The 72,089-nt window shown below is 43.6% G+C and overlaps 2 protein-coding genes across 5 annotated transcripts; one reads left to right on the top strand and one right to left on the bottom strand.

The window, feature by feature from the left end:
- Positions 1-39,426: 39,426 nt before the first annotated feature.
- On the bottom strand, positions 39,427-51,294 carry RPP38 (ribonuclease P/MRP subunit p38). 4 transcript variants are annotated; one of them, XM_073629691.1, is made up of 3 exons: positions 51,113-51,279; positions 45,174-47,748; positions 39,427-40,317 (listed from the first exon to the last, which is right to left on the bottom strand). In XM_073629691.1, the coding sequence occupies exon 3, from the start codon at positions 40,273-40,275 to the stop codon at positions 39,442-39,444; it is 834 nt and encodes a 277-aa protein (XP_073485792.1). In that variant the 5' UTR covers positions 40,276-40,317; positions 45,174-47,748; positions 51,113-51,279; the 3' UTR covers positions 39,427-39,441. The 4 variants fall into 4 exon arrangements, with proteins under 4 accessions (XP_073485792.1, XP_073485791.1, XP_073485789.1 ...); XM_073629690.1 differs by lacking the exon at positions 45,174-47,748; XM_073629688.1 differs by lacking the exon at positions 39,427-40,317 and having other exon boundaries at positions 45,180-47,748; positions 51,113-51,294.
- Positions 51,295-52,914: 1,620 nt separating this feature from the next.
- Positions 52,915-71,167, top strand: ACBD7 (acyl-CoA binding domain containing 7). Its single transcript, XM_073629687.1, has 4 exons — positions 52,915-53,070; positions 64,970-65,087; positions 67,826-67,888; positions 70,882-71,167. Exons 1-4 carry the CDS (start codon positions 53,059-53,061, stop codon positions 70,953-70,955), a joined length of 267 nt encoding a protein of 88 aa, XP_073485788.1. The 5' UTR covers positions 52,915-53,058; the 3' UTR covers positions 70,956-71,167.
- The last annotated feature ends 922 nt before the right edge of the window (positions 71,168-72,089 follow it).

The following is a 72,089-nucleotide window of genomic DNA, read 5'->3' as shown; positions in this document are numbered from 1 at the left end:
GTTTAGATACAGGTGCGACCTCCAAACGAGTCACCAGGCCCTTCTGAGAGACCAGCCTTCATCCTGGCTCTCTCAAGCAAGGGTCCTCCCCTGGATCTCCTCAGCTTGACTCGGCTTCTTCCACACAGGCAAGACAGCCTAAGGACCACCTCAGGATTAGTAGGCCCCCAGACAGGCTTCTGGGCCTACTGCAGAACTTGCAGCAGCACATCCTCAGGCCAGGAGGCCCCCGAGTGTAACGACTGACTAGAGCACATGGCATCTGTTCAATAAATACCCCTTCCCAGAACGCACAGCGGCCAGGCACCTCCTACTGGGCTGTTTCTGGAAAAAGGATATTCATTACAGCTCAACCTAGTTGTAATTCTCACACTGTCCTGTGGTACCAGTCACACCTAGAGGCAACAGTGGGAAATGCACAACTCAGCCAAGTTTAGAACAGAACCAAATATACAATCAAATCTGAGCTGTTTACAGCTCAGCCAAAAACAAAAATTAAACTATAGCCCAATTTCTAGGAACAGGGGGCTACATGTAGAAGTACAGGGTACCAGAGCTGCTGATAAGGCAGTACAGCCAGCCCTCTTGTACTGGGCCTGGGCCCCATCAGTTCAAATGGGGGGCCCGGGCACTTGCTGAGCAGGAGATACAGTTGTACTGCCTTATTAACAACTCTTGTGGCTCCCCCTGCAGCTCTGCCGGCTTCTGCTCCTTTTTCTTCCTCCACTGCAGAGGTGCATCCCCACCCCCTTGCTGTCTGGGTCCCCTATGTGACCCCCTCCCCTGCAGCATTGCCAGCTTCCCTTCTCTCCTGCCAGCACCTGCTGAGGGCACACAGGGGGATATTTCAGGATGGAGAGCGAGGGGTGTGCGGATAATATGTCCTATTTACCAGCCCCTTCCTTTTCTGAATGAACACAGTGAGCAATTGGCACCAATCAATCACTGTGTCCATTCATCACTGAAGTATAGTAAATTGTGTTTACTATGCTTCAGTTTGTGAATGAACAGTAAGCCTTTTATTCACTGTTCAGTGCAGCTGAGGCTGCAGAGAAAAGGACTGGGGAATCTCTGTCCTCAGTCCCTTTCTCTGTATCAAATGTGAGACATCAGGGGTCTGTTTAGACCCCTGATATTTCACCAAAGCACCCCAACAAGGCTGTTAAAAAATAAATAAAAAGGAGGGAGCCCTGTCAGGTAGGCTGTACAGGGCCTTGATTGCTAACAGCAGCCCCTATGGGGACAAATACATTTTGCGCATAATCTACAACTGGATAAGTCTGCTATTAAAGTGTAGTGTTTCTCAACCTTTTTTTTTAAGTCATAGCACCCTTTGAAAGTATGCAAACTCTCGAGGCACCCTAGTCTAAAATAGGGCTCCTGTGACATCAGAATCCTCAATCCCACCCATTCATATCAGAGTCCTCAAGTTCCCCTCAATCTTTTAACATCTGATTCCTCACCTCACTTGCCCCTCCCCCTTCACATCAGAGTCCTCAGTTCTCCCCCTCATCTTTTCACATCAGGGTCCTCAGTCCACTCCCCCTTTTCCCACATCATAGACTTCTGCCCCCCCCACATCAGAGACCGCAGCACTCCTCATCTTCTCCCATCTAAGTCCACCCCCCATTTCACATCAAAGTTTTCAGTTGCCACCTCCTCCCCATTCCATTCACAAAAGAGTGCTACCTTTTGATCTTCACCACATCAGGACCGTTGCAGCATGGCAATTGGAGCAGGAATCAGAGCAGGTCTAAATGGAGGGGGACTGTCCCTTTCTGAATGCTGGGGCTGTCCTGAATGCACCCGCCTGGGATGGGATTAGGAGTATACGTTTACCTGGTGCTGATGGCCAGTGCACCTGCACCATGAAAACACATTATACTTTGCAAAAATACTGGATACAATACCCCTAACAACACCAAGTGGTACACCCAGGTACCACGGCACCCCCGATTGAGAAACTCTGCTCTAGAGGCATAGTAGGCATAAAAACCTGCCACTTTGATGGAACCGTCATGGGAATTTTCTCCAGTTTAGTGTAGGCAGAGATGAATAAACTGCGTAAATCAGCCATTTGGGTCTCTGCAGTTTTATTATTCCTATCAAAGAGTAATTAGAAGCACACCTCTCATGGTCTCTAAATTGCACCTCAAGACGTAATTGCAAATATCTTTAGAAGTAATTGCATTGCAGTTTATATTTTGGAGCTCTACGAATGAGAGTCATGTTTTCTCCAGGAAGATATTGTAAAGAGTTAAGCTGTTCTGAGGTGGGGTTGTCCGACAACTCCATCTACCCTATATGGGCTGTTTGGTTGGGAAGTCATTGTATGAGGATCATTTTTTCACCTCCAACCTCAAAGCCTGGCTAGTTTCAGTATTGGTAGTTGGAGCTTAGATAGGAGTAGTTTGTGGGCTTCCAGATATTTCAATAGCTGCCTTATATTTAGGACTCGTGCTAAATGTAATTTTAATTACACTGATTCTGCTTTTGAAAAAATAGAGGTATTTTAGATCACACAAGCAATATGTCTTTAATACATTGTAGTAATTAGTCCATGTTTTCAGAGATGGCACATTGAGGGTCCCTTGTAATTACTATCCCCAGATATTTAAAAGGGCTATGGAGATTGCTTGGTAGATACTGGCTGGGAAGCTAAAGTCACAAAAACATCTTTTTGCCAGTTAATTTTTAATCCTGAGAAGCACATTTAGTGATGGGCCCATATTGTGGAGATATAATGATGTGGTCATCTGCATAAAGACCACAGGATCAGTCCTGTCTGCTAAAGTAGCACCCCATGAATAATTATTTTGCGAATATGTAAGGTGTGTTGGATTAGATTGTGTTAGATGTAAGGTGTGTTAGATAAATAGCGATCTGCTTTAAAAATTCTTGGGCAATGCTAAAGCATTTTAAAGAATTCCATGTTTGCATATTTTCACATAGCGACATTGGTCCAGCATTGGTCCCTCTAGAGTGTCAAACGCAAATTCATTGCGGGCTGTATCAGCATTATGGTTGTCCTAAAATGGCGGGTTGTATCTGTAAGACTATAAAAATTTATCCAGGGCTTTTTTTCTCAAAGAATAGATGCAGGAATTCAACCACGCCCCCCCCCCCCCCCCCCCCCATCCGAACCACATCGAAATGTGGGTGTGGCCAAATTTCACAATAGTGAGAGGATCTTAAAGGGCCAACAAATGCCAGGAGTGCATTAAGTGTGAAGCTAGGGATGTGCTATGTACAGAGTGCAGAGTTCAGGGGTGCCCTATGTATTGAGTAATTTCAGGGCTGCCCTATGCACAGAGATTAGGGGTGTGCTACGTACTGAGTTCAGGGTTCCAGGGTGCGCTATGTACAGAGTGCAATTTCAGGAGTGCCTTATGCACAGAGTGCAGAATTCAGGGGTGCACTGTGTACAGAGTTCAGGGGTGCACTGTCTCTTGTCCCTGCCGTGAATGCAGGATAGGCAGGGATCTGTGAGAGTCGTAGGGAGGAAAGCTGCCCCTGTAAACACAGAAGGCTTCTGTGTTTACAAGTGACAGTGGGGAGCGGGGAACGGGGAGCGGAGGGCAAGACTCAGAGATGGCGGAATGGAGTTTCGCCACGTTCCAGGTATAAGAAAGCCCCGGGTTTGAAGGCCACATGAAATGAGCTAGCAAAACGCTGGTTTAACCCCTTCCCGCCGACCGAACGCATATATGCGTCCTCGGCTTTCCGGGGTTATACCGGGATGATGCCCGCAGCTGCAGGCATCATCCCGGTACCGTTGTTTTCAGCGGGCGATCGGCTACCCGAATATAACAACCGATGCGGCTAAAAGCCGCTCGGTTGTTATACCGGAGGAGCGGGAGGGGACATCCCCCCCCTCCCGCCGCCTCCCGCCGCTGTTACCGGGCCTCCCGTGCGATCGGGAGGCCCGGTGTCCGGTCCGCTGCCTTCGGCGGCTGGGGGCGGACTGGAACGAAGCTGCGAGCGGCTTCGTTCCAGCCTTCTTCTTGTAAATGCGGAAGCGACGTCATGACGTCACTTCCCGTTTACTCGGCTGCCAATGGCGCCGAATTTAAAAAAGTACACAGTATTCAGAATCGCCGTTTTCGGCGATCTGAATACTTTGAAGTGTAAAGGAGGGATGGGGGGTCTTTTAGACCCCCGATCCCTCCATAAAGAGTACCTGTCACCACCTATTACTGTCACAAGGGATGTTTACATTGCTTGTGACAGCAATAAAAGTAAAAAAAAAAAAAAAAAAATTTAAACACAATTTATAAAGTACAAAAATAAATAAATTAAATAAAAAAAAAAAAAAAAAATTTTTTAAAGTGCCCCTGTCCCCGCGAGCTCGCGCAGCGAAGAAAACGCATACGGAAGTCGCGCCCGCATATGTAAACGGTGTTCAAACCACACATGTGAGGTATCGCCGCGATCGTCAGAGCGAGAGCAATAATTCTAGCTCTAGACCTCCTCTGTAGCTCAAACCTGGTAACCGTAAAATTTTTTTAAAGCGTCGCCTATGGAAATTCAAAGGTACCGTAGTTCGTCGCCATTCCACGAGTGCGTGCAATTATAAAGGGTGACATGTTTGGTATCTATTTACTCGGCGTAACATCATCTTTCACATTATACAAAAAAATTGGGGTAACTTTACTGTTTGGATTTTTTAAAATTCATGAAAGTGTCACTTTTCCAAAAATTTGCGTTTAAAACACCGCTGCACAAATACCGTGTGATAAAAAATATTGCAACAATCGTCATTTTATTCTCTAGATTCTTTGCTAAAAAAATATATATAATGTTTGGGGGTTCTAAGTAATTTTCTAGCAAAAAATATGGATTTTAACTTGTAAACACCAAATTTCAAAAATAGGCTTAGTCATGAAAGGGTTAATGCTGGTTGCTGGGAGATCTGTTGTTGCTGGCGGGGGTCTATTGTTCCTGGGGTGGAATGGGGAGGATCTATTGTTGCTGGGGGGTTATTTTTGCCAGGGGAGTCTATTGTAGGTGGCTGCAGAGGATCTGTTTTACAACTTTTCTCATCATTAACAAATTCCATACAAATTACTTAGCACCACAAACTGATAGTTGTGTTTTTTCTCTAAAAGGGGCGTTACTTAGAAGTGGATAGGGGGTAGAACCAAGGGACGGTGCTCGGAGGTGGAGACAAGACGTAACTTGAAAGAGGAGAGTACCTACACCTACAGTGAGGGAAAAAAGTATTTGATACCCTGCTGACTTTGTACGTTTGTCCACTGACATGAAAGGATCAGTTTATAATTTAAATGGTACGTTTATTTTAACAGTGAGAGACAGAATAACAACAAAAAAATCCAGAAAAAATGCATTAAAAAAAATTATAAATTGATTTGCATTTTAACCGCTTGCCGACCGGCTCATGCCGATATACGTCGGCAGAAGGGCACGTACAGGCATATTAACGTACCTGTACGTTGCCCTTTAATAAGCGGCTCGCGGGCACGCGCACGCCCACTGCAAGCTTCGTGAGTGTGATCGCGGGTCCTGCGGACTCGATGTCCGCGGGGGTACCCGCGATCATCTCACAGAGAGGAAGAACGGAGAAATGCTGATGTAAACAAGCATTTCCCCATTATGCCTAGTGACACTGACACTGATCACAGTTCCCTGTAATCGGGAGCGGTGATCAGTGTTGTGTCACACATAACCCCTCCCCCCCACAGTTAGAATCACTCCCTAGGACACACTAATCTCCTACAGCGCCCCCTAGTGGTTAACACCTTCACTGTCAGTCACATTTACACAGTAATCAATGCATTTTTAATCGCACTGATCGCTGTATAAATGTGAATGGTCCCAAAAAAAAGCCAAAAGTGTCCGATCTGTCCACCATAATGTCGCAGTCACGATAAAAATCGTTGATTGCCGCCATTACTATTTGTAGATGCTATAACTTTTGCGCAAACCAATCAATAAACGCTTATTGTGATTTTTTTTTTACCAAAAATATGTAGAAGAATACGTATCAGCCTAAACTGAGGAAAAAAAGTTTTTTTATATATTTTTTGAGGATATTTATTATAGCAAAAAGTAAAAATTAATGCGTTTTTTTCAAAATTGTCACTATTTTTTTGTTTATAGCGTAAAAAATAAAAAAGGCAGAGGTGATCAAATACCACCAAAAGAAAGCTCTATTTGTGGGGAAAAAAAGGCGTCAATTTTGTTTGGCAGCCACGTCGCATGACTGCTCAATTGTCAGTTAAAGCAACACAGTGCCGAATCGCAAAAAGTGCTCTGGTCTTTTGCCAGCCAAATGGTCCGGGGCTGAAGTGGTTAATGAGTGAATCAAGTATTTGATCCCCTATCAATCAGCAAGAATTCTTGCTCCCAGGTCTCTTCTATACAGGTAACGAGCTGAGATTTGGAGCACTTTCTTGTTACCTGTATAAAAGACACCTGTCCACAGCAACAATCAATCAGACTCCACTCTCTCCACCATGGCCAAGACCAAAGAGCTGTCCAAAGATGTCAGGGACAAGATTGTAGCCCTACACAAGGTTGGAATGGACTACAAGACCATCGCCAAGCAGCTTGGTGAGAGGGTGACAACAGTTGGTGCAAATTTTCGCAAATGGAAAAAACCCAAAATAACGGTCAGTTTCGGTCTGGGGCTCCATGCAACATCTCACCTCGTGGAGTTTCAATGATCATGAGAACGGTGAGGAATCAGCCCAAAACTACACAGGAGAATCGTGTCAATGATCTCAAGGCAGATGAGACCATAGTCAAGTCACCAAGAAAACAATTGGTAACACAATATGCCGTGAAGGACTGAAAGCACACAGGGCTTTTTTTCAGCAGGAACTAGGGGGAACTCAGTTCCACCACCTCTGGCTCAGGTCGTCTGCTCACTGCTCACCACTATCACTCAGTAACACTGAAGTCCAGCTTCTACATTTACAAGTGATCTCCCAGTAGCTCCCACAGGTCAGATCTCCTGCGCAGATACCACTGCATGCTGGACAGGGACCAGGGAGATACAGAACAGGTGCCCAGGGTTCAGTGTAGTCATGGGCAGGAGAGGGTGCGTGGTAGGCTGCACCCTCTGTGGTCTCAATTTTTTCCCTGGTGACCAGTTGTTGATGCTCCTACTGCATGATCTCCCTTGCAAGTGACTGTAGTATAGTATAGTATGCTGGGAGGTACTACAGCCAGATAGGTGTTTCAGATTAATATTGCAACAAAGGTAAAATATATGAGAGATAGTGGAGCTTTTTAAGGGGGGAGGGAGAAGATGAAGGCAGTGGAGGGAGGGGTTGTATGCAGAGGGAAGAGCTGCTATTTTATGCCATTTGGCAGGTATGTGTGTGTGTGGCGGGCATGGTTGAGTTCCTGCACCTATTCACTGAGAAAAAAAACCCTGCACAGGCCTGTCTGAAGTTTGCTAATAAACATCTATCGAACATCTGAATGATTCAGAGGAGAACTAGGTGAAAGCGTTGTGGTCAGATAGTTACATATTACATAGTTACATAGTAGGTGAGGTTGAAAAAAGACACAAGTCGATCAAGTCCAACCTATGTGTGTGATTATATGTCAGTATTACATTGTATATCCCTTTTTATTTTGGTCGTTCAGGTGCTGCCACAGTGCTGCAGCTCAGTTTCAGGGTCTTGGCAGTCTAGACCATTTTTATGTAGAGCAACAATTATTTTTTACAGATCCTCAGTTTTTTGCCATGAGGTGCCATGTTGAACTTCCAGTGACCAGTATGAGAGAGTGAGAGCGATAACACCAAATTTAACACACCTGCTCCCCATTGACACCTGAGACCTTGTAACACTAACGAGTCACATGACACAGGGGAGGGAAAATGGCTAATTGGGCCCAGTTTCACTTAGGGGTGTAATCACTTTTTTGACAGTGTTTTAGACATTAATGACTGAGTGTTGAATTATTTTGAGGGGACAACACATTTACACTGTTATACAAGCTGTATACTCACTACTTTACATTGTAGCAAAGTGTTATTTCTTCAGTGTTGTCACATGAAAAGATATAATAAAACATTTACAAAAAGGTGAGGGGTGTACTCACTTTTGTGAGATACTGTATATGTGTGTGTGTATATATATATATATATACAGTATCTCACAAAAGTGAGTACACCCATCATATTTTTGTAAATATTTTATTATATCTTTTGACAACACTGAAGAAATGACACACTGCTACAATGTAAAGTAGTGAGTGTACAGCTTGTATAACAGTGTAAATTTGCTGTCCCCTCAAAATAACTCAACACACAACCATTAATGTCTAAACCGCTGGCAACAAAAGTGAGTATACCCCTAAGTGAAAATGTCCAAATTGGGCCCAATTAGCCGCCCCCCCCCCCCCCCCCCGGTGTCATGTAACTCGTTAGTGTTACAAGGTCTCAGGTGTGAATGGGGAGCAGGTGTGTTAAATTTGGTGTTATCGTTCTCACTCTTTCATACTGGTCACTGGAAGTTCTACATGGCACCTCATGGCAAAGAACTCTCTGAGGATCTGAAAAAAAAGAATTGTTGCTCTACATAAAAAATGGCCTAGGCAATAAGAAGATTGCCAAGACCCTGAAACTGAGCTGCAGCACGGTGAAGAAGACCATACAGCGGTTTAACAGGACAGGTTCCACTCAGAACAGGCCTACAGACCAAAGAAGTTGAGTGCACGTGCTCAGCGTCATATCTAGAGGTTGTCTTTGGGAAATTGACATATGAGTGCTGCCCGCATTGCTGCAGAGGTTGAAGGGGTGGGGGGTCAGCCTGTCAATGCTCAGACCATACGCTGCATCAAATTGGTCTGCATGGCTGTAGTCCCAGAAGGAAGCCTCTTCTAAAGATGATGCACAAGAAACCCTGCAAACAGTTTGCTGAAGACAAGCAGACTAAGGACATGGATTACTGGAACCATGTCCTGTGGTCTGATGAGACCAAGATAAACTTATTTGGTTCAGATGGTGTCAAGCGTATGTGGCGGCAACCATGTGAGGAGTACAAAGACAAGTGTGTCTTGCCTACAGTCAAGCATTATGGTGGGAGTGTCATGGTCTGGGACTGCATGAGTGCTGCCGGCACTGGGGAGCTACAGGTCATTGAGGGAACCATGAATGCCAACATGTACTGTGACATACTGAAGCAGAGCATGATCCCCTCCCTTCGGAGACTGGGCCGCAGGGCAGTATTCCAACATGATAATGACCCCAAACACACCTCCAAGATGACCACTGCCTTGCTAAAGAGGCAGAGGGTAAAGGTGATGGACTGGCCAAGCATGTCTCCAGACCTAAACCCTATTGAGCATCTGTGGGGCATCCTCAAACAGAAGGTGGAGGAGCTCAAGGTCTCTAAAATCCACTAACTCAGTAATCTCATCATGGAGGAGTGGAAGAGGACTCCAGTGGCAACATGTGAAGCTCTGGTGAACTCCATGCTCAAGAGGGTTAAGGCAGTGCTGGAAAATAATGGTGGCCACACAAAATATTCACACTTTAGGCCCAATTTGGATATTTTGAAGGGACAGCAAATTTACACTGTTATACAAGCTGTACACTCACTACCTTACATTGTAGCAAAGTATAATTTCTTCAGTGTTGTCACATGAAAAGATAGAATAAAATATTTACAGAAATGTGAGGGGTGTACTCACTTTTGGGAGATAGTGTATATATGTGTTTGTGCGTGTGTTTGTGTGTAAATAAATAAAAAGGAAAGGGGAATCCTTTTCTCCTATATCTACTCCTCTTGCTCCTTCTGTCGCTTTTCAGCAATCCTCACCTCAGCTGGCCGTCCCATTTCTCCACAGATCAAGAGTCAGTTACTACTCATACAAAGACCCTAACCAACTAGGGTGGGGACCATCATATTGGTAAGTTTTCAGGAAAAGAGTGCCCTCTCATGCAGATTGCTTTGATTTGCTTCAGCCCCGCACGCTCTCAAAGGTCTGGGCCAGGGAAAGACAGACGTTTTCAGTGGAGCATAGCCCGGATGCCGCTCCCACTCAGGAGAAAAGTTCCAAGGAAGACGTCTTAGCTCTTCTTCCCCAGAGCCAGCGCCCCAGCAAGAGTCCTGCAGGGCCTGTGGCGCAGTGCCTATGCCCAGGAGGCTGGTGAGTAAAGACTGCCTGGAAGAGTTTGCAGCTAACAGGTAATGCCAAATGTCTTTATTATTTTTAAGAGTGGCACAAGATTCTGTTTTGAACTCAAAAGGCAGCCCCTCCTGGTTGCTAGTCTAACCACTGGAAGAGCATCATGGCACCTTGGCTAGGGGGGGCATATGGTTGAGACCCTGGACTGCGTATTGCTACTCAGAAACAAAATTGGAGTAAGTCACTTCATGGATCTCTGGTGGGGAACTGGAGAGCTAGAGGGCACATGGATTTCTGGACAGCATGTTGTACAGCTCCTTGGATGAAGATATCAAGCACTCATGGCCACTTCGGGACATTCCTCACTGCTCCTCCTCCAGGCCATTTCCCTCCCACGGAGCTGCCAAATCCACCACAACAGCGGGTGGGCTGCTACAATGCTTACAGACACTCCAGACTCAAGAGAGAATGCAGGTTTTCTACCCAACCCTGTTTAAAGTGCGCAGTGGATGGTGGCTAGCGTCCATATTATTATTATTATTATTATTATACAGGATTTATATAGCGCCGACAGTTTACGCAGCGCTTTACAACATTAGGGCAGACAGTACAAGTACAATACAATTCAATACAGGAGGAATCAGAGGGCCCTGCTCATTAGAGCTTACAATCTAGGAGGGAGGGTCAAGTGATACAAAAGGGTAATAGCTGTGGGGGATGAGCTAATGGAGAAAATAGTGCAGTTGTTAGATGGAGGCAGGATAGGCTTCTCTGAAGAGGAAAGTTTTCAGGGATCGCCTAAAAGTGGATAAAGTTGGAGACAGTCTGACAGATTGGGGTAGGGAATTCCAGAGGATGGGCGAGGCTCGGGAGAAGTCCTGGAGGCGGATATGGGAGGAGGTGATGAGGGAGCTAGAGAGCAGGAGGTCTTGGGAGGAACGGAGATGGCGATTAGGTTGGTATTTTGAGACTAGGTTAGTGATATAGCTGGGGGCAGAGTTGTGGATGGCTTTGTAACTTATTGTTAGTATTTTGAATTTAATTTGTTGGGCGAGTGGTAGCCAATGGAGGGATTGGCAGAGAGGGGTAGCAGACACTGAGCGGTTTGTAAGGTGGATGAGTCTGGCAGCAGCATTCATGATGGACTGAAGGGGGGATAGTCTGTTTAAAGGTAAGCCAATGAGGAGTGAGTTGCAGTAGTCAAGGCGAGAGATAACCAGGGAGTGAATCAGGAGCTTTGTGGTTTCATTGGTTAGAAAGGGACGTAGTTTAGAGATGTTGCGGAGGTTGAGGCGGCAAGCTTTGGAAAGTGATTGGATGTGGGGTTGAAAGGAGAGTTCAGAATCCAGGATAACACCTAGTACCCTGACATGTGGGGACGGGTGGATGGTTTTGCCATTGCTCTTGACAGAGAAGTCGGGGGAAGAGGAACGTGGGGGAGGAAATATTATAAGCTCGGTTTTGGACAAGTTGAGTTTGAGGAAGTGGTGTGACATCCATACAGATATGTCGGTTAGTAAGTTAGTGATGCGTGAGGAGACTGATGGAGTGAGTTGAGGGGTGGAGAGATAGATTTGTGTGTCATCAGCATAGAAATGATATTGAAAGCCGTGAGAGGCTATCAGCTGACCCAGGGAAGAGGTGTAGATTGAAAGTCCATATGCAGATCGGAGGACGTTGAACCCTCTTGGGCCCTCTTGGAGATCTTTAAGACAGAGTCCATTCAAACAGTACAACCAGATGGCTGGGTGCTGTTGCTGGATTGTCGGGATCACAAAAGACTTTTTCTTTCCAAAATAAGTGAGTTTGGTGATCGGTTAGATGCATAAATATCTCTATGAATGTTTGCAAGGGTCTCAGTGCCGTGTCAGAACAGGGTCTCTGGGTTTGTCACTACCTGAACGTCATTTTTCTTCTTCTATCCAGAGGACTGGAACAATTGCTGTCGTACCAAGAGGTACTTAAATATACCTTACAGAGATATGGCTGGGCTATCAACTTCCAAAAAAAAGAGGGAAAGCAAAGCCAACTTTCTCCAACCCAATGGTTAGTTACCTGGGGGTGCTCTGCTAGTTCCTCTATTTTGCTTCCATCAGAGAAAGTGGTGACAGTCAGGAACAGAATTCTGAGGACAGCTACTTCTGCTTGTTTTATGGTTTCTCAGTCCCTCAGTCATCTGGGCACAATGTCGTCATGCATACCGATGATTCCTTGGGCGCATGGGCTCCTGCGCAAGTTTCAACTAGGATTCTTAGCGCAAGGGAGGAAACAGGATCGAGCACAGTCAATACCAGTGTCACTCAGTATGAGTTGCAGTGATGAAAATACCTTGAGGAAGTCACGGTCCGGTAGAACCGTGAGACTGGAGAATTTTTACGAATCATGTCTGCAGGACAGCCAGGAAGGTGCACTGCGAGGGACTGCCGGTCAAGGCAAGCGGAGATTCATAGCCAAGGAGGGTAGTCTTGAATGCGCTGGTAGTTCAAACGGCCCTTTTAGCACTTTGGCCTTGCTACACAGAATCACTTGCAGTTGAGCAACAGGGCAGTAGTTGCCTATATTCAGCTCCAGGGAGGAACTCGCAGCAATATGCTATTGAGAGAGGTGAAATCCATAACGTCTGGGATGGAAGATCACCAGCAAATTCCAAAAGCAGTTTACCTCCCAGCAGATTTTTTGAACAGTGCAAGCTTCCCAGAACACAACGAGTGGGTCTACGTCCTAGGTCTTCTCTGAACTGGTCTACAGGTGAGGCCTGTGAGACCACAGGTGAGACCACAGACAGACCTCTTCGCTTCCCACAGTAATCAAACTTTGGGTATGTCTGATCTTGTTTCCGCACCCCAAGGCGCAGGGGGCAGATGCTCTGGTCTCTCCTTGGGGATGTAATCTAGCCTATATATTTTTCCCCTCAACATTTCTCATAATGAGATTCCTCTTGAGGCTGTCAAGGGAGAACATGGTTGTCATAGCCAATCCTCCATATTGTCCAGGAAGCCCTCGGTTTTCCTTGCTGGCCATTTATTTCAGGATACAGAAGACATTTCCCCTACACAACATACACAGACTGGGGCTGCAAGCAAGAGTGCTAAAGGGGGAGGCTGGGCAACTATCGTTGCTCCAGATTCCACCAGAATGATCTCTACTTTGTTGTGTGCTAGAAGGCACTCTACTTACAACATCTATGCCTAAATCTGGAACAAGTTTGCATTTTCGTGGTAGGGCGAGGCATTGATCATACTGCCCCTCTGGTGACAGTTGTTCTATACTTCCTCTAAGTTGTATTGGACATGAGCCTTAGGCTATCCTTATTAAACATGCAAGTGTCGGCTAAATCGGCAATAACAAATTTAAATGGGCCAAGAATCCTTCAATTTGCACAACTTTCGACGGCAGTTGGAGGATTTGGTCACCAAGGAAAAGAGATCTATTGGCATTGCTGGATCTCATGTCAGTTCAATCGTTGTTCCAACAGAGCAGTGTTCGGGCCATTACCTACAAGGCAGTAGCTATTGCAAGAACTTTAATCACTTCAGCCCCGGAAGAATTTACCCCCTTCCTGACCAGGCCATTTTTTGCAATACGGAACTGCATCGCTTTAACTGACAATTGCACAGTCGTGCGACCCTGTACCCAAACAAAATTTACATCCTTTTTTTTCCACAAATACAGCTTTCTTTTGGTTGTAGTTGATCACCTCTGCGGTTTTTATTTTTTGTGCTATAAACAAAAGAAGAGCGACAATTTTGAAAAAAACACAATATTTTTTACTTTTTGTTATAACAAATATCCCGAATTAAAAAAAAAAAAGTTTCCTCAGTTTAGGCTGATATGTATTCTTCTACATATTTTTGGTAAAAAAAATCACAATAAGCGTATGTTGATTGGTTTGCACAAAAGTTATAGCATCCACAAAATAGGAGATAGATTTATGGCATTTTTATTATTTATTTTTTTACTAGTAATGGTGGCGATCAGCGATTTTTATCGGGACTGCGATATTGCGGCGGACAAATCGGACACATTTATGGGACCGGTGACATTTATACAACGATCAGTGCTATAAAAATGCACTGATTACTGTATAAATGTCACTGGCAGGGAAGGGGTTAAACACTAGGGGGCGATCAAGGGGTTAACTGTGTTCCCTTGGTGTGTTCTAACTGTGAGGGGGATGGGACTGACTAGGGGAGGAGACCGATCTGTGTTCCTACTTACTTAGTAGGAACACACGATCTGTCTCCCCTCCCTGACAGGACCGGGATTTGTGTGTTTACACACACAGATCTCGGTCCTCGCTCTGTCACGAGCGATCGCAGGTGCCCGGCGGTCATCGCACCCGCTGGGCACTCGCATCGGCTCCGGGGATACGCTGCGGGTGCGCGCACGCCTCCTACAGCGACTTAAAGAGCCGACGTACAGCTATGACGGCCCGCCCAGGGGAGCCATCCTGCCGCAGTGTAACTGCGGTGGCTGGTAGGGAACCGGTTAAGCAGAAAGTTGGCTGAGATTCAAACTCTTGGAGCTTCAAATTTATATATATATATATATATATATATATATATATATATATATATATATATATATATATATATATTATTTTCTTTCCACAAAGTAGAATTGGGTCTTGTAGATTATCTTGCATCAAAAGTAGCAACAGTCCTCTATTTAACAGGCATCTGGGCATTGCCTAACTTTCCAGAACATCACACAGGAAAGTCACACGACCTGGTCATTTTCAAGACTTTAAAGAAGTACCTGTCCACAATTGCACCTTTCAGGTCATCTAATAAACCTTTTGTCATTTCAGCTGGATATCATCAAGGAAATGAGGTTACTGTCTGGACTCTGGCAGGCTTGGTTGTGCCTATAGGACAAGGGGTCGCGAGCCTCCGTCAGCGGCGGCGGCGCACTCTTCCAGAGCGGTTGCAGCCTCATAGGCAGCACATTGGAGAGAATCTATGTCCATCTGTAGAGAGGTATCATTGTTGACCCAGCATTCCTACTCAAACTTTACGGAATAGACCCAGGTGCCTTGTCATCAGGGGACTTTGTAGGAAGGACTATTCAGTCCTCTGTCCCATCCTGATTAGAAGATTGGTTTGGCAAGTAGAACCCACCCTGTCAGCTAGTTATTTATCACTAGTATGCTGCCATGTCGGTGTCAGGAAAACAGAAAATTGTATCAAATACGTACTATAATTTTCCTTTCCTGACACCAAACCATGGCAGCATACGGACCCACCCTTGTACATTTCGGTATGTAGCTAATTACAAAGAATGGGGTGGGGCCTAACTAGGCCTTTAATTTATGCTATTCACTGGTCCTGAGGGAGTGGTCAAGAGGCAGAGCTCTATCACTAGTATGCTGCCATGGTTTGGCATCAGGAAAGGAAAATTACAGTAAGTATTTGATACAATTTTCTGTTTTGTTCTGGCATCAGATGGGAAGTCCTCGTACTGCTGCCGGATGCTACATACAGTTTATTTAGCGCTGACAGCGGCTCTATCAATTGATACAATAAATAGTCTTGACCCAAACAAAATATTTAAAGTAAAAAAATGAATTTAAAAAATAAGAAAGTCAGTGCTTATGGGGGCCAGGCAGTTAGCAACCAAATAGGCTGATACACCAAACCTAACATACAATACAGATAAAACAGATATACAGCACCAAAAATAGTACAACACAATCAGTCAATATGAAATAAATGTACAGTATATCCAACGTAAGTGTAATGATCAAATAAATCAAAGCCCTTCCTCACCTCCCTAATGCTGCAAAACATCGCATAACTATACGCTGGAGGAGCCCGATAGTTCCAAGCCGTGGGGAGTGGACCAAGAAAGTGACCGAGATTATGGAGGAGGAGGAGTGGATTGCCACGTGTAAAAGGCGATCGAGACCGCTTTAACACCATTTTGGCCTCCTGGCGACATCACATCTCGGGGTCACCTTTGGTTGCCTTGCTGTCCATAACAGACCCTACATTTCAACAACTTGTCCAGACGAACCAGCAGTCCTAAATCCCACTTCCCCCCCCCTTTTTATTTTTACACCTGCTTCTTTTTTTTTCGTTTTTACTTTGCTGGATTTTAAACTTTTTTTGGGTTTTTGTCAAGCCTGAGATCAGGATGTTTTTGACCTGCTTTGATTTTAGCAAATGTCTGCAATATAACAAAGAGTGAAAAATGTAAGGGGGTTTGAATACTTTCCGTCCCCACTGTATATCTCTGTCCAGCAACTGATTAAGCAAGCTATTGTTTGCACTATTCGCATTTGAGTTAGGGTTGCTACCTGTCCGGGATTCACCTGGACAGTCCAGGTTTTGAATCATGTGTCAGGGTTTCAGTACACCTGTAACCCGCACACACTGTTTAGACAGGAAAGTGGCTTGGAACAGGGCTTGACAGGAGGGTGAGGGGGCACTATTTGCTCTGGATTACTATTCTCTTTGGAGCGCCCAAAGGTGCCCCAGGTCTGTTGCAATTCTATAGTGCAGGGGTCTCCAAACTATGGCCCTCCAGTTGTTCAGGAACTACAATTCCCATCATTGCTAGTCATGACTGTGAATGTCAGTTTTACAATGCCTCATGGGACGTGTAGTTCCACAACAGCTGGAGGGCCGTTGTTTGAAGATCCCTGCTATAGTGTATACTAAAACAAAAAAAATGTACTTTGTGCCGCTAAAGTGTTTGGGTTTGGCTTGAACAAAAAGTGGCAACCCTAATTTGAGTCGATGTTAGCTTTTCCTTTTTCTCATTGTAATCCGTGTTAGCTCATCAGGCTGTCCCATCTATACTTTTTCCTGATGTTGCTGATTCACACCTCTTATAGCCAATAGATGGCAGTGTAACAAGCTAGCTGGAGGGCCACAGGTTGAACACCCATGAGCTAAATGGACCTTGTCTTGGAAATGGCTTAATTTATAAACATTGGATGTGTATGCTTTTATAGATGCTGGCATGTTTCCTTTATTTTACTTTTTTGTGTATTTTTTAAACTTGAAAATAAAGATTACATTAAAAAAAATCAATGCAGTACATGTACTAAAATTGTGTCTTCCACCATGGTGTCAGATCTGTATCCAATCTACATGTTTATAGCAGCCCTAAAAAATTCCACTCGTCTGCTTGCATTTTGCGAGTGGATTTTAAGGGCTGGCGAGGAAGGGCTGCCAGGGAGCGGGGCGAGCACCGCCGACAGGCGGGTTGTATGGGAGTTGTTCTCCCAGCGATCGGAGGGGCAGAGAGAGGAGAGCCGCCGCCCAGATGATGAACATAACAGCTTTAATTTCAACAGCTGTGTATTCCATTCCCCGCTGCGTGCCGTCACATACAGCCCCCTCCTCTTTGTCCGGGCACTTTGATAGACAGGTCACCCGTCCAATCCTGGGACGGGTGATCTGTCTATCAAAGTTCCCCGGACAAGGGGGAGGGGCTGTGACAGTACGTGGCGGGGAATACACAGCTATTGAAATGAAAGCTGTTATGTTCCCCACGCTTTGATCATCCAGGCGGCGGCTCTCCTCTCTCTTCCCCTGCACAGGTAGGCTACATTGGTGGCTACAGGCTGGATTGGTGGACACAGGCTGCATGGTGGACACAGGCTGCATTGGTATACACAGGCTGCATTGGTATACACAGGCTGCATTGGGGGACACAGGCTGCATTGGTGAACTGACAAGCATGTAGCATGTAGTGAAAAGCTGTGTTGAAATATTAAACCAGTCCCCAACGTAATTTTCTTCAAAAGGTGCTCCTGTGCAAAAAAATTTTGAAAAGTGCTGTAGTGCTCCCGAAAATATCACACTGTAACCTGTGCTCTACACACCACCTTTGTGCTTTAACTCACCAGATGGTATGGACCCCTTAGCAACACTGCATGTGGGTCTATCAGTCTTAGGCTGGTGAGCAGGGAGATGACACTTCATTTATGTCTTCCTTTATAGTTGCGACTCGTACATGAAGGAGAGAGAATCCATATAGTGTAGAATGCTTTGTTTAATTGAATAGAAGATTAAAATCACACTTACAATGTTCCAGAGTAAAATGCATTTGTCAATCATCCTAAAATATGGCAGTCCGCTCGCTCCAGGAAGCAGCTTGGTTCATTCAAAACCTCACTTGCATTCCACCACTCGCCGGACGTGATGCCACTGAGGAACCGGAATCTACGTTGATGCGTTTCCCCCCTCCCACAGGGTGTTATCAAAGATAAAGATCACAGCTTCTCAGCTTAATTATATAGTTATGATGCGCGGACCTATTCTGCTCACATGATCATGTCATATCCTCTTAGGTGTACTTGGCTTCAAATACACCCAGGCTACTTCCTTTCTCCTTTTACAGTGCCATTTAACATTCACATGCTGCTGGCACCATGTCCTACTGATTGTACTAACAATCACAGGCATAATTTGGTGCTAGCTTTCTACTACTATTCTATTTATTTAAAACACTGCTAAAATGGTTTTATATCAGACCCTGACAGACAATCCAATGTTGTACTTTAGAATATAAACTGGAAAAAAATGAAAAATAAATAAATAAAAAATGTATAATTATACCTAAACATAAAATAAAAATAAATATAAAGATAAAAAAATATATACAATAAAAAATATATCAATATAAATGGTATGAAATAGGAAAAATATAGGAAATAAAAATAAAGATAAAAAATATGAAAATGTTTTTATTAAATATAACTGAAAAAAAATTAAAAATCCTAAGAATGCTTTACCAATTGGACAATAAACAGTTCAACTCTAATTCTATATTCAACCCCTTGGGGGTCATAGTATTTAACAAATAGATCCATTTGGTTTTGTTCTGAGAAATACCCTTTTTAAGGTTACCTCCCCTCCAATGCGGTAGTACCCTATCAATTCCACAAAACGTCAGTGATGTGGAGTCTCAATTGTGAACCAATCTATAGTGCTTGGATAGGCTATGGTTTATGTTCACATGTTGTTCACATGTTCGCGAAGCCTTACTCCAAGCTTTCTTGTGATTCACATACTGGAGCTTGCATGGACATTCAAGCAAATAAGTTACATGTGTGCTTTCGCAGGAAATTAACTTATCTATTTGGAAAGTTGTCCCTTTACTGTGCGAATTCAAAGGAGTGGTTTTTCTTTTCCTATTTTTGATTGTCTTACATGCTACACATCTCCCACATGTGAAAAAACCCACCTGATCTAGAAATGTATACATTTTTTGGGGAGGGTTAACTACATTTTTTGCCAGCTTATTTTTCAAAATGGGAGGCCTAGTATAGGTAAATTGTTGCTTATTTGGTAAAATTTTACATATGGTCTGATCCTTCAAAAGTATTGACCAATGCGCTTGCGTATTATTTTTTCAACCTGCTTATATTGCCTTGAAAAACTGGCCAGCCCATATTTACTGCTCCTTTTTTCTTTATTTTGCAACATTAGATCTCTATTAGATTTTAAAACCTTCTTTTGTTCTGAGTAAATCTTTGGGCCTGTAACATTTTTCTTGGAATCTCTCTATAGTGGTTGCTGTTTGGCTATGATAATCTGCTTCATCATCACAATTCCTACAAATTCTCATCATCTGGCTCTTTGGTACCCCATTTAGCCATCTTGGATGATGATAGTTTCCTTTTGGAATATAACCATTCCTATCAACCTCCTTGAAATAGGTTTGTGTATTTCATTTACCATTTTTATTAATAATTACCAGATCTAAAAAATTTACAGCCATTTTATCATTTGTTTCTGAAAATGAAATTCCATATTTATCGTTGTTTATTTCTTGTAAAAAATTCAAGAAAATTTCTTGCGTTCCCGCCCACACAACAAGGATATCGTCGATATACCTCTTGTTTAATTTCAGTTCTGGTCTAAATTTCCCATTTATGGCTTCATGGTCCCATTTGCTCATAAAGATGTTTGCTAAGGGCGTGTATTTGGCCCCCATGGCAACTCCCTTTTTCTGCCTATAATGATTACCATCATGCCAAAAGAAGTTTTCACTTATGGCCAAATCTAGTGCTTTTACCAGGATTTTTTTTGTTTTCTTTTTAGATCTGTCCTTTGTAAGGCCCATGCTATTGCCGCTAAGGAATAGCTTTGCTTGATGTTTGTATATAGCAAGTTCACATCAATACTCGCAAGAATACAATCATCTGTAACTTCTACATATCTAACCAGGTTTATCAACTCCTTGCTGTCTTTCTGATAGGCCGGAAATTCTTAGGACAATGATTGGAAAAAACAATCCAAATATTCTCCCAGCCTACTGAAGAGAGAATCAATGCCACTTACTATTGGTCTACCCGGAGGTTTAACCCTGCATTTGTGAATTTTTAATATTTGGTATATGACTGGCATTCTAGGGGCATCGGGTATTAAATATCTAGCTTCTTTTTTGTTGATTAATTCTTCCCTCTGTGCCTTTTTAACAAATTTCTTTAGTTTGGCCTTATATTTATTGGTGGGGTTCCCCCTTAATTTTTCATATGTATCCCGGTCCTCTACCAGTCTATTTAGTTCTGCCAAATAATCAGTTTTATTTAAAATCACCAGTCCTCCTCCCTTATCTGCTGGTCTTATAACCACCTCTTTTATTTTTTTCTAACATTTTTAGGCCTCTTCCTATATCTTTCTTCCACCTTCCTGATGTAATATTTAAATCTTCAAGTTCCTGTTCTACCAGGGTCCTGAAAACTTCATAAAAGTGGCTATTAGGCCACTTTTTAACCCTATTATTAGGCCACTTTTTAACCCTAGGCTACCTTGGAGTTAAACACAGAATTATTTCTAAGCTGTGTATGTTTAAATTGATTATCTTCCTGCCCTCATATTGTTTACCATTGGCATAGTACTTTTTGATATTAATTTTTCTCAGAAATTTTTGTAGGTCTATAAAAACATTGAATTTATTAAGATTCCTGTCTGGGGCAAATTTCGAACCTAATGCTAAAACACGCATCTCATCTTCTGTGAAAACAGCACTGCTTAAATTAAAAATTCCTTGTCCTACATCTCTTTTTCCTCTGCCCTCCTCTACTTCTCTGTTTCTTTCCTCTCTTGTTTTGTATTGTGGTGGTGTGTTGTGATACCAAGGTGTCCATTCTCCCTCCATTCTCTCTGATGGGATGTATTCTCTCCCTCTTCCCCTGTGATTGGGTTTCCCCCTCCCCCTCCATGGAGGACCTCTGTAACCTCTTCTTGGAAAACCCCCTCCTTGGAAAATACTCACTCACCAGAAGAAGAAGATCTACAGTACAAAATGCTCAGGTATTACATCCAGAAAATAAGGTTATCCATAAGGCATGGATGAGTGAATTGGGGGTGGAGGAACTTGACTAGCCTGCACAGAGTCCTAACCTCAACCCGATAGAGCACCTCTGGGAGGAATCAGAGTGGAGACTGCGAGCCAGGCCTTGTCCAACATCAGTGCCTGACATCACAAATGGGCTTCTGGAAGAATGGTCAAACATTCCCATAGACACACTCCTGAACCTTGTGGACAGCCTTCCCAGAAGAGTTGAAAATGTTATAGCTGCAAAGGGAGGGCCAACTCAATTTTGAACCCTACGGACCAAGACTGGGATGCCATTAAAGTTCATGTGTGTGTAAAGGCAGGTGTCCCAATACTTTTGGCAATATAGTGTATCTTGCCGCCTCAACCTCCGCAACATCTCCATCTCTCGGCTCGACTACTGCAACTCCCTTCTCATTGGCTTACCTCTAAATAGTTTATCTCCCCTTCAATCCATCATGAATGCTGCTGCCAGACTCATCCACCTTACCAACCACTCAGTATCTGCTACACCTCTGTCAATCCCTCCACTGGCTTCTGCTAACCCAACAAATTCAATTCAAAATACTGACAACTACCATATATACTCGAGTATAAGTCGATCCGAATATAAGCCGAGGACCTACTTTTACCACAAAAAACTGGGAAAACTTATTGACTCGAGTATGAGCCTCACTGTGTCCATTGCATTCCTAACTGTGTCCATTGCAGCCTCAGTGTATGTCTCCTGTGTATGCATTGCAGCCTCAGTGTATGCATTGCCGATCTCCCTACCTGATCAGCCATGTCATGCAGTTAGACGGCGGCCACCCAGTGTTCAAAAGCCTCCTCCTTGTCCTCCGTGATAGGCAGAACACTCAGTTTCCCAGCAGTCAGTGTTCAGTGTTCCACCTCTCGTTCTCATTGGATGAGAATGAGAGGACGTCCATGATAGGCGGAACACTGACTCACTGCTGGGAAACTGAGTGTTCCCCTATCAGGGACGAGGAGGAGGCGGGCCTTTTGAACACTGGTTGGCTGCCGTCTGAGCATTACACGGCTGATCAGGTAGGGAGATGGCACCGTGACTCGAGTAAGAGCCGAGGGGGGCACTTTCAGCACAAAAAAATGTGCTGAAAAACTCGGATTATACTCGAGTATACACAGTACTTACAAAACCATCCACAACTTAGCCCCCAGCTACATCACTAGCCTAGTCTCAAAACATCAACCTAATCGTTCTCTTAGTTTCTCTCTAGACCTCCTGCTCTCTAGCTCCCTCATCCCCTCATCACCTCCTCCCATGCTCGCCTCCAGGACTTTTCCTGAGCCTCTCCAATCCTATGGAACTCCTTACCCCAACCTGTCCTATTATCTCCTACTCTATTAGCTTTTAGACGAACCCTGAAAACCCTCCTCTTCAGAGAAGCCTACCCTACCCACACCTAACAACTGTACGGCTATTTTCTCCATCAGCTCATCCTCCACAGTTATTACTTTTTGTATCACTTGACCCTCCCTTCTAGATTGTAAGCTCTATGGAGCAGGGCCCTCTGATTCCTACTGTATTGAATTGTATTGTAACTGTACTGTCTGCCCCCATGTTGTAAAGCGCTGCGCAGACTGTTGGCGCTATATAAATCTTGTACAATAATAATATTTTTTTTTGTCTGATTGTATTGTACTATTTTTGCCGCACATTTGTTTTATCTGTAAACTATTTAAAGTGATAGCAAAGCTGGAGTTAGTATTTGATGTAATGAATGTAACCTTGAAGGCCTGTTCACACCAAACATTTCCCACACTGCAGGGGATTGTGCTGCCCTTGTCAGAGGCATGCGGGCGCCAATGAACCGTTAATGGCACTCCAAACATATCTCGCAAATGCAGTGCAGTTATGGCCACAGAATCGCATGGTACTGCATTATCATGCGGTTTAGTGTGGGGTGTTATGAAAAAGTATTTTCAGTAGTGCTCAATTAATGGGCTGTCAAAACCGGACCGCACGGGACTGCATGGGAACACACACGTTCCAGTGGGAAACGGCCCTAAGAAAATGATGTGGAGGAAGGTACGACTGCAGATTCCACCATGCATTGTGACCAATAGAATAGGACATTTGCGAGAACTGTCAAAAGAGTTACCAAATGTAGTAACCAGTTTAAACGGCTCAAAAAAACTGAAAACAACTTACAAGGTATGCAAATCTGAACTCAGCAATGGGGCATAATGCATTGATATAGGTAATGTGGAGGAACTAAAGTCATTGGCAGAAAGTTAATGTGACAGGAATAGTTACATGCTTGACTGCAAATTATGTAACATCAATGAGTAAGGATAAAGGCAGAAATCAAAACTAATTATTACAGTCTATAACACCAGCAGTAGATTTTGGTGGTATAACACCACCATCTAGTGACCAAGCACAGCGACACAGAAAATCAGTCTGATAATGAAGATTGCCCAAGGACCTGTAATAAAAGAGAGGATAAAACACACTGCTCACAACTTAGAGAGAAAACAGGAGTCATATAAATCATGTAGAACACAAAGGGCACACCGAATCTATGCAAATCTCATCCTGTCCCACAGTACTTGTTTACTAGTTTAACCACTTGATCTCTGGAAGATTTACCCCCCTTAGTGACCAGGCCATTTTTTGCGATACGGCACTGCGACTGCGTTACTTTAACTGACAATTGCGCGGTCATGCAACACTGTACATAAATTAAATTTATATAATCTTTTCCCACAAATAGAGTTTTCTTTTGCTGGTACTTTATTTTTTGTGCTATGACCAACAATTTTGAAAAAAAAAAAAAAAAAAAATATATATATATATATATATATATATATTTACTTTCTGCTATAAAACATATCCAATTAACAAAAAAAAATCGAATTTTCAACATAAATTTAGGCCAATATATATTCTGCTACATATTTTTGGTAAAAAAAAAAATCCCAATAAGCGTATATTGATTGGTTTGTGCAAAATTTATAGTGTCTACAAACTATGGTATATATATATATATATATATATATATATATATATACTAGTAATGGCGGTGATCAGCTACTTATAGCGGGACTGTGATCTTGTGGTGGACTAACTGACACTTTGTGGGAACCAGTGAAGCTAATAGAGTGAATCAGTGCTAAAAATATACACTGTCACTGTACTAATGACCCCGGCTAGGAAGGGTGATCAAAGAGTTGAATGTGTGCCTAACCAGTATTTTTGTGTTTACTATGTGGTGCCTTTACTAAGGGATGTACTGGATTTTGGTGCCTATGTGGTGCCTTTACTAAGGGATGTACTGGAAACAAAATCCAGCACATCCCTGCTGGCAGGACACAGCTCTGCCTTGTTTACATAGGCAGACCTCTGTCCTGTCTTCCTCCCCGTCGATCAGCGGGTGCTGGCGGCCATCCATTGGCCGGCACCTGCTGATTGGCTTGTGAGCAGTTGGCATGTCCCCCCTACCCGGAACACATCCCTTAGTGAAAACACCTCACAGTAAACACAAAAACACTGGTTAGGCACACATTTAACCCTTTGATTGCCCTAGATATTTAACCCCTTCCCAGCCAGTGTCATTAGTACAGTGACACTGTATTAGTGTCACTGGTTCCCTCAAAGTGTCAAAAGTGTGAGTTTGCAATATTGCAGTCCCACTATAGGTCGCTGATCGCCACCATTACTAGTAAAAAAATTGAAAAATAAATAAAAATTCCAGTATATATTGCATAGTTTGTAGACGCTATAACTTTTGCGCAAAGCAATCAATATATACGCTTATTGGGATTTTTTTTTTTACCCAAAATATGTTGCAGAATACATATTGGCTTAAATTTATGAAGAAATTAGATTTTTGAAAACATTTTATGGGATAGGTTTTATAGCAGAAAGTAAAAAATATTCAGGTTCTATTTTCAAAATTGTCGGTCTTTTTTTTTTGTTTATAGCGCAAAAAATAAAAAAACCCAGAGGTGGTCAAATACCACCAAAAGAAAGCTCTATTTGTGGGGAAAAATGACATACATTGTATTTATGTACAGTGTCACACGGCCACGCAATTGTCAGTTAAAGTAACGCAGTGCTGTATTGCAAAAAAATGGCCTGGTCATGAAGGGGGGGTAAATCTTCTGTGGTTAAAATGCACATACATATGCTACACTCAAAAAGGAATGGGGCATACAGTCCATGTAGGATGTGCTCTATGATATGGCAAAGTCACACTACACCGAATTCTCTTAAATCAGTATTAAACCTCAAAGCAAACAATTATTATATTATAGATTACCAATTGCTAGATGTAATGGCTGTATTCAATCCTTTTCTTTTGGCTTTCTTTCTGAGTTTCTGAGGCTTTACAGGCTTATTGGTATCAGGCGTGAGCTGCTTGCTGCTTCTAGTGTGTGTAGGGCTGTCACCTCCCTTATGGCAGTTGGGTCTAGCAAATTCCTTAAAGTGGTGTTCCACTCCAAAAAAAAAAAAAAAAATGCTTGAATGTGCCTGAAAAAAAAAAAAAAATTGGAATTTTTTTTTTTTTTTACTCACCTCTAAATGCTTGTTGCTAGGGAGTCCCTCGTAATCTGCCTCTTTCAGTGCCTGGGCTGGTGACATCACTTCCCCTGGGCACAGGAAGGGCTCAGCTCTGCTCCCTCTTGTCAATCATCTGGGACCCATTACAGGTCCCAGATGACTGAGCGGCCAATCACGGCGCGCGGCGCCGCTCGCGCATGTGCAGTGCGCCCACAGTTGCAATGCCGGCACCGCTGAACCGAGGGGGAGATGAGCGGGGCTTCGATCCCCCGCATCGCTGGACCCTGGGACAGGTAAGTGTCCAATTAAAAGTCAGCAGCTGCAGTATTTGTAGCTGCTGACTTTTATTTTTTTTTTAATGGGCCCTCCTCTTTAAGCCGTTCAGCCGATTCTGCTGGTCCTTCCTCATGGCTAAGCTATGTACAGTGTCCAGCACACCTACATGGTGTTTTTGTGGCCCAGGGCCTGTCCACAAGATAGGCCAAATTTATTGGGGCTGTAGCAGGAGCTCCTTTAAAATGAGGCTGTTCATTATGGCGGAAGCCACTTCCCCAAACCCACAATATTTGATGCCCATATACAGGTGCATCCCAAAAAAAGTAAATACCATCAAAAAATTAATTTAATTCAGTAATTCAATTCAAAAAGTGAAACTCGTATATTATATAGATTCATTACAAACAGAGTGATTTATTTAAAACATTTCTTTCTTTTAATTTTGATGATTATGGCTTACAGCTAGCGAAAACCCAAAATTCGGTAATATAAGAATTCAAGTGTTTGGTGTGTTTAGGTAAGCTCATATCAAATTGTTGAAAGAGAGCAAGCTCAGGGGATTTAATAATATATATCATGTATAAAGTCAAATATTTTGATCCAAAATTTCCATATTTTGGGACATCGCCACCAAATGTGAACCATAGAACCCTCTAGACCACAATTTCTAAAGAATTTAGAAGGGATTTGTCGATTTATTTTCGCTAATCTCAATGGAACCATGTACCATCGCAATGGAGTTTTGCAATTAGTTTCCACTAAAGCAGGGCTCGACAAACCCCGGGCGCCAGGTCGCATTTGCGACTAGAATTAGCGACCTGGCGCCTGGGGCGGCACAGCTGGGGGTATCCTGTCTCCGTGCGGACTCCGAACCCCCCCCCACCCCCGTGCGATCGCGTTGGGCCGCCGGTAATTGAGGCCGCGGCTTTGCGGCCTTCTTCGGTCCTTCTGGAATCTGGCGCCATCTTGTGGTGGCCGTTGGTATTACAACCAGCAATGCTAATGCAATGCTAATGGATAATGGATACCTGCCTGTTTTCACTACCCGCCCATCTCCTTCCCAAAGTAGAGAAGAAAGTGAGTGTGGGGATAGCCTTTTTTTTTTTTTTTTTCTTAATAGCTTTTATTTTTATTTATTTAAATTTTAAAGTAAAAACTGTTTTTTTTTTTTCTTAATTAAAATTAATTTATTTGTTATCTCCCTGCTTGGCCCCTTTCCCACAGGCTGTCTGATCAGGTTCGCCTGTCCGTTTTTCAGGCGGACCTGATCGGACCCTTAGAGCGCTTTCACACCGAGCCGCGGGGGGCGTCGGCGGTAAAGCGGCGCTATTTTTAGCTCCGCTTTACCGTCGTTTTAGTGGCGCTATTCGGCCGCTAGCGGGGCGGTCTTTCTGTGTAAATTTAAGATTAGTTTTTTTTTATATTGAAAATAAAGCTTTGTCGGTCGTTTAAAAAAAAACCTGGCTCCTAACTTTTTTAGCTGGCTCCTAGATTCCAAGAAAATTTGTCAAGCCCTGCACTAAAGACATATTGATTGATATTTCAGAGAGATTATTGATCCTTTTAAACCATTCTGAGAGTTCCCAAAAAAAATTAAGATCTTTTTCCTAGTGTTCTATATATGGGAGCTTATGTTCAGGTTCAATCAAAATACTATACATAATAGAAATATGGCCTGTTATAGGAGGTCTAGTAGTACAAGATTTTTCAAAAAGCGGTAATAGGAGTGGTTAATCAATTTTACTAAGTTTATTTTGTAAGAATAAAGTAATTAGGTTGTATCGAGATAGTTCTGGGGGGAGGTTATAATAATCCAGTGAATATAAATGTATTCCCAGATTTTAAAAAATGTAGTACATGTGACAAATCCCTATCCACCCACCATTGAAAATTGGACTGTGGAAAACTTTGCATTTCATTTGGAAATCCAGGTCCCAGAGTCTGGAGGAAGAGTGGAGAGGCACAGAATCCAAGTTGTATGAGGTCCAGTGTGAAGTTTCCACAGTCAGTGATGATTTGGGGAGCCATGTCATCTGCTGGTGTTGGTCCACTGTGTTTTATCAAGTTCAAAGTAAGTGCAGACATCTATCAGGAAATTGTAGAGAACTTCATGCTTCCCTCTGCTGACCAGCTTTATGGAGATGCTGATATCACCTGCCCACACTGCCAAAAACACCAATAGCTGGTTTAGTGATCAAGGTATCACTGTGCTTGCTTGGCCAGCAAACTCGCCTGACCTAAACCCCATAGAGAATCTGTGGGGTATTGTCAAAAGGAAGATGAGAGACACCAGACCCAACAATGCAGATGAGCAGAAGGCTGCTATCAAAGCAACCTGGGCTTCCATAACACCTCAGCAGTGCCACAGGCTGATCCCCTCCATGCCACCCTGTATTGATGCAGTAATTCATGCAAAAGGAGCCCCGACCAAGTATTGAGTGCATACTATAATGTACATGGACATACTTTTCAGTAAACCAATATTTCTGTATTAAAAATCCTTTTTTTTATTGGTCTTATGTAATATTCTAATTTTCTGAGATACTGAATTTTGGGTTTTCACTAGCTGTAAGCCATAATCATCAAAATGAAAAGAAATGCTTGAAATATATCACTCTGTGTGTAACACAGCTAGATAAAATATATGCGTTTCACTTTTTGAATTGAATTACTGAAATAAATGAACTTTTTGATTATATTCAAATTTTTTGAGGAGATGCACCTGTACAGTTGCAGTTGAAAATACTTGATGCTTCAATAAAGCTGCATACATTGTTACCTATAATAATTTTAATATATCTCATAGTATTATCCATGTGACAGACCTAGCCGGGACAGAGGCTGTTGGAGAGGACTGAATGCAAGCCTGTTGCCTTTTGATTATGGGCCCTGGATTTTCAATGGAACAATACTCTTTGTGAGGTGAATGAGAAATCCAGTCTGAACTGTACTAATCGGACTCAGTCGTGTATATATGTATATATTGTATGTTGTTTGATTCTGTTGAGGGACTCTTTGCTGTGGATTTGTGTCCCTGAAGAGGGAGGGGGGATTCCTCCAGCAGCCCCCTGCTGATAAGACTGATTCATACTGTTGGGACACATCCTGTGAGGAGATGCTGGTGTCATCAACTCCAACTACCTGTGTTTATGTTAATTGAATGAGCTGATCACATTGTCCTCTATACAATGTAGGAGATGGGACGACTCCTATTGGAGCTGCTGCTATTGTGAGAAAATGTCCTGTGATAATTAACTCAGTCTGGGCAAAAGGTCATGTCTCAGTCACCTAGGCTGTATAAAGGATAAGTTAATTAGCTCATGTTAATTAGGTTAATTAGGTTACAGTTGTATTGTTAGAGGAGGTTCCAACGGCATATAAAGTCTTGTAATTTTGATTCTAAATCAAGTTCATCGAGTTCATGTTAGCAACATGTTAGCAACAAGCAAGTGTCACCTTGTTTTGTGCTCAGAGAGGTTGGAATATCTGATATCTGTATACAGACTGGGAGGAAGTGGTATATGACAGAAGCACTCAAGCGGAGTGTGGGACGTTCCGTGACAATCCACTTTGGTGAAATAGCAGTTCCTAAAAGGTTGTGAAAAAATTGAGTTAGAAAAACTGTTCTATTTCATGCAACACACTAGTAGCTGGTTGGCTAGAATAGTCAAAATAAGTAAAGACAGCAGATAATTATATGAAAAACGATCATTTTGGCCCAACATCCCTGTCCTTTATTATCATATGGATAGAGCACTCACTATTGATATTCAATAATCTGTTGGTATATAATATGGCTAAAACTAAATGTAATGGTTCAGTTGTAATCCACAAGCAGTATCCAGAACCTGTGCAATTTTGACAATCCAACATAAGGGGCCAGCCTCCATTAAGTATCAAATAAGCCTTATCTGATCAGGCTCCCTATAACAGAATACCACAGCAACCAGACCATTACATAACAGTTACAATAACTAAACTAAAGATCAAAAATGTAATACATTGCAGCTTAGATGTGATGGCTGCATTAGTTTCCCTTTTCAAGCTAAGCAAATAAGCTAAGCAAGAATTGCAGCGCTCTTGTCAGTTCCAGTTGGGAAAATATATTCCTTAGAATTAATCTTCTGTAAACTACTACCCCCCCCCCAATGTGTAATGGATATGAAGAGATGTAGACATGCTTGTAGCCCATATCAGGAGAGCAGCCTAGGGTGACAACCACGGTTCCCACCATAGATACAGTGGAGGAGTAAAGTAGCCACCCAGGGACATGAAGTGTGTCATTTTCAGGATTACCAAAGGAAAACAAAGCAAAGGAAGCTTGATGAAAGAAAACTACACAGCCACCACACCAAGGGCTAGTAAGCTGCAAAAATATATATTTTTGTTCTTAGGTTTACATATACTTTAAGGCCCCTTTCACACGGGCACCTTCCATTTTGATCAGCAGAGGTTTTGTCCGCTGATCCCCTGCTGATCAGAGCAGAGCTGGGGGATGACAGGTCCATGTCCGCTCAGTTTGCCTGCTCTGCTCTATGGGTGATTGGGTGTAAATGGACTTCGCTATTTGTTTACACCTGACTACCCTCTGATCTGATTTGCCTACACGGAGAAGAACGGACCCCCCCCCCCATTTATTTTTAGTGGACCAGATTGAATCAGAGGTAGGTGGCTGTAAACAGACACATGTCTGTTTACATTCGTCGGTCCATAAGTCTGAATGGACCGTCCAATCAGGTCCGCATGAAAAACTGACAGTCGGACCTGATCGTAACGGTCATGTGAAAGGGGCCTAACACTTCCAATATGTGCATCCTCTACTGTTGTTTAAAATCTCACTTGTACTTCTTGGGCATCTGATGCTAAAGGATCATTGTGTATCTAACAATGAATGTTTGTCCATGATCATGACTTCATTTTAGTATATAGGTATCCCACCATCACCTCATACAGTGCAAATAATCATTGAATGACCTTCTGTAGATAAGTAGACTGGTCCTGTGGCTGATTCATGCACAAAAGGATACAAATGAGAGTTTATGTGCTCAATCCTTTGTGTGTATTTGTACTGATAAACTGCATAAATGGCAGTTCACAATAGCAAGAAGCTGAACAATAGAACCAAATATCCCTTTGCAGGGAAAATGGCCAGAATCCACAGCTGTAGTTTGCCTAATCCAATCAAAAGTGATTATAGCATAAAACCTGGTCACAGCCACTGATGTAGATAGTGGAAATTTGCATATACCCATTCAATAAATCTTGGAAATGATAAAGTTATTAGGCAAACAATACAGCACTTGTCCCGGGAGAATGTACAGTATGTAGAACAATAGGCAACCTTCAGTAAGCCAGATAGTTGTAAGCTGAATTGTATTGTACTTAACCAACTGCCATGGTGATGGAGAACAAACTGGATAGTGGAAAGTGCTGATATCAGGGGTCCACGTGGTTCTGTAGCGGCTGTAAGGCAAAGTGTAGCATGTCCCCAGCAGGCTTCATCTGAAGGGCTCGTTTAAACCTGTGGTTGGGGGGCATCAAAAATGCTGCAGTCGTACTGCTCGCCAAGCACATCGCATTCAACTGAATGGGGAAGCACCGCAAACGCCCCACAACCGTGTGCAATGCATGCGGTTGCAGTGCATTGGTGCGGCAGTCACAGGGTTAAATTATCGCTTAGCACTGTGTAAAGTGATAGCCTCCCCAGACCAGTTCTCTACCCTGTGCAATCCCTCACTCCTAGTTACTTCCCCATCCCCACTCCATGTTATTAGATTTTTTACTCCAGGAGTACATAATGAGTTTGGAAATTCTAGAGAAATGCTTAAATAATGCATTACATTTTAACTAAGCCCATTAGATTTTAGTCAACTAAAATATAACTAAAACAATTCAGATGACCAAAATACAACTAAAACTAAAATGGCATTTTAGCCAAAAGACTAGGACTAAAACGAGATTGAAATTTGATGTCAAAATTACCACTGCATACCACTGAGGTACAGCTCTGTCTAGTGACAATATAATGTTTTACATTACAGAAATATCTTCTGCTTCACCATTTATCTGCACCTTATTTATTTTTAAATACTTTTTTGTGCCCATTTGTTAAAGTGATACCAAAGCTTTGTTTTTTTTTAGTTAAAAATAACAAACATGTTATACTTACCTGTTCTGTGCAATGCTTTTGCAGCCTGGCTCCTCCTCTTCTCGGGTTCCTTTTCAGTGCTCCTGGCCCCTCCCTCCTGTTGAGTGCCCCCCACAGCAAGCAGCTTGCTATGGGGCACCCGAGCCACCCCCTTTATCTCCTCATTGGCTGACTGACTTTGATTTACAGCAGTGGGAGCCAATGGTGCCGCATTGCCGTCTCAGCCAAAGAGGAGGGGTGTCCCGGGCAGCTGAGAAACTCCTGCCACATATCTGGATCTCGATGGACCTGGGAAGCATTAGGGGGGCTGATGCACACAGAAGGCTTTTAATCTTAATGCATAGGACGCGTTAAGATAAAAAACCTTCTTACTACAATCACTTTAATACTGCATTACTGGGCTTTTTCTGATCTGTTTCTGTTACATTGCTTTTAAAACATTTTTGTAATCATTCCATGCAAGTATTTGCTCTGTTTTAGATTATGGTATAAACTTGTTTTTAAAATGTGCTCTGTTTTTTAGGGCTGGTTCACAACAGAACACAGCGCGGAAAAGGCACACTCAAACACACTGCCCATGCCATCTGCATGAAGGTGCCAATGTAATGTTAATGGCACCCAAAACGTAGATTACAAATGCAGCGTGTTTGTGGGCACATGCAGTGCTTTTCCAGCATTACAGTACAATTTGCAGCCCAATTAGCACTGCAGGGGAAGGTGACACACGATCCTGTGCAATCCCAGTGTGAACTGACCCTCAGGCTGGGATCACACCTAATGCCAATACGGCTCGCAGCAGGGTCCGGTACGTCCCTGTTCTCCATTTCAGGGATGAATTTTTGTCTGAATTCGGCTCTGAAACGGAGCCAAAGAGGCATCCGCAACGGAGATATGTGAACCGGCTCCATAGAGAGCGGGTCACAATCTTCTGTCATGCGAATTGGATGTGGAGGCAGCCACATCGAATTCCCATAGGTGTGAACCCAGCCTGTCTTTATTGCAGTTTATTATGCAGTTTCATTTTAAGGTGGAGTAATTTCCCTGTAGTTATGCAAATTTCTCTGAGGCTTCTATTTGATGTATCTCCTTATTTGCCCATTTCTATGCATTTTTTTTTTGTTTGTTTCATATTTGTATACTGTACATTTTTTGAGCAATCTTTTCCTGATCACAATACTTTAATTGATTTTACTCTACCCATGATAAATAGGCTTGACAAAGGGGCCGCCCTTTCTTAGAGGTTGCTGCTGAGCAATACGGACACTGCTATTCGCCAGTATAAAGGGGGGTCCTTTGCTGCTTTTACCCAGAAACAATGCTAGTCTTCTTTCCACACTCAGCCCTTTTGCTGGCTACATGAGGATTGCAGAGAAGACAACAATAACAACCAAAAATCCAGAAAAAACACATAAAACAAATGCTATAAACTGAGTTGCAGTACAGTGGGTAACATAAGTATTTGATCCCCAATCAACACATGACTTGATGGATAAACCCTTGCTGGCAAGCACAGAGGTAAGATGTTTCTTGTAGTGACCAAGTGACCAGGTTTGCACACATCTCAGGAGGGATTTTGGTCTACTGTTCTTTACAGATCTTCTCTAAATCCTTAAGGTTTCTTGGCTGTCTCTTGGCAACTCAAAGTTTCAGCTCCCTCCATAAATTTTCTATAGAATTAGGTCTGGAGACTGACTAGGCCACTCCATGACCTTAATGTGCTTCTTACTGAGCCACTCCTGTGTTTTGGGTCATTGACATGCTGGAAGACACATCCATGACCCATCTTGAGTGTTCTGACTGAGGAAAGAAAGGTTCTCATCCAAGATTTTACAATACATGACCCCGTCCATTGGCCCCTCAATGCTGCAAAGTTGGATTGTACCTTTAGCTTAGAAACAGCTCCAAAGCATAATATTTCCACCTCTGTGCTTGACTGTGGGTATGGTGTTCTGGGGGTCATAGTCAGCATTTTTCTTCCTTCAAACACAGCAAGTCGAGGTAATGCCAAAGAGCTACATTTTGGTCTCATCTGACCACAGTACTTTCTCCCAATCCTTCTCTGAATCATTTAGATCAGGGATCCTCAAACTACAGCCCTCCAGCTGTTACAGAACTACACATCCCATGAGGCATTGTAAAACACTGACATTCACAGACATGACTAGGCATGATAGGAATTGTATTACCTGAACAACTAGAGGGCCGTAGTTTGAAGACCCCTGATTTAGATGTTCATTGGCATGATCGTACATGTGCCTTCTTGAGGATGGGGACGCGCCATGTTTGGAGGAAGAGAAATGCTGACTATGACCCTAAGAACACCATCCCTACAGTCAAGCACAGTACAAACATGATGCTTTGGGGCTGTTTCTCTGCTAAAGGTACAGGTCGACTTTACCAAATTGAGGAGCCAATGGATGGGGCCATGTATTGTAAAATCTTGGATGAGAACCTTCTTCCCTCAGCCAGAGCACTGAAGATAGGTCATGGATGGGTCTTCCAGTATGACAATGACCCACCTCGTCCAATCAAAGAATGGTCTGCATTCATTGAGAAATGTTCCCTGAACATCAAAGAAGCAACCTCCTGTGTTCACAGTGCAGTACGGGACTCAAAAGCTAGTAGAGATCACTGTAGTGGCAGTGTCTACTACAGCATGTAACTATGTAAAAATTGCCATACCTGGTATTCAACATTAAGGCCCCATTCAAATATCGCGTTGCAGGAACAAGTGTTCCCGTTTATGATTTTCATGCAATTCTGTGAGTCACGCATAGGGCAGCTCAAACGCAGTACAACTTGGCCACGATTTGGAATTGCTGGCAGAATAGCTGTGATTCTGCTGTTCCAAATCTACAAACGTCAGCTGCTCCAACCTATAACTGGCCTTAACAGCAAGGAGCCCATGGAAGAGCAACACATGTCAAACAACAAAGAGAAATTCCCAGCTTCACTTACCAGCCAGCCTGCAAGAAACCAAATTGTTAACAGTTCACCATTCCATGTACTCCTTGCTGTTAAAGTGGTTTGATCCTGTCTTCTCTGATCCTCCCCTTCTTTCACTGTCTCCATAAAATAACCTAATATTTACAGAGCCAGGGGAGGGGACATATGCTCAGTTTGGTGTGTATTGCTAGAGTTTTTTTTTTTTTTCTTGGGAGAGTGCATGTGATCAGCACAGGGCCAATCTGCATGGTCCAGAGGATCAAGGGAGAATGAAAACTCCTCCTGCAAGCTTTACTAGGAACTGATACAAGTCACAAGGCTTCTATATGAGAAAAGGTATTTATCCATTTATATTTACTAAAAAAATTGCATTTCCATGTTCTGTGGGAGACCAGATATAGGGATTGCAGGTTCTGGGTTTAGTAACACTTTAAGGCCAGTTATAGGTTGGGGAAGCTGACGTTTGTCTGTACCGTTGGTTATTCGGTGAGGGGGCACACTTGGACACTTTCGCTGTCATTGTGCTATTTGCTGGGTGTCCAGTGAGCTCCTGTGCCTTTAAGGAGGGGTGGGCTCCCTCCAGGCATGCCTGCCCTCAATCTATCCATTATTATATATGTGCTCCTACTCTCAAAATTGATAGGTTAGGACTGCAGATAATACTGGGGTACCGTGGCCCCTGCAGCTTACGCATGCATTTGCAAATGTGTACAAACGAAACCCGTTTTTAATGTGAACTGTTAGGACAATTCCAGTTTGCAACAGTTTGTTGCAGGCTGGCTGGTAAATTGTGCTGGGAATTTTTTGTTGTTGTTGCTGTTCCAAATTGGCAAGTGTTAATAGAGCCTATTCTCTGCATTAAGGTAAAAAAAAAAAAAAAAAACCTTCTGCAAACAGTTCTCCTGCCCCCCTCAATACTTATCTGAGCCCCATCTCGATCCAGCAATGTGCACAACAGTAGAGGCTCTCTCCTCATTGGCTCCCACTGTTGTCAATCACAGCCAGTGAGGAAGCTGGGGGCAGGACCAAGCCATGCTCTGTGCGTCTTGTGGGCAAAGCTGGCACACATGAGTGCCTCCATGGAAGGCAGGTTGCTATGAGGGCACTCGGCAGGGGCCAGAAGATACATTTTTACTTAACTGATATTGTCCTCTCAAAGCCTGTTTTAGAGCTACCCCAGAACCTAGCCCTCAAGAGCTGGAGACAAATCTGTATATGGGATTGGCGTATTGGTGCCTTGTGTAGGTGAAAGGCAAAAAAAGTAAGAAGTAGAACATGCAAAGGGCAAAAAAAAGTCTTTAAAAGGGATTGTAAAGTCGTTTTTTTTTTTAAACATGTTATACTTCGCTCCTCTGTGCAGTTGGTTTTGCAGAGCAACACAAATCCTTCTCTTCTCTTGTCCCTCTTTGATGCTCCTTGCCCCGCCCTCCTATCAAGTTCCCCCACAGTCAGCAGCTTCCTATGGAGGCACTGGAGTCGAGTCACAGACACGGAGCCCCAATATAGCCCCGCCCCCTCTTTCCCCTGATTGACTGACTTTGACAGCCGTGGGTGCCAATGGTGCCGCTGCTGTGTCTCAGCCAATCAGGAGTGTCCCGGACGGCTTAGACATTCGTGGACATCGCTGAAGAGAGATTGGGCTTGGGTAAGCGATTGGGAGTGCTGGGGTGGCTGCTACACATAGAATGCATTAAAATAAAAAAAAACCTTCTGCCTTTACAACCACTTTAAAAACCACATGGATATATAATAATATAGTAGGTGTGACCAATAATTGGGATAACTATTAGTTTTATTTGTGACTGGAAGTGATTGTGTATTTGTATGAAGGCGGTGATGTATTTACATTTTCTTATATGAACTTCCTATTTGGGATCTTCTGTGGTAATATCTTATGTTTTTCTGTGCTTGCTTCTTGGAACCCTCGGAGTCTGATGTATATGAAGAAGTATCTGAAACTGTTACTTCTCTAGTTTGTTGGAGGTGTCAATCCTGGTCTAGCACTTTCAAAGCCTTGGTTTATCTTCTGTCCCCACATGTATACTCTTACCTGGTTTGTGTGTGCTGGATGCTCCCCAGACGCCTTTCTCCTAGCAGCAGAAAAACACTGGACGCTGGTAAATGTGAGTGCGGTGTTTAGAATCTTTACGCACCTGGGTGTTAATTCATTAAATTGGCCAGAATAAATCATTTGATCTGGCTATTCAAATTAAATAACGCTCAAGCAATATACACATCTAGCATTAAAAGAGAAGTATGGGGAATTCCCCCCTCCCCCCTTTTATACTTATCTAGGTGGATGCAGCAAGGGACCGATGCTGCATCTGTCCCCCGGCGTCTCTACACTGAGAACCGAGCCAAACCGCTGATGGCTCGGTTCCCACAGACTGTCAGTCAGCAGCTCTCCTCTCTGCTCCATGGAGTGCTGAGATGTGGAGGGGCAGGGAGCGCATGTCTCAGTCTGCGGCTCACTGAGAGAGGAATCAGTCCAGGCAGCTGGCGGATCCAGGCTTCATTGTCGGGATGACATGGTGCCTGGACTGATTCCAGTGACGTCAGCAGAGAGCGCACTACAGACCGCTCTCTGCTAAAAACGGGTCACAGGAGTGCATAACAGATTGCACTCCTGTGACCCATAGGAGAAGCCCAGCCAAATGAGCCCAGGCTGGGCTTCTTCTTTAACGTGCGTTTTTCTTCCCAAAAGTCTCATCCCCTGCATGTGATTCTTCTGTGTTTTGAAGAGGAGCATTTACTGCCTCTAAATGCAGCTGCTCCTAATCCCTGCTAAAAACCCTATGTGTGCATTATCATATAGACTTTTATTTAGTTGTGTTCAGGGGCTTGGCAAAAAGCTCCAAAAACTTGTTTTATGAGCTGCAGTTTGCATGAGGCCTTATTGTACGTTTTTACAGTTTTTGTACTTAAAGAAGTGACTTTAAAATTATATACATTCTTAAATCTCAATTTCACACAAGTAAATTAGCTGGGATTAGTCTCCCCCCCCAACCGGTATTATTTGTTTGCTACATTGTACAAGGTTCCTCTTCTTGTTCTATGAAAGCCAGATATTAAAAAAGGATCTCCAGTACATTTTTTTTTTTTTTAATGTAAATTTAGGCCCCTAGCACATGGACATCCTAATTAACTGATGTTTATACTCGGGATCTTGTTGACAGAAAGATGGTGAAAAAAACTGTGTGTAAATATACATGAGTAACATCCTCTTCTAGCTCCCAGAGTGTTCTGTTTTGCATATCTTATATTATTCAAATCAATATAATCTTGTCGCCTTTCCCTTGCATGTTGCCACTTCCCGTTCTTGATAAAGATCCCTGGACAGATCACCTGCTGATCAGAGCAGATGAGCCATCCGTGTCCGCACCATTTATGTGGAGCTGACGTGGACAGAACTTGCTCTGCTTTATGGGCGGCTGAGAGTAAATGCTGTGTTTGCACCCGAGTGCCTTCCGATCCAACACACCTAGACGGAGGGAGACAGATCCCCGTTTGTTTTGTTTTTTTAGCAGACTGGATCAGACCAAGTCTGTTTACACCCGCCACACCATTGTAGTGAATGGACTGTCCTATCAGATCCATCTGAAAAAACTGACAGGTGGACCTGATCAGATCCTGATGTGAAAGGGAAGAGGTTGCATGGGACCATACATACAAAGATAAGGAAGCCTGGGAGAGCAAGGATTAAGTATTTCACCCGATTCATCAACCCCTAGGCAAAACAAACTGTTAATCCTTGCAGTGGGAAGGGGGATATGCTACACAGGTTTTATTTTAATGGAGTTCAGCTTTATAGTAGATGGTACATTAAGTCCTATGTGCTCATCGAAATAAAACAAGTTACCTTTTTGTTTTTGGACTGAAATATAGCTTTAATGGGTGAATTGTGAAAGTTAGAAAAGAAAATGTGGCTGTTTGCTGACCAGCCCTGCCATGACTGTTCTCACTCTCTGACCTTCTTTGGTTAGAATAAACAAGTTCACTTTTCTGTGCTCCATACAGAATAGTTTCAGGTAGATTCCACTTTAATATCTTGCCTGCTACTGCCCAGGAAATGTAGTTTAGACAACTGTGAATAAAGTTCTTTTTAAAAAAAAAAGAGGTTACATGACAGCACTGACGGTCACTTTTTATTAGCATTCTTTTTTACTTTGATTTTTCGTTTTTTGTTTGGGTTGGGAACAATCTTTTTAACCTTCAGGCTCTGTAACTGAACATTTCTACCCTCCTCAGCCTTTGGGCTTTTGCGCTTTCTGGAGGTCGGACTGTTCTCATTTTTGTTCACAGTCCCTTTGTCATCCACTGCATTCTCTTCGGTTCTCATTGGCTTTCCGGTCAACCAGGATACTTTAAGGGGTGGCACCCGTGGGATGATAGCTCCCACTTCCTCTATAAACATATCTGAGGTTTTCTTGAAGCCCAACGCCAGTACAGACTTCAAGCCAAGCACCGGCGCCACATTCTCGCTAAGTCGCGGTAGCTGGCAAGCTGCGACTCCGCGACTGGCACTCAGTTCAGTTATATGTTTGGTGATCATTTGCGGCTTAGCAGATTTACAGACTATCACCAGGTGCACTTCGTTTTTCTCTAGAGCACGGGTTACCTCATTGATGCCGATTGCAAGATGTTTGCGGACGTCGCTTAATGTCCATCCTGACTTTACAGGCTCCTCTTCAGCATTCTCTCTGTCAGACCTCTCTCCTTCTAAATCAGGATTTTTGTCTGTTCCATCAGGGTTTTCTTTTTTTGATCTTTTATCCTTTTTAATAAATTTCTTATGGATTTCAACTTTCTTCAGTCCAACCTGAGTGAACTTTTCTGTTAAGGTCTTCAATATGAACTGCATGTCCTCCCCAACAACTGGTGTCCACATCTTGTGATACGGGTTGTTCAGAGACGTCTTGACCACAATTGGTTTGGATTTGCGTATGGAACCCTTGGCGACTTTAGCAGCCATGACGATACCATCAGATGCTCAAAAAAAAAATTAACAAAGACACTGAAAAAAAACAAAAAAAAGGAGAAATATGGTCAGTAAGCATCTTCCCACAAGCTGGTGTCATATTCCTATTCTTGTTCCATTTGGTTTACATTGTTTTGTGGCGACACACATCATTTAGGTCTAGGCACTGCTCATTGAAGGGATTCTAAAGGAAAAACTATAAAAAAAAAAAAAAAACACCCATAGACGGTTTACTTACCTGCCCTTGGGAGTTCAGCTGCATCCAGAAGGTTTTTTACCTTAATGCATTAAGGGAAAAAAAAAAAAAAAAAAACCCTTGAGCCTTTTGAGCCACTTTAAATTAGGCCATTTCCAGGACTGTCATTGCTTGCATCAAAGTACAGCCAAAGGGCCATTTGGCTGTACTTCTGTGGATTACATGGAGTGCAGCTCATTCTGCACTCCTGTGACCCGTTTTCAAAAGACAGCGGGCTAAGCCAGCTGACATCACAGAGCTGGTCCAGGCTTTTGAAAGATCGCGACCATATAGTCGGGATCTGCCCACATGCCTGGACTGGCACCCGGCTCAGCCTCTCAGCGAGAGAGCGGTGACTGACAGCCACCTGCTCACAGAGCTCTAAGAACCAAGCGATCAGCAGTATTTGATCGCATGGTTCTCAGACTTATGCCCCGTACACACGGTCGGACATTGATCGGACATTCCGACAACAAAATCCTAGGATTTTTTCCAACGGATGTTGGCTCAAACTTGTCTTGCATACACACGGTCACACAAAGTTGTCGGAAAATCCGATCATGCTGAACGCGGTGACGTAAAACACGTACGTCGGGACTATAAACGGGCCAGTAGCCAATAGCTTTCATCTCTTTATTAATTCTGAGCATTGGCACTTTGTGTACACACGATATGAAATTCCGACAACGGATTTTGTTGTCGGAAAATTTTATAGCCTGCTCTCAAACTTTGTGTGTCGGAAAATCCGATGGAAAATGTGTGATGGAGCCTACACACGGTCGGAATTTCCGACAACAAGGTCCTATCACACATTTTCCGTGGGAAAATCTGACCGTGTGTACGGGGCATTAGAGTCGGTGGGGGACAGATGATGCACTGGATCAATGCTGCATCCACCTAGGTAAGTAGAAGTCTGCAAAAAAACACATTCTTCTCTTATAAGGTTTTGGCACAACCAATACTGTCTTACAAGAAGGCCATTCTAACACTAACAAAATATAAAAGCAAAATAGGGCAAAACAGCTTTGCTTGAAAGTGAGCTTGTAAAGAGAAAAACACAGAAGCCGCTATCGATTCTTCCATTTAAAAATATGCTTGTTGCCTCACATCAATACTTTTTGAATCACAGACCCTAAATAAACCACGCTGTAAAAGATTGCCACAAAAGTGTAAGAATTCCTCATCTCCTGTTCCAGTGGCTCAAGAAGCAAGCTGATGCATCAGAATGAAATTCGAGCAACTGGCAATTTCAGTAAGAATGGTCAAAAATAGCACCCTGTATGACAGTTTACCTGTAATTTCCCCCTCCCCAGCAAATAAATATCCATTCTGCCCAAGTCCTTTTAGGCATTTGAACTTTCATTTCCTCCCATGGTGACAATGTTGTCACTGACTGGCGTTAACTGGTACACTGACAGCTATAAACAAATGCAGCGTGTAACCTCTCTCCACCTTACTAATAAAAAGTGCCACTCTGTCCATTAGAGGAGATGTCATCTCATGGCATTTTCAGCTCTAGAAGAGAGCCCTTCCTTGTTCCACCTAAAGCTGAACTCCAGGTTTACGTTTACGCCAAGTATTTCATTTAGGCCAGAACCATTTTCCTTACCTTACTTAATAGTTGCAGCCATTGCCAGTGTTGTATAAACTATCGGCTATATACAGCATTGTCTTCCAGAAGCAGTACGGGACATCCATCTGCTGCCAGAACAAAAGTTAAGTTGGGCTGAGTGCTGCTTAGCCATTCATATTAAGACTTGTATTTTTAGGAATAAATACAAGGCTTTCTCTGATTAGCTGAGGTGGAGAGGTGGAGGTAAAGACATCTGCAGCAACTGATAAAGGAAATAGTTTGTTTGGGCCATGCATGACCAAATCAAACTATTTAAAGGCGATGTTCACCTTTAAAGTATATATAAACCCTCAAAATTGTAAAACAACCCATACAGTTTAAAATACAATTGAAAGGTAAAACATTTGTGTATAGTTATAAAAAAAATAAAAGAAAACAAAAAAAAACAAAAAACCACCTTTTTGAGAGTGATCATATTTCCCCTGTGCTCAGCTACATAGAGATGGTGGAGGAGAAACAGCAGTACACTGGCCAGTGAATGGCTGTGTAGAGAGGGGTATCAGTAGGACTGATTCGCTAATTGCTATGCAGCAATTCAATTCAGCAATTCAGATTCCATCCTGGAAGAAAACCACAGCTTTCAATTCCAAACCCCACTGCATTGGCTGCATGGCCACATATTTTAGCGCTGTCACACGTTAATGACAATTATTCAGTCATACAACACTGCAACCCAAACTAAATTTTTTTATCTTTTTTTTTTTTTTTTTTTTTTTTTTAACAGAGCGCTTTTGGTGATTACCATGCTATACAAAAAAAAAAAAAACAAAAAAAAAAAAAACAAAAAAAAACAAAAAAAACACTCCCCAAAAACACATTTCTTAGTTTCTGTTTAAATATTTGCAAAAAAAGTAATCCTTCTGCTACATTTCTTTGATACAAATAACCTAAATCAGTGTAAAAGTTAGTCTACAAACTATGGTACTTATACTTTGAAAATTGATCACACCTGATGTAAAAATGCCAGGATAGAACAAATACCCCCCAAATTATTCAGTTTTGTTAAGTAGACACCCTGAGGAATTTAGTAAGGGGCATGGTGAATTTTCTGAAGTTGTAAATTTTTCCACACAATTCTCTGGAAAGTTTAAATTTTTTTTTTCCTCCCACAAAATTGTCATTTTAACAAGCATGGGGAGGGATACCACGTGAGACTTTTTCACTCTAGCCACAGAGGGGCCCAAAATCCAAGAAGCACCTTTGGGCTTTCAAGGAGCATAAATTACGGATCTAATTGGGGCAGTACAGTGATTAGCACATCCGCCTGGCAGCACTGGGGACATCAGCTTGAATCCCAACCACAACACTACCTGCATGGAGTTTGCATGTTCTCCCTGTTCCTTTGTGGGTTTCCTCCAGGTACTCCTATTTTCTCCCACACCCCAAAGACATGCTGGTAGGTTAATTTGCTACTGTCTAAATTGGCCCCAATATGTGTGTGTGTGAATGAATGGAAGTACGGGACCCTAGATTGTAAGCTCCTTAAGGGCAGGGACTGATGTGAATGCACAATATGTAAATGCTGCGTAAATTGACAGCTCTATACAAGTACCTGTAATAAATATTAAATTCCTGACTACCCATCACATTTTTGAAGGCCATGGAGCACCAGGACAATGGAAACAACCACAAAAATTACCACATTTGGAAAGCAAACACAACAATGTATTTTCTAAGAGACATAATGAGTCTTCTGAATGTGTTATTTTTATTTTGCCACACATGTATTTTTTTAACCGCTTGCCGACCGGCTCATGGCAGAAGGGCACGTACAGGCAGATTAACGTACCTGTACGTTTCCCTTTAAGAAGCGGTATGCGGGCGCCCTCCGCAAGTGCGATCGCAGGCCCCGCGGACTCTATGTCCGCGAACGTCTCACGGAGAGGAAGAACAGGGAAATGCTGATGTAAACAAGCATTTACCCGTTCTGCCTAGTGACAGGACACTGATCACAGCTCCCTGTAATCGGGAGCAGTGATCAGTGTCGTGTCACACATAGCCAGCCCCCCCAGTTAGAATCACTCCCTAGGACATACTACACCCCTACACTGCACCCTAGTGGTTAACCCCTTCACTGCCAGTGTCATTTACACAGGAATCAATGCATTTGTATAGCACTGATTGCTGTAGAAATGACAATGGTCCCAAAAATGTGTCAAAAATGTCCGATGTGCCCGCCATAATGTCGCAGTCCCGATATTAAAATAAAAATTAAAAATAAAAATGCCATAAAACTATCCCCTATTTTGTAGACGCTATAACTTTTGCGCAAACCAATCAATGAACGCTTATTACGATTTTTTTACCAAAAATATGTAGAAGAATACGTATCGGCCTAAACTGAGAAAAAAAAAAAAAAATATTTTATGTATTTTTGGGGGATATTTATTATAGCAAAACGTAAAAAAAAAAATGCGTTTTTTTTTTTTTTTTAAATTGATGCCTTTTTTTGTTTATAGCGCAAAAAATAAAAACCGCAGAGGTGATCAAATACCACCAAAAGAAAGCTCTATTTCTGGGGAAAAAAGGATGACAGTTTTGTTTGGGAGCCACGTCGCACTACCGTGCAATTGTCAGGTAAAGCAACGCAGTGCCAAATTGCAAAAAGTGCTCTGGTCTTTGGCCAGCCAAATGATCCGGGGCTTAAGTGGTTAAACGAAGTTAAAATATATTTCTAACACACAGCATGGGCTTCCCAAAATACAATCTACTAATCCTCCTGGGTATGGGGATACCATATGTGTAAGACCCTTCCCTTTCAATGTCTGGACTGATTATGTACCTGACATTGCAACCTGTGCATCACAAAATCAACCAACACTGTATAGAAAACAATGCACTGTAATGGCCACCTCTATGAGTGGTCAGTGAATATAGCATAGTATAGCTTCACCTACTGCAGTCCCTGTTCCTAAAAGCCAAGCAGGCCTGACTGGTATATGACTGCCCCCATTGCACAATGCTATGTTCACTGGCCAGAAAGTACAGGAGTCTGAACAAAAAAAAAAAAAAGGGGAGGAGTACCTGTTCTAGTTGTAGTTATCCACAGAGGATGGGTGGGAGTGGTGTCTCGCAGAAACGTAGCCAGTGGGACATGAAGATAGGTCAGTACTGGTGTAAGGCAGAGACATGGTCAGCAGCAGCCAAAGGATTCATCCCAGCAGGGGCATGGTCTGTACAGCCAATGGATTGGTCCAGGTAGCAGGAAGGAACATGGTCAATAAACAGGCCAAGGTCAGTTCAGGCACCAACATGGTCAACTAATAGCCAAAGGATCCAGGGAGCAATATCAGGCTTAGATCCTCAGGTCAGGCAACACCTGGATACAGGGGAAAAGGCTTCTTTCCACCCAAAGCTCTTCAAAGCCTCCAGATCCTGAATTACCCAAAGAAAACCAAAAGCTTACTACTCTGAAGCCCCTCATTCTGCATATATGAGACCCCCCAGTGTTATCTTCGCTCCCACTAATACAGTGGCACATTCTCAAACTGTAATAGCAGGGAAAAGAGCAGTCCAGGCACCTGGAATAAAACAGTCGATAATCAGGCTGAGGTTAGTTCACATGGAAGGCAGAAAAAGTGGTTGATAAACAGGTCAATATGACGGCAAATGGTCAATCCAGGCAGCAAGAAAAATTGTTAGCACTGAGGATATTGGATATGGGGAAAATGGCAGTGAGAAATATGTTCACCATAACTTCACTAATATGTTAGTAAAGTGTGGTAACGTTGGAAGCAGCTTCCTATGCATAGGCCCGGTTGGGAGGGACACTGGGGACAATGAAAAGGGGTGTCACAACTTACTCCATTCTCGCTGCATACTTTACATTTTTTTTGTCTTTTTCGGCCCGTTTCTGTGGGTGGGATATTCTCTGGGAAATGTCTCTCGTACAGCCTGCTCACGGCATCAGTTCGAATGATATCAGGTGGTGGGCCTTCCTGGTAGATAAGAGCTCTGACTATATCCTCCTGAAATTCGAGAAAGGAGGCGGGTCTTTCCACAGACTTGTGATAGAGGACATAGGAATTATAAATTGCCAATTGGAAGAGGTAAATGGAAACTTTTTTGTACCAGTGGCGGGACATTTTGGTTGCTAAAAAGGGTTGTAGCTTTTGGTCATTAAAATCCACACCTCCCATGAACCGATTGTAATCATGTATGCACTCAGGTATTTGGACTGGACCGTGCCTTCCGTGGGTTTCCACTGAGATGTTGTTATGGATGGAGGACAGGACATACACATCACGCTTATTCCTCCATTTCAGGGCCAAAACGTCATCATTCCTCAAACTCATTGACTCCCCCCTTTGTAGCCTTGTGGTCACCAGCCTTTGTGGGAAACCCTTATGACTTCTTCGCACTATACCGCAAGCTAAAGTTTTCTGGTGGTAAAGGTGGTGGAAAAGGGGCAGGCTTGTGTAATATTCATTCACGTAGAGGTGGTACCCCTTTTGGAAAAGTGGCAATGCAAGGTCCAAAACTATTTTTCCACTGTTCCCCATATAAGATGGGCAGTCGGGGGGCTCCAGCTGACTATCTTTCCCTTCATAAACACGGAAGGCATACGTATACCCTGAGGCCCTCTCACAGAGTTTGTATAGCTTCACCCCAGATCTGTCCTTTTTATTGCGAGTGTGCCATTTGAGTCCCAGCCTGCCGGTAAAGAGGATGAGGGACTCATCAATGCAAATATGCTTCTCAGGGATATACAACTGAGCAAATTTCTGGGAAAAAAAATTAATAAGCGGGCGAATTTTGAAAAGTTTATCATATTCAGGGTGATTTCTGGGAGGGCACAGTGAATTGTCACTAAAATGGAGGAACCGCATGATCATTTCATAGCGTGTCCTTGACATCACAGATGAATACAGCGGCATGTGATAAATAGGATTTGTGGACCAGTAAGCTTGCACTTCATTTATTTGTGTAAGTCCCATGTTAAGAGTGAGGCCCAAAAATTTTTTTAATTCTTCCACTGTGACAGGAGTCCATTCAAACGGAGGGGCGAAATTTGCATTTGGGTTATTCGCGATGTATTGCTGGGCAAAAAGATTGCTCTGGTCCACAATTAAATGGAATAAATGGTCTGTGAAAAATAAATGAAAAAAATCAATTGGTGTAGAGTTTTCGGTGTTGGCCTGAATGCCTGGCTGTGCGGTAAAAGGGGGGATACTAGCTGATCCCGAATCGCAGGGAAGCCATAGTGGATTCGCAAGTGCCTCTGGGAGACTTGTATGGCCCCTTTCATCCAGGGGTACTGTGCTGCTCGCCTCTTCAGTAGGATGATGAACGGTGCTGGCGCTTGCTTCCTCTTCAGAACTCCTCATCCTTTTTGGGGAAATGCTTTCCTCCTCCGAATCGGTTACTGACCCACTGCTCTCCACGGGTTCGTACTCAGAATCCGAATCCGATGATGAAAGCTCCCCGCTGCTCTCATCTGTCAATGTCAGAACCTGGAAGGCCTCCTCGCTGGTGTACATTTGTTTGGACATGGTGTACGCTGGCTCTGGTGACACCGGGACAGGTGTGGCTGCAATCAGGGACACACTGGATGATCACGGCACTGATGACGACTGCACTGGTATGACAGGTACACTGGCTGAAATCAAAGTAATAACAGGTGGCTCTATGTGTGTAACAGTGTAAAGATCACAGTACATAACAGTAATTGCTAAATTCACAGATCCTGGTACAGGTCTCTCTCGCTCCTCTCACACAGTCTGTGAATGAGGAAGGAGAACCGGTAACAGCAAATACCAGTCACTGTTTACATTTTCTGATTAGCTGTAATTGAACACAGCAATCACATTGTGAAGGCTGCTGTGATTGTCCCTTTACCTCAATCTGTGAGGAGCTGTGGTCCAAGGGACATCGCGATCAGTGCTTGTGATGTCACCTGACTTCACCCTATGCGTATCATCATAGGTCACATAACTCCATCAGGGAAAGTAGTGTGACAAGTTACATCACAAGCATGACAGAGAGCATTAGAGCAGTGTGTATTTTGGATACTGAACCATATATACGAGGGGTCTTCAAAAAGTTGGTCGTGTCTGGGATTGTCATGTGACTAGTCTGCCTGGCAAGCTAGCTAACCTTGCAGTTTAGCATAAGGCCCCTTTCACACATGTGAACCATTTGTCTGTTTTTCATCCATCCGTTGACAGATGAAAAACGGACATCAATCCATCTCTATGGAAAAACTGATGTAAACGAAAAATCAGCCATTTACATCAGTTTACATCTGTGAACATACGTTTTAAAAAAAAAAAAAAGGGATCAAAACCCTATTTTTGGGGGAAGAAAAACAGACACATGGTACCTTTTCGCATTGGTGGTGGATGTAAAAAAAAAAAAAAAAAATTTTTTAAATGAACGGTCTGCATGTGTCAAATGGGCCTAAGGCCCCTTTCACATGGGCTTTCTGATCAGGTCCGCCTGGAAAACTGAAAGGCAGACCTGATGAGACCCTCCAGTCTCTTCTATGGAGTGGTGGTCTTATTCCCCATCCATCTGGCGGATCGGATGCAAACAGACAGATGGTTCGTTCCCATCTGATAGCCCTATAGAAGAGAGTGGGCTGCGTCTGTGCCCGCTCAGCATAGCGGACATGGACCTGTCATCTGCCTGCTCAGCGGAGAGACACCCCCCCCCCTCCCCCGCTGAGTAAGAGGAATCTGTTAAGTGGAGGACCCCATGGAAAAGGGGCCTAAAAAAAAAAAAAAAAAATATTATATATTTTCTCTGTAGTACACTATCTAACGTAAGTACATAACCCTAATCCTTAAGATGAGTCATTATCTGAATAAAAGGGTTGAAAAGGTTTTCTCACCTTAATGCATCCTATGCATTAAGGTGAAAAAACACCTGACAGTGACCGCCCCCCCCCCCCTGTTTTACTTACCTGAGCCCTAGAACTTGACCCACGGGGACACGTTGTTTCTCTGCCCATGGTCCCAGCTCTTGATTGGATAGATTGATAGCAGCGCAGCCATTGGCGCCCACTGCTGTCAATCAAATCCAATGACGCGGGCGCCGTGGCCGAGTCCTGCATTCGGCCTCTATGGACGCCAAATGCTGGACTCGGGAGTGCGCACGCAAGGTAACCCCTTCAGGGAAGAGCTTCTCCTAGGTGGGATATCAGATGTGGGGAGGAGCCGCGAGAGCCACCGAGGGACCCCAGAAGACCAGGATCGGGGCCACTCTGTGCAAAACGAGCTGCACAGTGGAGGAAAGTATGACATGTTTGTTATTTTTGTTTTTTTAAACGAACCCTTACAATCACTTTAAAGCCCAACTCCGGGCAAAAACTGCATGGGTTAACAGTTTGTTTTGTCCAGAGGTGAACAGAAAACTAATATTCACCTGATCCTCCCCACCAGCGGCAAATGACGCTCCCCCATGATCCAGGGATGGACTATTCCTGAAGTCCTCATTTCCCTGAGTAAGTCTATAGACCTGACAACACCAGGAACAGGCCACTGCACAAGATTGGGGGGGGGGGGGGGGGGATGCAGGATTGGGTAAGTATATCCATCTTCTCCAGACAAGAATGAGCATTTTACCCTTGTAGTGCAAGCACAGTCCCACTTCATCTGAAAAAAAATTTCTGCCTGGAGTTGGGCTTTAACTGATTCCAGACCGTCCATATACTGCGGCAGGGCGGCTCGGCTGCGCGACACATACCTGTACGTTGTTTCCTGTTCCTGGGGCACGTGCGCTGCCGGAGACCGGTGATTGGACACAGCAGGTCCGGTGGCCACCCGCGATCGTTCATAGGAGAGGCAGAACAGCGGTAAACAAGGCAGACCGTCGTTCTGTCACAGAGGGGGAGAGAGATCTTGTGTTCCTGCTAATCAGGAACACAGATGTCTCTCTTCCTCCAGTTAGAAATCACTCCCTAGGAGCACACCTAACCCTTTGATTGCCCCTGATGTTAATTCCTTCCCTGCCAGTGTCATTAATACTGTGAATTTTTTTTTTTTTTTTTAGCACTGATCACTCTATTGGTATCACTGGTCCCCAAAAAGTGTCACTTAGTGTCTGATTTGTCCACTGCAATGGCGCAGTACTGCTAAAAAACAAAACAAAAAAAAAAAATAAAACAATAAATATATCCCATAATTTGTAGACGCTATAACTTTTGCGCAAACCAATCAACATAGGCTAATTGGGATTTTTTTTTTTTTTTTTTACCAAAAATATGTAGCAGATTACTATTATTAGATTTTTTTTTACATATTTTTGTGGGATGTTTTATAGCAGAAAGAAATAAGGTTTTGTTTTCAAAATTGTCGGTCTTTTTTTGTTTATAGCGCAAAAAAAATAAAAAAAAAAAAACAAACACACGCAGAGGTGATCAAATATCACCAAAAGAAAGCTTTATTTGTGGGATTAAAAGGGCGTCAGTTTTATTTGGGTACAGCGTTGCACGACCGCGCAATTGTCCGTTAAAGTTCCGCAGCACCGTATCGCCCAAAAAATGGCCTGGTCATGAAGGGGGGGGGGTAAACCTTCCAGGGCTGAAGTGGTTAGAGGGGAACATTCCAAACTATTGAGAGACCCCCAATAAAAGAGACGATCGATCTTCACACATTTCATGTAGGATGTGATCATTATTATATGTGGTGTCCTCACTTCATGTAGCTGTGTGATTTCTGGTGATCAGTTCTATGGGGTGTCAGTGGGTGATACATGAAGATTATAGGATTTTAGGTATGAATGTCCCCCTCCCCCACCTCACTTCCTGCCCCAGTCAGGACTCTCCGCTCAGGAAGGTCACACCGGCACAGGAAGCATGAGGTGGTCTGCTGGTGGGGGGGGATACATTCACCTCTAACTATACACAACCTCGCTTTACTTCTCTTGAGCCCTCCCATTCCTGGCCCATACTGAGCTCTCCCACCATATGGGATGTCATCGCACCCCTCTAGTCCTCATAGGACCCCCCAACTACAACTCACCCTTCTCAGCTACATACACGCCGAAAGCCCGCGCTACACTGCCAGCCAATCAGAGAGCGGCTCTTTCGATCAATCTGCCCGGGAGCTCGCGTGGAACACACAGCCCGCAACGACATCGGATTGGGCAACATCGCAGATCTCAGCCCCGCCCACTTTCTAGAGCTAGGACGGTGTCGCTACAGGGGGATTATGGGAGATGCAGTGTTCTGGTGCCTTCTGAGACTACAAGTCCCAGGAAACACTGCGCGATACAGATCCGAGCGAGCAAGGAAGATGTTAGATCTTATTATAGAACTGCAATGAAAAAAAAAAAAATCTCATTGGCGACTATGACCACAACTCAGATGTATTCTGATGTATGCATTCACATATCACAATAAAAACATATTACACGCACACTAAAACTGGTGCAGCTGTGCATAGTAACCAATCAGCTTCTAACTTCAGCTCGCTCAATTAGGCTTTGACAACAAAACATGGAAGCTGATTGGTTGCTATGCAGAGACACACCACCAGATTCTGTGTGCTCCGGTGTCTTGCCGAGAAAGTTCCCTCAGCGGATAAGGATCCCCCCCTGTACTGCGCAGGCACAGCGCCTGCACAGTACGAACTACTGTCAGCCGCCGGAGATAGCCGAAGCTCAAAATCTTCAATCAGCTGTACACGGCGCCTGCGCCCTGGGTCCAGGTTCCTTCCCCACCATCCAAGTGGACCTAGAGGGGGAATAAAAAAGAGCTGAGCGAAGCGAGGTCGTGCCCGAAGTGTGGGGAGCGAAGTGTACAGCTGATTTTCACCTATTCACCTTCGGCTATTTCCGCCGGATCCTACTGCGCAGGCGCAGCGCCTGTGCAGTAGAGGGGGGTCCTTATCCGCCGAGCAGAACTTTCTCGGCAGAACACCGGCTTTAGTAAATCTCCATCTGTATATATTATATATACAGTGTAACAAGAGTGTCTGTGTATATATATATATATACACACTTTTTTATATTTCATTATATATATATATATATATATATATATTTTTTTTTTTTTTTTTTTTTAAACTATTGTGATGCATACATCAGTCTCAGGCTGGGTTCATGCTATCACCGCATGCGGCTCACAGCAGGGGTCCCTGCCAGGGGGGTCAGGGGTCTGGTGCCAGGGGGGTCAGGGGTCTGGTGCCAGGGGGGTCAGGGGTCCGGTGCCAGGGGGGTCAGGGGTCCGGTGCATCCCCTGTGGATGTTGGTCAGCCTGCCTCCCTCCATCATCCAGTGATAGCGCGTTGCTTCTTCTTGGAATCCTTGAGGCTGGGTTCACATATGAGCACGCAGCGGCTCACAGCAGGGGTCCGGTGCCAGGGGGTCAGGAGTTCGGTGCGTCCTTGTTAGCGGTTTCAGGTCCGACTTCAGCCCAAATTTTTGGCTGAATTCGGACCTGAAACGGACCAAAAGACGCACAGGACCCCTGTGCAAATCGCACCGCAGATATGGGAATCGGCTCCATAGAGAGGCGGTCACAATCCCCTGCTGTGCGAATTGGATGCGGAGGAAACCCACATCCAATTCGCACTAGTGTGAACCCAGCCTTAGTTACCTGCGATGAAAAAGAAGAGTTACATTCATGTTGAACTGCGTAGATTCTCTATCTCTGTGCATTTCTCAACTTCCACAAATCAAATGTCATTTTGCTTTTTTTTTTTTCCTCCTTGTATTATAGAATTGCACCTCTGCGGGATATTGCTGAACAGTGAAGGGGATCCCGGCGGGCAGGGAAGGGTTACACCTGCAAGATCTCACCATCTCAGTTTTTGCATTCAGCGATAATGAATGATGTCATTGCACAAGACAAAAGCGACCAATCGCAGGCCCCGGAGGCTGACCCATATAAATAACAGCATGCTGAGCAGCAGATTATAGTAAGAACTGCTGCTGCCTTTGCTGACCTGTGAGAGCTGAAGCAATCATGTCACCCCAGGTAAAGGCAAATACATGTTACTAACTGTCATGGGGATGTATCCTGGAAAGAACAATGGCTTAGCTATGAGTGGATGTTTGATTTCCTGCATCTCTCAGTGCAGCTTTGGGCTTTCTAAGTCCAGCACATCAGCTGTAGCCATTCTACAGCTGTCTGTCTGTCTCTGCTTTTGTATTTTACTCTATGAAGAAGATGGATGATTTGGGGGGAACAAGAGGCTCTGGTGGGCATTTATTCAAAGTATGCATACCCGATACATCCCTATGGGTGGACTATCCCTTTAATTAGGAACTTAATTTAATTTTCTGTATATCTAACGTCATCCCAATGCACTGTATCTAATTTCCTGTTCCTTAACCATATAACCTCACAAAGGATGGGGGTCCTCTGCTTCATGATTTAGGGTCTATGTTTGCACCAGATACGCCAGGGTGCTTTTGTGAGAGTATTCACAATCCATGGCAACGAAAAAAATAATGGTTCCTTATGAAGGCAATTCACACTAATGTGTTGCATTTGCCTAGCGCTAAAAAAAAGTATGGCATTCAAAATTTTTTTTTTTTTAATGTAACGTGTTCAGATGCACACAAACATTCATAAATGCAAGGCAAAAAAGCGAACAAATGCGTGTAAAATGTGTGCAAGCACATAACAAAAGAATTCAACACCCTTGCATTAATAGATGTGTTGTGGTGTGAATGAGCCCAAACTGTACATTTGGGTATTTGTACCGTTTTTATTTATTTTAATTTTTTTACAAATAAATAGTAAATGTAATTCTTACCTCTTATCAAGTAGTATTTTTTTGTGCCCTAATATATTATAATTGAGTTGTTTTTGTGTCAATCCCTTATTTAGCACCTTTACCATCTGCATCTGTTAAATATTAATGAGCTCCTATGGGAGTGGAAAATCTTTGTAGCACCCAATGCACTCATTTATGGAGAGTACAGCGTTGGTGTGGCTGATTGCTACCGGTCCACAGGCCCATTAACAAATGTCCCATTTTTATTTTCTTGTGTCCAGGGGCCAGTTTGGTACCCAAAAATAAAATGTTATTTTCAAAGAAAATTAGGGGTTGTTGGAAGATGGGAGAACAAAAAACGAAATATTTGCAGGTGGAGGCAGGGCTGGGACAAGGCGTGGGCAGAAGGGAAAGCTGCCCTGGGCACAATGGTTTATTGCAAGGATTGGGGTGCCCTGACCCTAACTCTAGGGGAAGGGGTGTAGCTTGGCATCTTTGCACTGGCTGAACCTTTTTCCTGGCACTGGATGGAGGAATGAGTTATAGTAACCTAGTGAAATGCTTATTAAAGCAGAGCTCCAGCCCGGCCACCAAAAAAATGAAAGTCCGCACCTACAAGCTGCTGACTTTTTAATATTGGGACACTTACCTGTCCAGGGATCCCGTGATGTCGGCACCCCAGCCAATTTTTTTTTTTTTGGCTCTCGGGTGCTGCTGCCACCATTCCTTGTAAGAGTTCCCTACTGCGCATGCGCGAAGCGTGCTTCACTTTGTGAATGGCCCAGCAATAGGGGAAGGAAACTTCTGCTTTTTAGAGATGGTGGGGTTCTTTTTATTTTTAGTTATAATAATAATTATTAAAAAAAAAAAAATATATATATATATATATATATATATATATAATATATATATATATATATATATATATATATATATATATATATATATAATTTTTAGAATTATACTTGCCTAGGTGGATGCTGCATCGGTCCCCCCGCCAGCTCTAAGACTGAGAACCGAGCCATCAAACTCTGCTGATTTCTCAGTGCTCTCTGCTCTGCCCCCCCCCCCTCGCTCTCACTGGACTGTGGAGGAGGCGGGAGCAGCTGGCTCAGGCTCTCAGTGGCTCCTGACTTCTTTGCCATGATTTTGACCAGCTCTCTGATGTCAGCTGAAAACAAACGGGTCACAGGGGTGCAGAACGAACCGCACTCCTGTGATCCATAGAAGTGCAGCCAAACGAGCTTTGGCTGTACTTCTCCTTTAAGCCCAGGTTCACACCTAGTGCTGCTTTTGTAGTGTGACTTTGCGTGTTTATACATGCGTTTTTCTGTAGGAGTTGGCTGGATTTTATACACAACTCTGAATAAAAATGCAGAAAAAAATGCATATATATACATGCAGTTTCCATGCACTCCATTGAAGTCTATGGCGCAAAAAAGCGCTGCACTGTACCAAACAAAGCTCCTGCACCTTTTCAAGAAACACACTGCAGCCATGCTGCATTGATGTGTGGCCACCATAGAGAATAATGTAATTTCCGTTGTGGTGCGGCTCCACAGCAAACGCAGGAGAAAACTTATTAGTTTGAATAGGGGCTAATGCACAAGATAATGTGCGTTCCCATCCATTTAGGGCTCGTTCACACCAGCTTCTGCATTGCAACACAGCGGCTGATGTGCAGTGTGTTGGGGCAGCGATCTGCACAGTGATGATGCGCTAAGCTCTGCATCACACTGTTTCCTTTGAGATGTCACACAGGCATCTCATAAAGTTCAATTGCTGGCCGCAAGGTGCGAGGCTGCAGTTTGCACTTCGCTGAAAAAAGTACTTATTTTTTATTTTTTCCAGCAAACCCTGCCCGCACACCATCGGATAGGATCTCACCCCAATGGATGCCACCCAACTTTCTGAGATGAAAGAGGAATGCCTTTTACCACAATGGTTTTAGGCAATGGGCACACCCCAGTTAGGCCCCCACTTACGCAGACCATACAGAATAGTTTTTATACCCAGATTTATTTATTTTTTTTTTTTCCACGATTGCTTTTCTTTATGGTCCTTTCACACTTGGGGCCATTAGCGATTTAAATGTGGACAGAAATCCCAATTGGTTGACACCTCCCTCAACTATTCATGGCTGTTCACATGTAGTCGCTCAAGCAGCAATTCCCCACAAATGATCGACCCTGGATGTAGAAAAATCTGCTCAAAATGGTAAACAAGATGATTCCGCGATCGGATGAAGGTTTAGTGCAGAATAAGAAGTTGACTGGTACGTTTTCATGGATATCTGTACATCCAACAAAAAGGGACAACGGGTGGGGGGTGGGGGAGGGACAGAGGGAATTGGTTCTGAAAGAGGGACAGTTGGGATGTATGCTGATGCACGCCTTAAAGATGCTTTGCTATCATTTTAAATAAACTGGGCCAAGATCTCACTGTTGGGAGATCCCCAATATTAATATTTATTTTTATTTTTTTTGGTGGCCATTCACTGGCTCCAAAAGTGAAAGCAAATGTAACATTTTGAGATGTCGACAGAACACAAATAAAGTGGCAATCTTATAATGGGGACACTTGTTCTGGGGATGGTTGTCCACAGGGCATTCAGTCACTTTGTAGAGATTTCCTCTGTACATTGTGGACAGGAAGTAAAGGGAAATCTCCCCTATGGGACACAGATGGGAACTGCCCTTTAGGCTGGGTTCACATGAGCATGCAGCAGCTCACAGCCAGTGCATCCTCGATCACCATTTCAGCCTGAATTTGGACCTGAAACTGACGCACAGGCCTCCTGTGCAAATTGCACCGGAGCCGCTGCAGAGATATGTGACACTTGTCAAAACCATTGCCGCTGTCACTACTCCTGACAGCCTTGCAACAGAAAAGGCACCCCCAGTAAACCATTGCACCCAGGGCAGCTGTCCCTCCTGCCCACACCGTCTCCCAGCCCTGCTCCTAAAGTGTTTTAAAAAGGCAGAAGATTTTTTTATCTTATGCATTAAGTAAGATGAAAAAACCTGTGTGCAGCAGCCTCCCTAATGCTCCTGTTGCAGGAGAGACTTGGCTGTCCAGGACTCTCCCTCATTGGCTGAGACAGCAGCACAGTGCCATTGGCTCCAGCTGCTGTCAAAGTCAGTGAGCTGTCTCTGAATGGACACAGAGCTGCAGCTCGGTTCCCCCATAGCTTGCTGTGGGGGACTCAACGGGAGGGAGGGGCCAGGAGCACCGAAGAGGAGGATCTGGGCTGCTCTGTGCAAAACCATTACACAGAGCAGGTAAATATAACAGGTTTGTTATTTTTCAATGAAAAAAAGAAAAGGGACTTTAGTATCGCTTTAATATCTCCTGCCCTGTTTGCTTCCTTGGTGTAGAAATGTTCAGTAATGGGCGCTCCTTTTCACAGAGCTGAACTTCCAGCACTGCAGACATTGACTTCCTTGGCTCTAAATTTGCAGAAACTCTGATGCCTACCCACCACTTTTTTATTACACAGAATGCAACACGTTCTATGAGTGGAAGAGGTGATCCTGTCATTCATCCACCTCTCCTCATTCATGGAAAAAGTTGCTTTCTTTGAAAACAATACAAGGACTATTATGAATGGAGGAGAGGACAGAAAGGGATGGGTGGTAAAATGGAATGGTTGAGCGCTCACCCTTAAGTTGCAGAGATGGCAGACAGGGGTATGCACATGCTGTGGCCACAATGTAGCGCAGCAAAATTTCTACCCGGTCCCCCCCCACCCCCATCACTTTTGCCAGGCACTACCAAAATCAGCTGAATGGGACTGCACCGCACGCCTGTGATGGGTGCAACTTCATAGGAGTTAATACGGGGTGGTGAGGAGGTGACCCATTGCCTTCTCACTGCCTATTAAACGCCCTTCATGACAAGCATTCTATCACGGATTGCTCTACAGGGGAGGTTAACCTCCCACAGCCCAGAAGTTCAGCGCTGTGAAAACCGGTCATTGCTGCAAGGAACACTTCTACACGAAGGAGCAATCAACAGGACATGAGATACACTTCTTTGGTAATGAGCAATATTTCTGAAACGATATTCAGGGGGAAAAAAAAATAACTAAACTTCTCTTCAAGGAATATGGGCCTCATCCCCCTTAAATGATGGCTGTGATGGGACACTAACAGTTAAAATGAATAGTAGAGTCCCTCAGCTTCCATTTTGTGCTGTAATGAATAGGTTCATTAACGTATTCTATTTCCTCCAGCTCCCTTAACGACCAATCTGTAACAGTATTGTGTGAGGTTTAGGAAGGCTGGGTGAGAACTGGCAGTAGAGCAGTGTACAATCATGCCATTGTTCCTCAATTAAAGGACAAGTTCACGTTCTGGGCCCTTGTACTAGAAGCCACGGATTTTGGATCCAACATTACAGTAAGATTACCCAGGCATTCCCGAAAGTTGCTGTCAAAGTAGTACTCGAGTCACCTGGCGAAGTCGGGCGACTTTTAGGTTGCAGTAGTGCGAACCGAGCCTTAACCATTCAATCCCTTTCCTGGCAAATCTTTGCTTTTTAAAAGCTATAAGTGTGGTGTTACATGACCAAAAAAAGATTGTTATCCTATAGATGTTCAAGTTGGTGAAAGCTTCCAACTTTTTAGCATAATGGTGTCTTAGGTGGGTTATTCACAATGATTGCATTAGGTAGCGTTGCCTAACTTGGTCCCAATGAAAAAACAAGGTAAGTTACATTCTGTCCTAGTGGTCTAGTTCACACAAACATGTGTGCTGAAAAAGCAGGTCAGGTTGCATTTTGGTGTGCTGTGATTCACTGCAATGAGCTGCAATGCAAAGTGCGTACAGTTAAAGAGCAAGCAATGAATTTTAATGATGCGTTGCTGGGCACATTGACACACATACGTTGCCTTGATGCAAAGCTTCTCTTACACAGAATAAGGAAAAATGGGGGCCCTAGACAAGGTAACAGCTTTTACAACCCTTCACCCCCCCCCCCCCCCCCCAACCCACCAAAGTTAAGTGTTACTAAACCCACAAAAGTAAAATCAGTGTGTATATGCAGCATACCATGCTTCTTATACTCAATGTAGAACTTAAGGGGTTAATCCTCTACATTGTGTAAAAATGCTGTTTTGTCCTGTATGCACAGATCCTTCACTCTCCTGCACTGTCTATCTGGGAAGGCCAGCTAACACAGGCAGGGTAGCCGACCTGCACATTCTCAGTTATGTCTTTTTATACTGCAGAGAACATTTACTTGTTCTCAGAGCTAGCCAGGTCACATGATATTGACATCAAACATGTGGGCGTGTATACAGGCTATAGTGGAAATCTCCTCCTACCTGAACTATCTAACACTATCGCCCAGGAAAAGTCCTGCAAGTGGGCCAAAGTTCCTGGGAGGCAGTGGGGACTTTCCTGGGAGGCACTCGTGATTCCCCAAGACATTGGAAGTTGGACAAGGATTTTTGTTTCCATGTAAGGTCTGTGTTTTTTACAAAAAAAGTTCCTTGCTATAAAACATTGTTTGTGCTCCCCTATCCTGCTGCCTGTTCTGTGATCTTCACCCTAATAAGGAGAGCTATGGTAGCCTGAAGAAGCTTTTACATCAACACTTTGCATTTTGGATGCACTATTTCCTGTTTTGCCTTGTGGTTTTGTACATTGGTCCCTACATCACTACTGTGTCCAGGGGATTGAGCTGGCTTAAATAGGTGTTGAGCCATCCTAAATTATCATGCAGCAGGGGTGCACACTTGTGACACCCTTGGGCACCCATACTTAACGAGTAATGATTCTAGGAACAGGACAGGCAAAGAAAAATTAACTGTAGCCATAAAAAAAAGGCTAGCATAGTGTGAGGGAGGGCAGAACAGGCAGCCTGAATATGTATGAACTCCAACCAATCCCTGGGGAGGTGTGCCCAGAAGGTGGAAGGGAGAGTCCAAAAGTAGTCTGAGGCCTGGCAGCAAAGTGTTCCTGTGATCCAGTCTTTTAGGAGGGGACCCCTGTGCACGGACAGAGTGTGCAAGTGTGGTGCTTTTGAGGCTCTGGAAGGGGTATAGATCAGTCAGCCTAGAGATCCAGTGGGACATTTCTTTTCCAAGTGCCAAACAGCCAGTTGTACAATCCAGCCAGAAGTCAAGCAGTCCAAGTTGTTCTGTTTTTGTGGTTCCCGGGTATCCCATGCTCCCCATCCATATCTAAGTCACTGCTCCAATAAAAACCCTAAAGATCCCGTAGACTAATTTTGAGACGGAGGGAGAATGCCAAAAATTGCCTGGTTGTGTGTTCTGAAAGGGAAAATGGGGACCAAATTACCAGTGGCTCATATTGGCATAGCACTACATCAGAAATCCACATCTGTATATATACTTGTTCTGAGTCATTGACTCAACTGAAATCAGTGGTACAACATAATAGCCTGGCAACTAGCAGTTTCTGAAAGCAATGAGACTAGTAATGGCAGCATTAAAGTGTGTGTGGGGTTGTCACCAAATGGTGTCTACATTGGAAGATTCCCCTAATCTCTTGTTGCTTTGAGAACCAATTTTATGGATTTCCCATCACTTTTGGTTGCAAGAGATAAAGGGGATAAATTAGTGGGGTCACAGGCTAATTAAAAAAGACAAAAAAACCTTATGCCGCGTACGCTCGATCGGAAATGCCGCCAGCAAAACTCAGAGCTTTTTGTCGGAAAATGCGACTGTGTGTATGCTCTATTGGTCTTTTGCTGGTGGAATTGCAGCCAGCAAAAGATTGAGAGCAGGTTCTCGCTTTTTTGGTCGGGAAAAGTTCCTATCTTAAAAATGCATTCGTCTGTATGCAATTTGGACGCGCAAAAAATCACGCATGCTCGGAAGCATTGACTTCATTTTCTCGGCTTGTCGTAATGTTGTGCGTCACTGCGTTCTTGGTGGTCGAAAGTTCAGAGAAACTTTGTGTGACCATGTGTATTCAAGGCAAGCTTGAGCGGAATTCCATCGGAAAAAAAGAGCCAAGTTTTTTTTCTGACGGAAATTCCAATCGTGTGTACGTGGCATAACATATACACTGCTGATGGTGGGTGTAGAAGCTAGCAGGGCTGGCCTGGGCTGAGGCAGGAGAGGCCACTGCTTTAGGCACTGTGTAGTGTTGGCCGAACATTGGCTACTCGCCCGTTTGGCGAACACCCGCATTGTCAGGGCGTTCGACCCTTTGTTTGGCCCGCTGAGCGACCCACAATTCCCTGCGTGCCGCACAGTGCATTGGAAGCTCTGATTGGCTGAAGCAATGAAAGATTTGCCCAATTAGGGCACAGAACACTGTCAGAGCCATGATTGGAGAGTCATGGCTCATTGCTCCATAGGCCCCCCTCTATAAAAGGATCCTTCCTAGAGCAGCCATTTGCAGTGTGACATTGACGTGGAGATAGAACAGGGCTCCTAGCGAGTTAGTGTGCTATTGTTAGTGTAGTGCGACCTTCCTTTTTTTACTTTAGTGTCAGGGCAGGTTTCTTGCAGTATATTGAAGTGTCAGTGTAGTGAGTCCATAAGTTAAAGTGCACCAAACACCACTTTTCATTGACTAAAGTGCATCCAAGTACACATTTCACCCATCTCTATTACATTTTGGTAATGAGCCCCCCCTCCCCATCATGTTTGGGAGGGCAATGAGAAGAGGCAGACGTCCCCAGGGCACTGAGGTGGCCAGCAGCATCTGTATCCACAGGTAAAGATGTGGTCCATCCTCAGGCAGGGCACCATTACTTCTGTTTAATGATGTTGCTCGTGCTATCCAGCCACAGCATGCAGAGGAGGTGGGACTGGCTTATTAAACCTTTCTTATCCTCCATCACCCAAGCTAGTAGTCCACCGCAGCTGCCAGAGCAGCTTATTCTGCCTTGTCCACAGCTACTCCTGCCATAGCCCCAGCATCAGGCACGGAGGAGTCATTGGAACACGGTGTCAGTCACTTGCTCCTTGACAATGCACAGCCATTGCTTATTTCTGATGTTGGTTTTGAGGTTGAGGAAGGAAGGAACATGAGCCTACAGAGAGGGGAGAACACTGGTAAACAACAAATTGGCAATCCTGTTCCACCACAACAGTTTACTTTTTATTTTATTTTTTTCAGCAAGGCCAATTCGTGTGTGTGTGTGTGTTGGATAGAAGTGACAGGGGCAGAAAAAAAACAGACAATCACATTTGTCTGATTTTTGAAAGAATTTATTTGCAAATTATGGTGGAAAATAAGTATTTGGTCACCTACAAACAAGCAAGATTTCTGGCTCTCACAGACTTGTATCTTCTTTTTTTTTTTTTTTAAGAGGCTCCTCTGCCCTCCACTCATTACCTGCATTAATGGCACCTGTTTGAACTTGTTATCAGTATAAAAGACACTTGTCCACAACCTCAAACAGTCACACTCCAAACTCCACTATGGTGAAGACCAAAGAGCTGTTGAAGGACACCAGAAACAAAATTGTAGACCTGCACCAGGCTGGGAAGACTGAATCTGCAATAGGCAACCAGCTTGGTGTAAAGAAATGAACTGTGGGAGCAATAATTAGAAAATGGAAGACCTACAAGACCATTGATGATCTTCCTCGATCTGGGGCTCCACACAAGATCTCACCCCGTGGGGTCAAAATGATAACAAGAATGCTGAGCAAAAATCCCAGAACCACACGGGGGGGACCTACTGAATGAGCTGCAGAGAGCTGAGACCAACGTAACAAAGGCTACCATCAGTAACACACTAAGCCGCCAGGGACTCAGATCCTGCAGTGCCAGACGTGTCCCCCTGCTTAAGCCAGTACATGTCCGGGCCCGTCTGAGGTTTGCTAGAGCTCATTTGGATGATCCAGAAGAGGATTGGGAGAATGTCATATGGTCAGATGAAACCAAAGTAGACCTGTTTGGTAGAAACACAACTTGTTGTGTTTGGAGGAGAGAGAATGCTGAGTTGCAACCAAAGAACACCATACCTACTGTGAAGCATGGGGGTTGCAGCATCATGCTTTGGGGCTGTTTCTCTGCAAAGGGAACAGGACGACTGATCTGTGTACATGAAGGAATGGGGCCATGTATCATGAGATTTTGAGTGCAAACCTCCTCCCATCAGCAAGGGCATTGAAGCATGAAACGTGGCTGGGTCTTTCAGCATGACAATGATCCCAAACACACCGCCCGGGCAACGATGGAGTGGCTTCGTAAGAAGCATTTCAAGGTCCTGGAGTGGCCTAGCCAGTCTCCAGATCTCAACCCCATAGAAAACCTTTGGAGGGAGTTGAAAGTCTGTGTTGCTCTAGAGGAGATCTACATGGAGGAATGGACCAACATACCAGCAACAGTGTGTGACAACCTGAAGACTTACAGAAAACGTTTGACCTCTGTCATTGCCAACAAAGGATATATAACAAAGTATTGAGATGAACTATTGATATTGACAAAATAGTTATTTTCCACCATAATTTGCAAATAAATTCTTTCAAAAATCAGACAATGTGATTGTCTGGATTTGTTTCCACATTTTGTCTCTCATAGTTGCGGTATACCTATGATGACAATTACAGGTCTCATCTTTTTTTTAAGTGGGAGAACTAAATATTTATTATTATTATTATTATTATTATTATTCAAAAAATCTCATGTTCTGAGGGCACTAAATTGTGGACTCATACAGACTGGTGTCCCAAGCCGTTTATAAAATAACGAAAGCTTGCAGGGAAAATGGTGTGGGTTTTTTTTATTTCTGCAGCAAGCTCTATACACGGTACAGATTCGCCACTTTACAGGCAGACTAAGGGGACCACCCCCCCGGCACTATATTTAAAGGAATTTTTTTATTTCACTTATCTTTTTTACAAACCTTGTTTTTCATTGATGCATGTCCCCCAGGGCAGTACACTGCCCTCCATACCCTTTGCAAGCCCAATAACTTGCATATAAGCCTTCAAAATGGGCACTCTTCTCCTCTTCCGCCCCCCCCCCCCCCCCCCCAGTTCAGGTCCCATAGACTTCAATGGGGTTCTTTGTTCGGTTCTGAACTTTGCAATGTTCGAACCAAATTAGGGGTCGTTTGGCCCATCTCTAGTGGTGTGTAGGAGCCACTGCAGCCATCTCTGGATTCTAAGCAGAGCAGAGTTGTCAAACTGGCAGCCAAGTGCTGTAGAACACAATGGGAGAAAGTGGCTCTTCAATGTAAATACTGTAGATCTGTGACTGCTGTCATCTGTCGGGAGTGCTGACCCCGCTCTGATATGGCGTACAGCACACCAATGCCAAAGTGGCAGCAGAGCTCCATGGATTAGGTTGCACTAGCCACACCTGTCATTTGCAGTGCTGGTGTGTTTTTGGCTGTTTTCTTATAAAATACGCGGCAAGCAGCAGAATTTTCTGAACTCCTTATCTATTTTATCTAATCTATCCTAATCTGATAATCTTCAAAGCCCATCTAAAATCTGCTGCAATCTCTACAGCAGTCCAACACCCCATGCCTTACAGCACTGCTATCTACAGGGAGTGTGGGCATTGCAGCGCTCAAGCTGTAACAAGGGGGTGTAACATACAGAGACTACTGCCCATACACTGATTTAATTTCATGAACTGGGCAAAAGTCACTTTAGGGGTGGCCCTGTTGGGCCCCCAACTCTCCCACCCAACATCTTTTGCTTGAAAACAGCGACTGCATTCAATCGAAATGAATTCCAACAACTGCAGCAGTGGATTTTTTTTTTTTTTTTTTTTTTCCATCCATGCTGTATAGTGTAGATGGAATCTGTTATATTTTATTTAGGGCATCCATGTGTGTATGGCCAGCTGTGGCAGTGATCTCCATGAATGAGCTTTTCTGCTAGGGACGGGGGTCTTTGAAAACAAAAATGTTATATTTAAAAAAAAAAAAAAAAAAAAAAAAAAGTAGGTTCAATAACATTTAACACTTGTGAGATTTTATCAGTTTGGATCCACTATAGTGGCATTAGATTGTCTTCAGACCGGGTTTCGGGCCTGGGGACCAGTGCATTTCTGTTCACCGGTTCAGGTGCGATTCAGGTCCGAATTTTTGACTGAACCAGACGCAAAAACGCACAGGATCCCTTTGGAATCCGCACCACAGATGAAGGACTATGAAGGCCCAGATCATTAAAATATTTCCACATTATTTTTCTGTCTCTGATTTCATACAGGCAAATTTTGACAAAGCAGCGGAGGATGTAAAGAAATTGAAAACAAAACCAACTGACGATGAACTGAAGGAACTGTACGGCCTCTACAAGCAGTCCACTGTTGGGGACATAAATATAGGTAATGTTTAATGTCTGTATGGGTATAGTAGATTGCCTGCACTCCTGTTACACCTACAGTACTAAAACTTGCCCCTTCCTGAACTATAGTATAATGAAGGTATTGTGGCTGGGAAGAGGAAAGTTGAATGGCACCATCATCCCTTAAATATAAAAGAGAACCAACTGATATTTTAGATGGGATTTTTTTTAGGTGCAAAGTCATGAACACTTTAGAAGAAGTAAAATCCCATGAATTGATGTGAAAATTGCCACAATCCCCAGACAATACAAAAAGAACCTCAGAAAATGGGATTTTTAAGGGCAATAGTGAAATTGACTAAAGAAAAGATTATATAAAAAGTATTGATACAAAAAAGTTTAAAAACCAATCTTCGAGAAAGACAAACCTAGGAATAACACAATGCAATATATTACAGTGATGGCAGAAAGATCCCGCTACATAGATGCTCCTTATCCATGAGTGCGAGTCCGATGTGTTTCGAAATTATTAAATATATAATCTTCCTCAGGGACAATTTTGCCATTTCTGAAAAGTATAAGATACAATATAAATATGTGTAATACAGAAATATATCTTATAACATACATTTGAGACAATATAAAACCTATATCAAAATGTACAAAAAAACTTCACTCAAATGACAGAGCGATCACTTGTAAAGGTTCCTCTCTTCCCTCTGTGTACTGATCTGTACAGTGGAGGGGAAAGATCGGATGGCAGCAGCGATGTGGGCTGGATCTGTAGTGCCCACAGCGCTGCTCTGTGAAATTGCACACATCCATGGATCCATCCATCCATACTCTGCCAACTGGATATTACAGTGGGGAAGATTTTTTTTTTTTTTTTATCCAAACCGTGACTCCTGATCTGAGGAACGATCCAAACCGTGAGGTTTTTTGTTTTTTTGATCCGTTGCACCCCTATTCAATTGCAAGTTATATTCATCTTGTAACAAAAGCATCAAATCTCTAGAACAATCATTGAGTTTGGTCTCCCAATTTTTCTTTAAATCATTTGAAATGTGGTCTAAAATCGGAAAGATTTGAATCCTCAATCCTATCGGATTGATATTTTCTTGGATGTATCATCCTAGAGACTGTATGAGCCAATGCAATGCACATTTCCTCTCCAGTACTTTAGTAAGTGTGAAAAAGTGAAGTCAAATCAGTTTTAACTTGTTCCTTAGCTTGATAGTTAGTCTGGATATTAGACCTAAACACATAGACAGACATAAATAGTCATGAACACTTTGCACCAAAAAAAATCTCATAAATGTTGGTTCTCACTTCCTGAACTAGTTCATCAATACAATTTCAAATATATGAATATAAGGGTGTGTGTGTGTGTGTGTGTGTGTGTGTGTGGGGTTTTTTTTTTTTTTTTTCTCCTGTGTAAATATGGGCGAATGCATTTCTGGCACCTCCCAGCCCCAAATGTAATGGCAGGGGGTGCTGGAGTGTCTATTAATGCTGGCTGCTGGAAGATCTATTGTTGCTGGGGAGGAATTTTGCTGTGAGGGGCTATTGTTGCAGGCTGGAGGGGATCTATTTTACGGCTTTTCTTTTTATAATTAACAAAACCCCAAAAAATTATCTGACACCACAAAATGATACTCGGTTCTGTATTCTCTAAATGGGGTGGTACTGGGCGGTGGGCAGGGGGTGGAAACAAGGAACAGTGCTTGGAGGTGGGTAAGGGGTGAAGAGGGAGTACCTGCAGCCAGTAACCCCGCTGTTGCCCCCTGACAGTGGTGGAATGCCAGGCCCCGGTCGCAAGTGCGACCTTTGCAACCCTGGTAGTTCTGCCGCTGCTTAATAGTACAGAGGCTGCCCACAACCATAAGCACCAATCCATCCAGATCCAATAACTCAGTCTTGGATGTCTTTTGACATTCATTGCTTGAAGAACTTTAAACAGGAGAGGGATTAAGGCATGGGATGCTCCCCAAAATGCTTGCACAGTAGTCAGGAGGATACTCTTCTTTAGGCTTGCATGCATAGGTTCTTCTAGGGAATGGCCAGTACCCTGAGTTTCTTCTCAGTCCATAGCTACTGCTGGTACATGCATTGAAAAGCAGAGTCGCCAAGTATCCCGGTTTACGGTCAATACTTGTAAGTCTCCAGGACAGCTGCACACCTTCCAGCTTCCTCCGGACCTGGTTCAGTGAGGGAGACAATCCTCCTTCAGACCAGATCCCTTATGAAGTCCCACAGCCAGCTCCTCAGATTGTTCCAGGCCCCTAGCTCTGCCACAGCTGAGATGTCAAACAGCTACACAGTCCACAGGCGGCAGCAGCCCCAGAGGCTTCAGAACTCTCTCTGCTGAGGAAGAACAGCTCCAGACTATTTATCCCCTCCACAGCCACCTTCTGGACACTGCCCTCCACGGATTGGCTGGGGCATGATAAATATTCAGACTTGTCATTGACTCTCAGCCTCATATTCTGGACACTTGTTCCAGAATCAGGGGTAAGCAGTCAAGGTTTCACAGGTTGAGCGTTTGAATAGACATAAGCAAACAATTACTGCTCCCTTGACTACAGAAGGAGACACAAACTACATTTCCTAGTATATCCTACACTAGGGGAAAAAAAGCAGCTACTTTAAATCATTTGCAAAAAAAGGCCAGCTGTACTTTGTACCAGTGACAATTCCACTGTAACCTGAAACATTTTGCAAACATATATGTATTGTACTAATGTACTGTAGGTGAAAACGTCTGTCTGTTTTGTACAGATTGTCCTGGCATGCTAGATCTGAAGGGCAAGGCCAAATGGGAAGCATGGAACCTAAAGAAAGGTAAGACTTTTCACTTTAATCTCTTAATCCGTACCATTCTATGAACCAATGCACAGTATACACTCAGCCAGACCTTCATACCAACAACACTATGGTACTAATGTAACAGGGGGTACATGATACCCCAGAGAATGGACCAATACTTTATTCCTGGCTGGAGGATGTCCAGCATCATTTAGCGCTCCCCCCCCCCCCCCCCCCCCCAGGTCTGACTCTCCCTGGCCTCCATTCACTGGATTTCATTTATTTTAATCATGCAAGAGTTGTGTAGGGCAGTCTGTCTAGGCATGCCCTCTCCTCCATACTCACACCTACCCTTCAAGACCTTTTAATAATGGTATAAAAATGTTCCCCTGCTTGCTTCAGGGCTGAGGGCTTTTGAAGGGAATTCTGTGCTGGGATGATTTTCAGGAATCTACTGTATGTACGTCACCCTGACGGCCCTTCCCTTTCGCAATGATCTGCCTAAATTGCAGAATCTATCACCTCATTGGGTTTAAAATTTGGTATGCAACGATAACAGAAGTTTATTAAAAGCCTACTTTTAGCTAAAACTAAGGAATCGGTGCAAGGGGACATAACCTGGAGTTGGCATGTGGTGGGTGTTTATTTAAATTTTTTTTTTTTTTGTCCTAATTCTGCTTTCAGTAGATATCTTCATCTGTACAGTACTGATGTTCCTTGGTCACCTGCAAACATTTTTGGTGGTTGCATATGGGCAATAACTGCTAACCAGGCAGGATTCCTCTCCATCCATAAAGAGTCGCTATGCATGGTGTATTTTGGCCTAACAACATGTTTTAAGACCTAGAGTTGCTTCTCGGCCACCAATCCAAGTATGAATGCTGGTTGTGGAGAAATCTTTCCAGTTCATAGTAGGAACATGTTAAAGTATAAGGTCCCATTTGAGCCATTTGTCTTTTTATTGCTCACTTTGTTGCACATCACTGAGATGTCACCTTTTTAACCACTTCAGCCATGGAAGATTTTACCCCCTTAATAACCAGAGCATTTTGCGACACGGCACTGCGTCACCTTAACTGACAATTGTGTGTTCGTGCAACGTTTTACCCCCAACAAAATTGACATGATTTTTTTTTTTATCTATTTTTGGGACCATTGACATTTATACAGCGATCAGAGATAAAAATAGCCACTGATTACTGTATAAATGTCACTGGCAGGGAAGGAGTTAAACACTAGGGGGCGATCAAGGGGTTAACTGTGTTCCCTCAGCGTGTTTTAACTGTAGGGGGGGGGGGGGGGGCTACCTGGGACATGACAGATCACTACTCCCGATGACAGGGAGCAGTGGATCCCTGTCATGTCACAAGACAGAAGAGGGAAATGCATTGTTTACATGGGCAGTTCCCTGTTCTGCCTCTCCTCGTCGTGAACATTGGGCACGCCTGCTATGATGGAGGGACGTACGGGTACGCCCTTTTGCCCACCTGTGCCAACGTACATCGTCGTGCGCTGGTTGGGAAGCGGTTAATAATGCAATAACTCGGTGGCTCTTGCTTTTTTTTGCCTTATGTGCTTAATAACTTTCTCTTTCAACATGTGTTAGTTTTCCATGGAAAGAGGGTTAAGAATGAAGTGTAGAAATTGGAGCTACTGAAGCAGGTTTCTGTTTTAGCTCCTCAGGGGTGGGCCCACTATTAACCATAGAAATGGGATTTATACAATTAGGGTGACAGAGTACATGTTTCTGCATTTGATTATGATACTCATATTTTGTAGAGCAATAATGTAATTTAAGTGAATACATTCTCTGCTAGGTTTTTTTTTTTTTTTTTTTTTTTTTTTTTTTAGCATGTTACACCCTAAATATCTAGGTCTAAACCCCTCCCCCAGAATTATATCCCCGCATGATGTATTGTCAACTTTCTTCAAAAACTGTGCAGCTTTGCAGGGCTCCACCCACACAGCCACATTCATTCAGACGCCTGTGAATAAACTACAAATCCCATCTTCCACTGTGGCAGACGGCTTGTAGTTCTCAATGAACTGCCAGAGCACTGGGCGCCCTCTTGGTTCATTGACACTTCCTCCAGCTTTGTAACTGTCTGCCCGTATGGAGGTACAGGCAGGCAAGCTGGAGGCAGTGTCTGCAGAAGCCTGACATTGCACCCACGATCCACTGATTGCGGGTACAATACTCTGCAGGATCATCAGATAAAAATTCAAAATGCATTTTTTTGCAGTAAAAAAAGTTGTTGTAATCCTTTGATCCTGGTTTCTTTGATAACCAGAGAAAGTTGCTGTGCAAAAACCTGGAGTACTTGCATGCAAAATTGCATAATTTTATAGTAGAACTCCAACCGACCAAATCTCCTGCTTTAAAGTGATACTAAACCCAGGACCCTGTATTCACTATCTGGTCTCCACAGTACACAGAACATGGAAATGCAATAGTTTTTGTAAATATAAACTGCTAAATATCTTTTATCAGCAGTCTTGTAACTTATAGCAGTGCACTGGTTAAAGCGTGTAGGAAGAGTTTTCATTCTACTCTGACTGTCCTATGATGCTGCATGACCCCTGACCCTCTGTTTGGACAGTGCTGATAGGCCCTGTGCTGATCACATGTACTCTCCCAAGGGAAAAAAAAACTCTCTGCCCAAGGCTCCGTTCTATCAGCAGATGGTTTGGAAACTGGAAGAAGGGGAGGATCAGATGACAGGATCAAACTGCCTATTTCACAATGCAGAGGATTAACCCCTTAGGTTCCACAGTGATATAACAAGCATGCTTTACTGCATATACAGACTGATTTTACTGTTGTGGGTTTAGTAACACTTTAAGTGGAGCTAGAAAAAGTTGGGACACTTAAGCTTATATTGCCATGTGTGTCCCCACATGGAGACTCAGAATGGGGAAAGGTTGGAACTCCACTGGGTGCAGACAATAATACAAAATTACTTTTTTTTTTTTTTTTTAATGAAAACTGCTACCTGTGTTGACCACGCTCTGCCTTCTCTGTTTTTCAGGCTTGTCTAAGGAAGATGCGATGAGCGCCTATGTTTCTAAAGCCCATGAGCTGATAGAAAAATATGGCTTGTAACAAGGTCACATGATCTCCTAGCGCCTTCACACAGCGGTAACTTAACTGCCAGGACAAATGGAGAAAACCTACAATAACACTCCTATACCAGCTCTTGGCTCACGTGATGTTTCAGGTATAATTAACAACATAGGATCCTCCGGTCACAGATAAACCTTGCTTTGGTCTGTACTCTTTCTGCACTGACTTATTAAAACTCTTTTACAAAATGACAGGTGTGTTCTTGTATTTTTAGAAGCAAATGTGATAAAGCTCTGCATATTGGCATATGTATTATGCATGACTGGAGCTTAATAAAGTGGTGTTACGAGTGACCCAAGTTGAGGGCCACAGGGTTGAATAATATTGAATTTCTTAGCAGTCCCAAAGTGATGGGTATAATCCCTACTGTATATGTTCAGCAGATGCTTTAATGCAGCAACTAAATATGTCCACCAAACTGAGGTCCATTTGTATTTTATGGACTCTCCTTTTCACCCATCACTTGCCAAAAGACAATGTCACATTACATTTAATTAATCACGGCCCATTTTCAAAGAAGATTCACCCATCCTATTTTAAAAGATTCGGCCTTTAGAAGTTGCGCCTCAGAATAGGTGCAGGACCCCCCCTTCTGAGTCTATCCTTGCCTCTGCCCCCGACCCTCCTCTGAGCACCGTCCCTTGGCTCCACCCCATCCCTGCATCCCAGTACTCCCCCCCCCCCCCCCCCCCCCCCCCCTAATAGAGAATACAGAACCAAGTATCGTTTTGTGGTATTAATTTGTATGGAACTTGTTGATAAGAAAAGCGGTAAAATGGATCCCTCACACAATAGACAGTAGCAACAATGGACCCCTGCAGCATCAATAGTTCCCCCACCCACAACAAAATACCACCCCCAGCAACATTAGAAACCCCCCCCCCCCCCGGCTGCAAAAACAGATCTCACAGCAGCCAGCAATAATAAACCTCCCTCAACAGTAGATCCCTACCAGCAACAATAGATCCTCACCCAAAGGGCTCCCTACCAGTGACAATAGATCCTCAGCATCAATAGACCCTCCAGGACACCCCATGCCCCTTGCCATTACATACATTCAGCGTCGGAACTGCGTTCCCCCACGTTTATGCTGGAAGAAAAAGCCCTGCGTAC

The sequence above is a fragment of the Aquarana catesbeiana genome, linkage group LG05, assembly GCF_042186555.1.
Source record: "Aquarana catesbeiana isolate 2022-GZ linkage group LG05, ASM4218655v1, whole genome shotgun sequence".
NCBI classification, from domain to species: domain Eukaryota; kingdom Metazoa; phylum Chordata; class Amphibia; order Anura; family Ranidae; genus Aquarana; species Aquarana catesbeiana.
Note: the sequence above shows the minus strand (reverse complement) of the source record. Positions and strands in the feature narration are given on the sequence as shown.

Excerpts from the sequence above, each read along its gene's own strand:
- RPP38 (XM_073629688.1), bottom strand. The coding sequence starts at position 47,641 with ATGTCCAAACAAATGTACACCAGCGAGGAGGCCTTCCAGGTTCTGACA.
- ACBD7 (XM_073629687.1), top strand. Across the intron at positions 65,088-67,825 it reads TGTTGGGGACATAAATATAG|ATTGTCCTGGCATGCTAGAT; the intron begins GTAATGTTTAAT and ends TGTTTTGTACAG. Across the intron at positions 67,889-70,881 it reads AGCATGGAACCTAAAGAAAG|GCTTGTCTAAGGAAGATGCG; the intron begins GTAAGACTTTTC and ends TCTGTTTTTCAG.